Source organism: Diplotaxodon limnothrissa, linkage group LG14 (genome assembly GCF_057381915.1).
Source record: "Diplotaxodon limnothrissa isolate DT_005_m linkage group LG14, D_limnothrissa_male_GT1.1, whole genome shotgun sequence".
Lineage (NCBI taxonomy): Eukaryota > Metazoa > Chordata > Actinopteri > Cichliformes > Cichlidae > Diplotaxodon > Diplotaxodon limnothrissa.
In genome coordinates, this window is record NC_140609.1 from 2,249,329 (window position 1) to 2,310,777 (window position 61,449).

The following is a 61,449-nucleotide window of genomic DNA, read 5'->3' on the forward strand; positions in this document are numbered from 1 at the left end:
AGGAGCTTCTAGCCTATCCTCACCCTAACAGCCTATCGCTGTAGAACACTGCCTAATGCTTCCAGTCATTATCCTCTCAGCCTATGATACTCACCGGCAATGACTGCGATAAGAGGGCAATTTCCTCAAATGTGTCTTTCACACATTAACCCCTCGTCACACAGATGCTGCTCTGACTCCAGCGTGGGCATCAGCTCTCAGCACTTACAAAGAGCTTTTAAACTTCAGCATAGCAAGCATTAGAAATTTCCCCCTCCCCTTCACAAATGTCCGTCTTTGTGTCACTATAGCTGGGTTACAACAGTTCTGTGGTTAAATGTGAAATCACACAGTTTCCAAGTTCCAACAGGCCAAAATGGCAATGGTACGAGGAGCAATTGTCTCCTTGCAATAAGACAGACTGAGATTTTGAGTGCTGGGGTGGTGGATGGGTTTGTACTGCAGCCAAGCCTCAGGTTGCATGCCTCAGACCATCAGTAACAGCTCTAGTCCTTTTGCAGTACATCTCTCCAACACTCTCAGACTGACAATAATCCACAAATTGGACAGAAAACAGTCTTAGAATATATTAAGACTCGAGTGTTTTTATTAGTAGTGGACATGTGTACTTTACAAGTAATCATCTGCCTTTTCCAGAGGCAGACTAATAATGTTCTCACTCCCAAAGCCTAACATTTTACGCTACGTGACAAATCGTAGGTATATTGTGCTTCCGGGCACCCAACACGTCCCTAGATCACGAGATCAGAAAAATGAGGAAACATGAGAACCGTTTGGAATGAATCTACACATGCACGTTCGTTTTACTTAAATCGCTTTGGAAAACAGTATCTAACGTGAAAGTGCTGGTTGAGGTGAGGGTCAGGGCGGGAATACATGGCTGGAACGTGTATTACCGCGGGAGCGTCATTCTGCTGGATTTCATCCATAACCTGGCGCGTAGCATAAGAACGTCACCTTTCACATTCCTCAGGAACACCACGGGACAAATCATCACTATCTTACGCCTCGGGAGTGATAATGTCCCAATCCTATCATCCTTGTAGGGCAGCCTTAAATGGATCTAAGACTCTGTGTCCCCTTAAATGGTTCAGAGGTGATGGTTACAGAAATGTTTTCATAGTGAGCGCCTCAAAAACATACTAAAAGCTTTTATTTTATTAAATAAATTAAATGAATTATTAAATATTGCTATTAAATGCATTACATGTGAGTGGAAAACCAATAAAAATGAACCTGTAATCGCATGTAAAGTGAACAGGGAGAAAATGTAGCTTTATAAATAAGGTTAAAAACAAATGAGAAACTCTTCAATGGTGTGTACCACATCAATATAACACTTCTTTTTCTTTTGATACATTTAATGTGCATCTAAGTCACACTACTGCTACATTTCCGAGGAACACAAAGCATTGCAGTCGTCAAGTATTTGTTGTTGTGGGCTGAGAAATGGTTCAATCCAAAGGAACCATTGGCTGTAGAGCAAGCCATCCAGGAAACAAGAAACTAATGTGATTGGAGGATTTTAACTCATTCTTTGAATAAATGAGAATCGGCTGCCCATCCAGTTCCAGCAAATAATAATATAATGATGTGGCAATAAAAGGGCCCATATTTCCTCCTCCTGTCGTCGCAGACATAAATACGATGAATTTGTGATCTCAATAAAAGGAAACTGATTCTTCTCGTGTAGGCAGCTGTAACATAGACTGAACTACCAAGGCTGAACATATGCAATGCTCAGGCAACACAGGACCTGACCAGTGGCTGAGTAACAATATTCAGTCCAAATATAAAATCATTTTTAACCGAGTTAAAGCTGTTTTGAACAACTTTATGTTAACAGTTCATCAAGTTTAATAAATCAAATCTTTTTTAGTTTTTATTGAAAGCATCTTTCAGCTGATTGTTTTGTTGCTGTGGTCTTCTTTGTTCTTTGCTTTCATGTTAAGTCAACAGCAGACATCACCTTTTCACTCAGAGCCAGCATGCACACAGGTGCCTCATTGATTAGTTGTGATGTTAAAAGTAGAATGGGAGGGAGAGCCTTCAGTTTTCAGGCCCCTCTTCTGTGGAACCAGCTTCCAGTTTGGATTCAGGAGACAGACACTATCTCTACTTTTAAGATTAGGCTTCAAACTTTCCTTTTTGCTAAAGCATATAGTTAGGGCTGGACCAGGTGACCCTGAATCCTCCCTTAGTTATGCTGCAATAGACGTAGGCTGCCGGGGGATTCCCATGATGCATTGAGTTTTTCCTTTCCAGTCACCTTTCTCACTCACTATGTGTTAACAGACCTCTCTGCATTGAATCATATCTGTTATTAACCTCTGTCTCTCTTCCACAGCATGTCTTTATCCTGTCTTCCTTCTCTCACCCCAACCAATCACAGCAGATGGCCCCGCCCCTCCCTGAGCCTGGTTCTGCCGGAGGTTTCTTCCTGTTAAAAGGATGTTTTTCCTTCCCGCTGTCACCAAAGTGCTGCTCATAGGGGGTCATATGATTGTTGGGTTTTTCTCTGTACCTATGAAGCGCCTTCAGGCAACTTTTGTTGTGATTTGGCGCTATATAAATAAAATTGAATTGAATGTTAGACTAATGTGAGGACCTATTTACTTTCCTGCCACTTACCAGATGTACAGTTACTCATGTGTTAAATCTTTAAAATGTTGTTGTGATGTCTAATAGTTTCTGGTAGTAATGAAGCACATCGGTGAATCATGCCACTGCTGCAGGCCATTAAAACATTTTTCCCCATGTCTTGAACCTTCCAATGAATTAATCGCCATAATGGCCCGTGACAGCACCAGCATTTATGTCTAGCATACAGCTCCAGACACAAACTCCTTTTTACATTATGCAAAATGATTGGCAGCAACTTTCCTAAGATCCTTCTGCTGTAAATAAGCAAGCAGCAAGCTGGACGTAATGCATTTGTAGTTTAATTGGCGTTGACACTTTATTGTATTTCCTTCCCACTTTCCTAATTCCCCTGGGAGCTCTGGCCCTGCCTGGTGCCTCATTGGCGAAACTTGAGCCCAATCAAGACGATATACTTTTCCAATAAGAACCTCCTGATTGTGCCATGTCAGAGATTCTGCATCCAAGTCCGCTTTCTGAGTGGGGGAGATGGCTTTAGAAAGTCAAATATGTCGTCCAAACGTGCTCATTAAGTTTGAGGGGGCCACTGCTAATCGTGTATTGGGTTGACGCTGCAGTAACTGATAGCCGGGCTGATGAAAGTCAGAGATGTGGAGAGGTGATTTTACTGCTGCTAAGACGTTTTCTGCTCCTTTCAGATTCTGTTTCTCGTCTTAATGATGGTCCTGAGTGTGGATCTGCAGACGGATAAATTTGTATCTCTGTTCTGCCAATGCTGCAAAAACTGAACAGCTGGTATTATTATACAGTAGCATCAAAGCTTTGACACTTTCAAGAATATTTGGGCTTTTATTTTCTTAACAACAGGAGGTGTAACACATTTCAGTGCTGAATGCACAGTGCCCTCTAACCTGAGAGCATAAATGAATAAAAGTGCTGGTTTGATTTTGGTTATTTTTACATTTATGATGTTCAGGATGTTGCAGCTTTCATCAGAAATATAGACGAGTGTCCAGTGACACATACAGTGCTGTAAAAAGTATTTGCCCCCTTACTACTTATTTTTGTGCATATTTGTCATCAAACAAAGCAAATACAAATTGCAGCTTGCAAGTTGTAGCACAAATTAAGAGCAATGTATAGATGGATCAGCAGACACGGGCTTCACGTGTGGCACTCTCGATGGATTGAGTTGTTAATAAAATTGTGATGATGTGAAACGTTGCACAAATGTACGTCTTTTTTTCATATTGAAGAAAACGTCGGTCAATCTAAGCTGATCCCAGCTGACCTCGTACAAAATACACAAGCAACCAACAGAATCTGATCATTCAGTCATTTATGTTTAATCTGCATTCAACAAAGACATACTGAACAACGTACTGTGAGCTGACAGTGACGCTGTTTTTGGGAGACAATATCTAAAGTTGTCCTCTGTCACATGCAGCAGACAGAGGGAAATCCCTCGAGTCAGCTCTCTGGAAATCATTGGTAAATATTGGGTTTAGATTAGGTGCTGCCCTACATAACATCCGAGGTACAAGACACATGCTGTGAATCCCGTGTGCTCTTCCCTGTGGCGTGTACCAAACAGAAGCTCGCTGGTTCCCGTAGTCCGCATTGTGCTCGGCCAACATACTGAACCGCCCCGGACCCATCCACGGCATCGCATTATTGTTAGAAAGTGCTTGATGCATTGAATAAAGTGCTGCGTGAATGTGGCTTTTAGTAAAACCACTTTGAGTACTTTGAGAGTAAAAAAGCACTGAAGTAAATCCCGATCCATTTACTTTGTGCTTTGTTTCCATCAGACTGCGACTGTGTGTGCACTGCTGCACAACTGCTAAAAGGTATTGATTCAGATAGTGACAATAACCATTCTGTGCAGACACTTTCAAAACTGAGTCGTAAAAAACAAACTGAACGTGTTCAAACATCTATTGCATAATGAGCATCGGACAAACAGCCCGAGCTGGCATGAAGGCAGCACCACCAGAGGAGCATTTTAAGAAGTGTTTGAAAAACATGGAAGGCAAAATCCAGATAATAATGATAAAAGCCTAAAAACCTATCATCAGAAATGTCTCAATATTCTGGAACACAACTCTAAGAGTTCTCAAATCACATTTTGTAAGTTACATTATTCTTCGTGCCCCCATCTGGGTTTGTTTCCTAACAGCCTCAGTCTCTATAAACATGTTCATCAGTATCTCATGAGGCAATACGTTTTTTTACCAAACTAGCAAATACAAAAACTAAGGTGATATTTTTAGTTTCGTTTTCCAAGATCGCAAAATAATTGTTTTATTTTCTATTTTAGTTAATTGAATATTTTTATCCCCACATCAGGTTTTAGTTTGTAGTTTAGTGAACTGTAACTATCAATTATTGTTGATTCATTTGAGGATATCCAAACTTTTACTCACCCTCTACAGCTGTAACTCCTCACAACAACTAGTTGCTGACTCGTTTGCTTTTCTACTTCCTCTCTCAAAAATACTTTTGGGGAAACTGAAGTAAGAACTAAAATACTCCAAGCAGCTGCTGAAGAGTGAGTCAGCTTGGTGATGAATCCCAGGCCCCTGCTCTGCAGTAAAGGATACAGGGCTGGTACGCCAGAGCCTGGGATGTTATGCAACACTAGTGTGCAAACACAGGATTGTAATCACAAACCTAACCTGCTGAACATCCTGTACCTCTCACCACACTGACATAGACCTATCAAACTAGACCTCGATTACACATCTGTGTTTTAGAGCACCGGGAGCAGTTCAGATATCTGCATTTATCCACAGGAAGTGCAAGAATATAAAGAGCGTGGAATGGGAAAAGCTGAGGAACCACATGGGGTGTAACATTTTTGCTTTCCACTCATCTGAACTTTGATTGAACTCCTGTGGAGAAAGTGAGTTATTCCAAACATGCAGAAGCTTTGGTAAATGTCACAACTGTTAGTCTGACAGGAAACAAGTGAGACGGGAGCACAGAGACAGAGAGCTGCTGGGACAATGGCATGATTCAGAGCAGCGAGAGCACAGAGCAGGCCAGACCTGTAAACAAAGAAATAAATCAAATGTGTAATTGTGCTGTGGCAGCCTGGTGATACAGCATGAACAGCTCGAGGTACAAAAGCATCTCTGGTGCTGTCACGCAGAGACAGACGAGCTGGAAACATTCAAGTGTAGTTAAATAGCACCAAACCATGACAGCAGGCTGATCAAGGTGCTTTAATACTGTAAGGTAGCAAGCCAACAATAATACAAAGAAAACAGAGGAAAGCCCAACAATCATGCGTCCCTCTGTGAGCAAGCACTTTGGGGCCAGCGGGAAGATCATGACCCAGCGTTGTGTGTTTGTGGACTTTTTTCATTGTTGTGACCTTGGTGAGTGATTTATGTTTCCTAGTCTCTCTTGGTATCATTTCTTTTCTTTGTGCTTATTTTTTGTTATTATTTACCTCTTGTGTAATTCAGATTCAGTCACCCCAGCCATAAACTGTTCAGACTGCTTCCATCAGGAAGGAGGTTCTGCAGCATCCGGTCCCGTACCAGCAGACTGAGAGACAGCTTCTTCCATCAGGCCATCAGACTGCTGAACACGTCATAGACACCTCAGCTTCACTACTGGAACTTCAACATTATGCACTCCACACTGTATATAAATGCCACTTGTTTTGCACATATTCAACTCTGTATATTTTATATATTTTATTATTATTATTATTATTTTATTTTATTTTTTTACTATTTAATTTGTAAAAATGTGTATACACACACACACACACACACACACGTAGGAAAATATTTAGTATACACATCCAGAAATGCATACACTATTATATATTGTACATATATTTATTAGTTTCAGGTTGGCCATTCTTGTATTTTGCTCGTTTGTGTTGTTGTGTTTGCACATATTCAACTCTGTATATTTTATATATTTTATTATTATTATTATTATTATTATTATTATTTTTTACTATTTAATTTGTAAAAATGTGTATACACACACACACACACACACACACGTAGGAAAATATTTAGTATACACATCCAGAAATGCATACACTATTATATATTGTACATATATTTATTAGTTTCAGGTTGGCCATTCTTGTATTTTGCTCGTTTGTGTTGTTGTGTTTGCACATCTCTGTTGCTTGTGGGGCTCGCACACAAGAATTTCACTCGCATGTGCTGTGCCAGTGTGCCTGCACATGTGATGTGACAATAAAAGTGATTTGATTTGATTTGATTTGATTACCTGTTGCGTTCCCCTCTTGTCCCTCAGACCTTTCTTACTAAGACGGTCCGTTATAGCCTCCATCTCTGTGTCTGTCTTCAGCTTCCCCTTTGTCTCCCCAGCCCATCGTGTCTCTCTCTGTCCCTCTCAGCTCTGTCCTGTCTGTCGTGTGTGTGTATTCTCTTCCAGCGAGTGTTTCCTGTCTTATTTTGATAGTCCTTAGCTGTGTCTCAATTCAGGGGCTGCATCCTTCGGAGGACACGACCAGCATGCGAGGCTGTGAAATTGGACGGTCTAGCTTTCAGATCTGCGTCACCGCTGTCTCGGTGGAGTTTAATAAACTCAGCCGTCTGCTCCTTACTATCTAAAATATAACAGGACCCTGGAGTAAACTCTCGACCGTCTCATACTTCTGTTTAATAAGTTTTCTGTTTGACGTTTATTCAGCTGTGTGAAAACCAAGGAGGAACCCACCCGAGGGATTAATAAAGTTTTATTTAATCTAATAACTTTAATCTCAGCCAAACCGATTTACTCTGGAACAAATAAAACACTGAAAAAAGCCAAACAGTAACATTTTTAAGTTATCTGAGTGGCTTACATATCATGTTTAACCCGAGTAGTGAGAGACCGCGGGGGTCTAAAGACGATGTGCCGGGAGTCCGCTGCTCTCGCCGGCTCTAGTGACCCTCGAGCTCTCGGCTAGCTATCGAGCTGGTGGGTAACAGACGTCTCCGAAAACATCGGAGCACTTTTACAAATATGAGATATCTTGATAAACCGAGCAGATATTTGACGTTTACACAGCTACATTCTCGCCTGAAAATATGTTAAAAGTTTATTTTGTGACCCAGAAAGAATAATAAGAGTAAGTGTCCTGTGTCGGGTGTGTCCTTCGTGTTGGGCCACGAAGGACACACCCGACCCATCCTTCAAATCTGGGGAAATGAAGGAGGCATTTGTCGGCCGCATTTGGAGCAGCCTTTGAATTGGGACAGCCTTCATCACCTGGCCTTGGCCTGCAAATGCGGCCTCCGAACGATGCGGTTCCTGAATTGGGACGCAGCCCTTGTCTCATGTGTTTTGTGTTCAGTTTTCTTCCCGTCTCTTTCTGTCTGTATGTCCCAGCTGTGTCCCCCTGCCGTCTCCACTCTCCCAATCACATGTCTGTGTATTTATAGTGTCCGTTTCCCTTTGTCCATTGCTGGACTGTCCAGTCAGGATGTGCAGGACACAGTCATTTGTCCTTTTCATGTCTGTAATTGCTCTCAGTGAACCTCCGTTTTCGGGAACACCTATAATGTTTCTTGACTGGCAGAAAGGTGTCGAGGCCCTGAGATAGGACCACCAGCTCATGATGCCTCCTCCACTGTAGTGTGCAGTGCTTTCTGTAGTCCGGGGAGTTCAGCACTGATTCTGTGGATCATCCAGGTGTCCGTCTGTAAACTGTCATTTGAAGAACATCATTTTCCTTTATAGATTTCTTGTTCAGCATTTTTCTTTCTGAAAACACATTAATAATACAGGTGTTTGCAAGTTGTGGAGATTTCGGTTCTTTTCCACCTCTTTTGAAATTGTCCACTGCAGATCTGAGCACGATCTGCAGGACACACACTTCTTAGGTGCTGTGCCAGTTGGCATCAGTAGCTTGGCCAGGTGGAAGCTACTCTACGTTCTTCAGTACTTTTTATTAGAATCTTTTTTTCCACATGTTGCTGTAATGTGAAGCATTAAATATGCCACATTTTGAGGTTTATTTTTTATTTTTCACACTTAACAAATGGAGGACAGCCACTGGTAATCCAACTGCTGTGACAAGAGCATGCAGGACTGAATCAAGTACAGATGAATCTATAAAGAGTAAGGTGGGAAAATGAGCTACTGAGCTGTTTTTAGTTTGAGGTTAACACAAAAACACAAAAAATATGTTGCCTTAAAAGGTGTCAGTGATGATAATGGATGAAAGGACTCCAAAGCTGATTAGCTTGTACACACTGGCAGAAACATAAAATAAGATTTTTGTAAATACAGATACCGAGAAACTTTAAATTTGGCGGTGTAATAATTTTAGGTGCTGTCCCTGGATGTTTTTAAAGCATTCACTCGCCCCAGTTTTCATCCCAACACACGCTGTTCTGATTCATCTCTGAGACGTTCTGCGGATGTCTTGATTCGAGCTGCCAATCCTGCCAAAAATTCAGCAGTTATATTTTTAAAAGAGTCCCACACAGCCCAACCCACACACCAAACAACCACCGAGTCTCCAGCACAGCATCGTAGCAGAATTATGGACATGTAGCTCCCTTCGTCTGAGGTTGTTGTGCTGGTTGGCATGACAACGAGGCAGCTGTAAACGCCGTCTCCCTGTCGTTGCCTACAGTAGTTGATCCTATCAGGTCACAGAGCGAGAACATCACTGATGCTTGATGGGCGACAGGAAACTTCAAACACTGTACTTCCACACTGACTAGTCCCTTTTTTCACTGCTTATAGAGTATAAGCAGTGATATCTCATATCGAGGATACACGGAGGGATCAATCAACAGCTGAGCTACGAAACATGAGCCAGTGTATGTAGGCTGTGCACTGAAAGATCAGTGCACTCCTCATCATTACAGTCTACTGTTATCATAGAATACAGGTAAGTGTCTAACTGTGACAGAGTGATGCTGTTGTTGAATGTAGACGGTAAAATCTACACTACCAGTCAAAAGTTTGGACACACCCTCTCATTTAATGGTTTTTCTTTATTTTTACTACAGGCTTTATTTATATGGATACACCGTAATATCATGGGAATGGTTGGGATATTAAAGTCCTGTTTGTGGCACAATAGTATATGTGAGGGGGCAAACTCCTCAAGATGGGTGGTGACCATGGTGGCCATTTAGAAGTCGGCCATCTTGGATACAACTTGTGTTTTTTCAATAGGAAGAGGGCCATGTGACACATCAAACTTATTGGTAATGTCACAAGAACAACAATGGTGTGCTTGGTTTCAACGTAACTTTATTCTTTCATGAGTTATTTACAAGTTTCTGACCACTTATAAAATGTGTTCAATGTGCTGCCCATTGTGTTGGATTGTCAATGCAACCCTCTTCTCCCACTCTTCACATGCTGATAGCAACACCGCAGGAGAAATGCCAGCACAGGCATCCAGTATCCGTAGTTTCAGGTGCTGCACATCTCGTATCTTCACATCATAGACAATTGCCTTCAGATGACCCCAAAGATAAAAGTCTAAAGGGGTCAGATCGGGAGACCTTGGGGCCATTCAACTGGCCCACGACGACCAATCCACTTTCCAGGAAACTGTTCATCTAGGAATGCTCGGACCTGGCACCCATAATGTGGTGGTGCACCATCTTGCTGGAAAAACTCAGGGAACGTGCCAGCTTCAGTGCATAAAGAGGGAAACACATCATCATCTAGCAATTTCAAATATCCAGTGACCTTGAGGTTTCCATTGATGAAGAATGGACCCACTATCATTGTGCCCCATATACCACACCAAACCATCACTTTTGTTGTTCCAACAGTCTTGGAGGGATCCATCCGATGTGGGTTAGTGTCAGACCAATAGCGGTGGTTTTGTTTGTTAACACCATTCACATAAAAGTTTGCCTCATCGCTGAACAAAATCTTCTGCGTGAACTGAGGGTCCTGTTCCAATTTTTGTTTTGCCCATCTGCAAATTCTGTGGCCGATCTGGGTCATCCTCGATAAGATGCTGCAGTAGCTGGAGTTTGTAAGGGTGCCATTTGTGAGTAGCTAATATCCGCCGAAGGGATGTTCGACTAATGCCACTCTCCAGTGACATGCGGCGAGTGCTACGCTGTGGGCTCTTGCTGAATGAAGCTAGGACAGCCACTGATGTTTCTTCATTAGTGACAGTTTTCTTGCGTCCACATTTTGGCAAATCCAACACTGAACCAGTTTCATGAAACTTAGCAAGCAGTTTGCTGACTGTAGCATGGGAGATGGGTGGTCTCGTAGGGGGTCTGCATTGAAATCTGCTGCAATTTTATCTGCGTTCACCAGATATCAACACGATTTCGATCCGCTCCTCACGTGTTAACCTCTTCGACATGTCAATGGCTGTGAACAAAGAGAAACTTGTAAATAACTCACGAAAGAATAAAGTTACGTTGAAACCAAGCACACCATTGTTTTTCTTGTGACATTACCAATAAGTTTGATGTGTCACATGGCCCTCTTCCTATTGAAAAAACAAAAGTTGTATCCAAGATGGCCGACTTCTAAATGGCCACCATGGTCACCGCCCATCTTGAGGAGTTTGCCCCCTCACATATACTAATGTGCCACAAACAGGACTTTAATATCACCAACCATTCCCATTTTATTACGCTGTATCCATAGAAATGGCCCACCCTGTACTTTCTACACTGTAGATAAAAAATGAAGTTGTAGCCGCCTTTGACCCCCGGCCTTCTCTCAATAAGCTTCATGATGCAGTCACCTGAGATGGTTTTCACTTCACAGGTGTGCCTTGTCCGGGCTCATCTTCTTAATGGGGTTGGGACCATCAGTTTTGTTGTGCAGCAGTCAGGTTGGTACACAGCTGACAGCCCTATTTGACATGGCAAGAACCAATCAGCTCAGTAAAGAGAAACCACAGTCCATCATTACTTTAAGAACTGAAGCTCCTCCCATCTGGAATTGAGTGCTTGGTGTCTTATTTAGAGGAGTATGGGGTATTGGGCTTGTTGCTTTGTGCTCTCCAGCTCCAGTACAACCATTGCCAGTGCTTGATGGTAATGCCAGAATAAGACCAACTTACTGTCTGCTACAGCTGACCTTTGCCTACAGTTCTGTTCTGTTTTTATGGACAGAATCTGAAGGGGTGAAAGGTCTGGTTATGTAGTTACAAGATCTTGTTTTTACTTTTTGACAATAAAAGTTTTTTGTTGACTTCACTGAGCAACGACCTCCACCTGACACCACAGCAGTTTCTGGTTGAGAGACGTGGGCCAGAGAAAAACTGGCACCTCGAAGTCCGAGGCCATGGTCCTCAGTTCAAAAAGGGTGAACTGTGGTACCTTAATGGGTTACAGTGGCAGAGGTACCCCTCCTCTCAGCTACAGATCAAAGCTCGCCAAACTTGGACAGCTGGCTGGTCTGAAAGTCTCACTTTCTGCTGCCACATTTGGACGGCAGGGTCAGAATTTGATGTTAACATGAAAGCATGGATACACAGTGCCTTGTATGAATGATTCAGGCAGCTGGTGGTGTAATGGTGTGGGGGATACTCTGACCACGTCCGTCCCTTTATGACCTCAGAGCACCCATCCTCTGAGGATGTTTCCAGCAGGACGATGCATCATGTAACAAAGTTCAAATGACTGCAAACTGTTGTCTTGAACATAATAAGTTCACTGTATGCAAATGGTCTCCATATGGTCATCAAATGTCAAAATCAGGAGATTTACATCATTGATGTACTGATACACAATCTCTGAGCACTGTCTCCTTGAATTAGGGCAGTTCTGTAGGCAACAAAAGGCTCCAACCAAATACGAGTCTCTTACATACAGTACGCAGCACAGAGTACAATTCAACCACTCAAGAAACGTCGTAACTTAATTAAAACAGCCATAAGGTTGCATCCACCTAAAAAAAGTGAACATTCAAACTGTCATTAAGACGGGATTTTATTGCAGAACCAAAAAAAAGTTTGGTTTCATCAGTCTTGTAAGGTAAGCGGTAGTTGGAAACAGTGACAGGACTCTGTTAAAACACCATCTGATCTGTAGCTCTTCTAGAGCTGTCAGTCATGTCACACAGTCTTTGTCCACAATGTCTCACATTTCCACTATTTCACTTCATTCTCAAGCCTGATTTATAATCCTGTGTTGAATCCCTGTACAGCCTACACCAGAGTAGGTGATGCATTTGCGTGTGCCTTTAAAATTTGAATCAATTTAGCCTATGCATGGACGATGAGCGCTTTGAAAACCACAGAATATATAGTATTGTCTCAACTACATGCAATTACAGCCTTTAATTTTACAGAGGCATTATCCTTATAATATCTTTATACGGCACATTACTACTACGCAGACACAGGCTATGATTTTGGCATTGATTTAATGCAATACAATAAAGGAAGCTTAGTGTGTTACCAGCAGTGTTACCTGCTGATCAATAAAGACTAGCTGTATTCTTCCCACAGTTAACAATGAACGATAGCATAGTGATGCTAATTTGTGATACTCTAAATGATTAATTCCACAGAAACTGGAGCTAAATCATTTTTCCAAATCATTTCTGGCCACATCATATGCAATGTAAATATGTAAAAGAGTAAGAACAGAAAACATGTAGCTGACGTACCTGTCAGGTAAACGATGCTGTCTGACATCAGAGCAGCTGTTAGAAGCATGGAAATTTCCTACGGCAGGAAATCACAAATGTTACACTGTTGCCCCACAACCCAAAATCACAGATCACAACACTGAGAACAGGTGACTAACAGAGGCACCATCAGGCCTCGGAGCGCGTAATCACTTATAGCCGTGACAGATGGTAAACGATGGTGAGCTTTCACACCAATCAATGTTCCAGGCTGAAAGAACAAGAAAACACGGAAAGAAAGCCCAATGATCCGACTCGGAGTTTGTAAATTCATACAAACTGTGTAAAGGTGATTTCCATCTTATGTTTAATTAAAATTTACACAGACAAGCTTTGGTTGGATTTGTGGATACGGTCGTTCTAGGTATGAACTCGAGACTTTTAAAATGCCTTTGAGCACCACTCAGCTACCTTCTCTTCGTGTTCCTTCTCTTCGCTTCTCAAACTGATTCCAGACCAAATTCAGACCCATACTCAGAAAACAGGAGGTGTACAAAAAGCATGACTACACTGTACAAATAACACCAGCTGCAGTTTGTTTGATTTATACCCTGATGATCTCGTCACCTTCCAATAAATCAATTGCTGTTTACCTCTGGATGTGTAGTTTCGTGTGACCAAAGGCTGCACATTTGCATCAGACATTACAGTGACATCAGTGTTTGTTAGTGATAACAGCAACTTGCCCAGTGCATTGATCCATAAATGCTACCTGAGTGTACCTCCTGTTTCACTGAGACACAGATAAGCTCAAAGACTTTATTTTAAACTGTCAAAACTGTTTTTCTGTAATAGAACTACGAAGACTGAAACCAAAAAAGTCCAAATGGCATTTTTAACACAGACAGTAACATGAGTATTGGACACATCACCAGTTTTCTAAAGTTGATAATTCTAACCAGATGTTGGTAACAGGACCTTAAGAGCCTTTGTCAGGAATTCAATGGTTATGGTTCTGCATGCGCCTGAACCTCCCTAACAAGATCAATAACAAAACCGGCTACTGATACCAAATACGGTAAGGTGCAGTCACCAGCCAGCTCCATGGATGGCATCAAGTCATTTGCCAGAAGTGAACGAGACATCAAGCCACTGATCCACACCACTAGGATCTACAGCAGGGGTCAGCAACCCTTTTTTTTGTAACGGTATAAACAATGAGAGGTGGTGGATTGGCCAGATGCTGGCCGGTGTGTAAAAATAACTCAGTTGTTTGGTGGTGGTTATGGCGGAGCTTCCACAGATTCAGTAACATTAACAAGTGGTGGAGGCCAGCAGGTGGATGAGGGAGAGGGGAGGCAGGAGGAGAGACCCGAAGCGGCCGCCGGTCCGAGTGTCAGGTGAAGTGCAGATATAAACCAAGTTTAGATGGAGTTTATTTTCGTTGACTTTTTACAGTCAGTTACAGTAACTCGTACTGCGTGCTAGCTAGCATGACAGAGTTTCTATACAGCTGGATGGTGCTATGATGTTACTGATAGTGAACTTTATTTTATTCATAAGGTTAGTTAGTAGAGTTGCCAACCGCTCCTTAAAAAAATGGAATGGTCCCTCATTCAGAGAAAATATTACACGTTTGGTGTTGAGCTGAGAAGAGACGCAGTTTGTCCCGGACTTTAGCTATAATGAAAAAAAGACACAAAGCTGGAGTTATTCTGTCGTTACGCTGCAGCTGCCTCTTCTTCTCTCATTCTCTCCTCCTCCGTCTCCTGTTTCTACTTCAATCATGAAACTGATCAATGATCAGCTGATCGTCTCTCTTGTTTATTTATCGCCCACTTTGTGCCAGAAACAGGAAACCAGCGGATGTCGCGCTAAACAACAGCAGCACTTTTAAGCTTGATCAGCTGTTGTTAGAATTTATTTAATATTAATTTCTAGTATCAGCTGATGTTTGCTGGAGCCACAGCTGTAAAGCTGCTGGTCATGATAAGGTTTGGTTATGTGGTGAGAGGGAAACATGAAGATGAAACCAGGAGATGTCCTTACTGGATCATCAGAGCTGAACAGGTGATGGAGAAACAGGTTTACCTTTTAGGTGACATGAATGAGTTGAAGTTATGAACTGTTTCTGGGAGACAAATAACACCAGGATCCTTTTCTAAGTAGCTGACAGCTGGTAACTGTGCAGGGGCGGGTCTAGCAAAGTGTTGCCAGGGGGCCAGGTAGGGCATTAACAGGGAGAGGGGGGCACAAAGAAATACTTTTCTTTCTTATTCTCATTTAAAATGTCTCACTTTTATTAAATAATTATCTGAACCTTCAATTCAATTCAATTCAATTTTATTTATATAGCGCCAAATCACAACATAAGTCGCCTCAAGGCGCTTCATAGATACAGAGAAAAACCCAACAATCATATGACCCCCTATGAGCAGCACTTTGGCGACAGTGGGAAGGAAAAACTCCCTTTTAACAGGAAGAAACCTCCGGCAGAACCAGGCTCAGGGAGGGGCGGGGCCATCTGCTGTGATTGGTTGGGGAGAGAGAAGGAAGACAGGATAAAAGACATGCTGTGGAAGAGAGACAGAGGTTAATAACAGATATGATTCAATGCAGAGAGGTCTGTTAGCACATAGTGAGTGAGAAAGGTGACTGGAAAGGAAAAACTCAATGCATCATGGGAATCCCCCGGCAGTCTACGTCTATTGCAGCATAACTAAGGTCATCCGTAAACCAAAGTTTTAATCTGATGTAAAATGTATAGAAATCACACATATACCAACAAGACTGTGCATCACTGTCACAACAGCGTTTGTTTTCATTCAAAGGCTTTATGGCTTTAATACCTGGGGGGCCGGTCTCTAGTCAAAATGCCCGGGCTGATTTTTTTGTCCCAGTCCAGCCCTGGGCACGACACGCAGTGACTTAATCTGAGAGGGTGCATTAAAAAATAAATGGCCGCACCAGCGGTGCACATCGCAAATCAGCTCGCACACACACATTAGTTGTGCCGCTTCTTAATGACGGTATCTTAACTAACAACCCCAACTACCAGATTCAACTTGTCATTGGCTAAAAATAACTTAGCCTACTGGTCAGAGGGACGTTGTTAGCTTTCCATATTCCAACACTTCAAAAGCTTCAGGAGCTGTCCGCTCAGCGCAGCATCAGCACCACGGAGATACACGGATACATCCGTAGACTCGAGACACAATGCGTCTTTGGGACTTTCAGGCGTTTGGACCAATGTTTTCTTTTCTGATCAAACCAGAAAGCTTTAATGAGCAGCTGGATTAGTCTCGCATTAACTGGCTGAGTTAATGCCAGTTAATGCAACATCGAAGCAGCTGGACTCCACAGCTGTGCGTGTTCATGGAGCTGCATGTTCACCTGCTGGACATCACTACCTGACAGGTTTAACTGTCTTCAGAACATTGCAGAGGCCTTATTGACAGTATTTGGCTCTACATATCTGTGTGAGCAGATTTTCTCTCACATGAGTCCTCAGGCAGCCTCTGAATGCTGGACACTCTGAGACCTGTGTCTCTGAGTGGGAGACCAGAGATCACATTAACATGTGTCTCTGTATTAACAAACATGCATTTCTTTCAAAATAGCTGATAACTATTCACTGACAGCTGCCAACATCTGCAAACAAATATAATCCTATAAAGTGGTTCTATATAGTGTCTAACTGTTAATATAGAGCGTTATTAAATTTATAGCTAACGCTATCATATGGCACACTGACCTCTGAGGAAATTTTAAATGGCACTCACCGTCAGAAAGGTTGCCGACCCCTGATCTTCAGCAATGACAGGGGCCATAGTACACAACCTGTGCAACACTGTTCACTTCAGGGTTACCAGTTATTTGGATTTTTAAAAGCCAGCTAAGATGCATCGATTTACTCAAACACTTCAGTAACATTTGTGTATTTTATGCTTTGATTCTTGTACAGCTCGACCTTTATTATTGCTGTTTTGTAAAAGCGCATTTTTAAAGTCTTCAACATTTGTCTTGTGTTTTAATCATTTCCTGTAATGCACTTTGTGACCGTCGTCTAAAAAGCACCATAAATCCATTCGTCCAGTGTCCTCACTACACATTTATCAGTCTTTTAAATGTGCTGCATGAATTTATTTGATGTTTGAAAGTTGAATAAGTGCCACTGATTTCTCATCCTTATTCATCGGTAATAGTTTCTTTGCAACAAGCATGAAATATGATATCACTTCCTCTTTTGCACATGTTGTGTGTATTTCCCCAAACTACTAACCAGCATGTGCACGAGTTCCAGAAACGACCGGCTGGATCAACAGTCAACTCTTGTTAGCTGCACTGCGAACTTCAGGGTTGGTCACCGTTTATTCATTTTTTGAGAACAGTTTCCAGAAATGTCTTCAGTGTTTCACTCTCTGCGAAACCATTTTAAAGAAACATCTGCTGGTTATGTGCACGTGCCAGCTTCAGTGTCAGTTTAGAGACGTCACAGCTTCAAATGAAGTTTCTTTTTAAAAAGTTTATTTATTCTCTTTTGTTACAAATGTGTAAAAAACAAAAAACAAAACAAACAACATCTTTCACTCTACAACAATGGGGCCCACAGTCACTTCAGCTTCCCATCGCTCCACTTTAAAAAAAAAAAAAAAAAAAAAGCACATAAACGCAGTCATTTTGCAGTCAGGCGTGAGAAATGAAGCATTGTGCACGTTCCTGCTGACATGCATTACCTGTGGCGTTGTCACTCAGGGCTCGGATCTTTCTCATTCCACAAGTGGACTCACAACAGGTACAGAACTCGTTCTTTCCATCTACAGCCATCCACATACTGTGGGAAGAGTCAGTGTCATGAAAGTCCTCTCGAAAGAATCAATGAATGAAAGATCTTCAAAAACGTTCTCATACCCCTCATAAAATGAGCATGCCTTGTTCTCAATGGTAACTGGGGCAGAAGCTGAGACGGCCTTCAGTAGGCAAGAGATATAAATCTGTTTAAATGAAATTAGGCCTCTTTATTTTAAAGTACACGACAGGGAGCATACATCATCAGCACACACTTACATACCATCCCCTGTAGACCCAAGCTGTGGATCGCGACCTGTAACCGGAGTTTATCAGGCTGAGATCGAGGCATGAACCTGGAAATGGTGTGCTGACCCCCCAGACACCTGTAGGAAAGGCAACACTCACACAGAAGCAGCCACACTCTGTGGGGACATGCTGGTGTGACACTTGAATGACACTCGCACCACACTTAAGGTGGATCAGATTATCAGATCAGGTCAAGCTAAGTGTAGAAAAGAGACATACTGATATAGTGTACTGTATCAAACTGCTGCCCATCCAGAACCTACCCGTCATTTATTAAAGCTTCTCTTCGTCCTGAAGTGAAGTCTGACTTTGTGGTAACGACGCAGCTGTCCACCAGCACCCTGAGGGGGGTTGGAGTTTGTACCAAGACTGCTGCTTCCATGTGAATGACATCTACCAAAGCATATCTGGTGGACGTTCTCTCAAACTTCCAGTCATCTGAAGCAAAATTAGCCATTAAAGGTTTGCAAAGTCACAGTCGTGTTAATATTGCTGGGACCCACCAGTCATAAGTTTCAGAGAAAAATGCTGCTGTGTCTGTGCTCGCCTGGTAGCTTCACTGGACATCCAGGCAGGATGCTCGGGATCGCTGCTCGCACTGTGCTGCCTGAAATGTCAAAGTTAAGAGCAGTTTTTAGCATCACACCAATCATACTTTAAAAGTACACTAATACTTTAAACCTGCACCAGAAGGCTGTTGCTTTGTCATCCATGAATCTGCTGACAAAGTTATAAGTCACCAACAAACAAAAAGCCTACATACCTGGAACGTGACTGTATAAAAGCTACAGGATTTCTTTGATGCGTGGCTAAAGCATGGAAAGGTTCCATAAAAACATGTTCGACTAATTGCTGTAAAACCGACGGGCCACAGCTACACAGTCAGGTTAAAACAGCGTTGGTTTAAAAATTATTAGATCAGGTCAGTGAGCTTAAACATGCTATGTTGGTTAATATATCACCAAGAGCATCAGCCTGGAAAAAGGAGGAAATATGAAGTGCTAAAACTGCAGTACCAAGACTGGCTACTTTAGGTTGAACTCAGTCCCACACTCACACATTAAAATGTCCAGTTTTACAGCTCAAAGTGTGCCTGGGACAAAAGAGTTTCCACCTTAATAACATTTGTTCAGGGTGATTTTATTTTGAAACTAACGCATCCATCTGGATTTTTCTCTTGTTAAAAGATGGGGCATAATTCAAATCCATTTTATTTATATAGTACCAAATCACAACAGTCGCCTCAGGGCGCTTTACACTGTAAATACCCTACAATAATACAGGGAAAACACCAACACTCAGATGGCCCCCTCTAAACAAGCACTTGGTGACAGTGGGGGGGAAAAACTCCCTTTACCCTTTCCTGGTTTCAGGCTGATGGGAGGAAGACGGGACAAGGACTGAAAGAACTAATGACAGGCCTCAACTCTAAAAACTTTATGTGACCACAGAAGACTTAATAAAAAGGCTTCGACTCCAGATTTTACATGGCGATGTGTTAGGACAGAGTTGGAGTCAGTGTTTAATTAAAGGCTGTTTTGTTGCAACACTATTCCTTTAATAAGGACCACCGTAAACTAAAGTGGGTGTTCAGTCTGTTCCGCATTTCTAGTCACCTCTGGTAGTGGCATTCAAGTCTAATGACAGCACTCTGGCTCCTCGTAATGCCGCTTCTGCCAAACACTTTGGGGTTGTAGGCCAGCGCAAAGGCATAAATGAAGGCATTTTCTGTCAACTAATGAAAAAATACAAAGTGTATTAAAAAAATGAATTTCACTTGTGTGAAAAGGTGATGTAACTGAATGAACAGAATAAAAAGGTTCATACCACTAGCTTGCTACCACAGCTGTGCAGCTCAGATTCAAAAACCAGCACATGAGACGAGTCATCAGTGTCAGTGGCTGAACAACCACCGAGGCTGATTTCTTCTGGCTTTATCAGCTTGCCGAGACCCAGCAAGTCCCGACTCACTTCAACAAAGATCTTACTTTCACCACACCTCACAGCAACGCGGTAGGCTGCCACTGGCTGCTTCAGTTCAAACTTGAAAGGTTTGTTCACCCGATCCACTGGATCTTCTGGAAATTTCCAGGAGAGGGGTTCAAGTGCTTGCTGGTTCTGCTTTGACTGGAGCTTTGCAGCTTGCTGAGCAGACTGACTGGAGTGCACTCTGTCAGGTTCTCCTGGAGGATCAGCTTCAGCCACAGCAGGCCTCTGTGCCTTGATCCCCAAGTGTGTTGGCACATTCAGACTGTGGAATCGAGCGTCACTAAGCCTGACCCATGCAAGTACGAAGCTAAATGCAACAAGCTGCCTGGCCCCCATGGTTGCAAACAGACACAGGTCTGTGCAGCCTTCTTAAGGATGAGCACTGAAGCAGGCTGACTCCTCCCTCTCCCTAATCACCTAAATCTCCTTCCACATGTGTGGATCTCACCCTGGAGGAAACCAAAGGAATTATATTTGTCTTATATTTATGTATTATATCCAATAATTAAGTATATTTATTATATTTATGTTTAGATAGATATTATAGATACTTAAAAACATAACAAATATTCTTGTGCAAAGTACTGATTCAACTTTTTTGCCCAAGTAAAAGTGCAAATGTACAGGCTCTGAAATTCACAGTAAGAAGATAAAAAGTAGCTCTTTGAAGAACGTTTGTACCGGCTGATTTTGTGCAAAGCTAACCGAACCTTGTACTATATTAATATAATAAAATCTTATGAGCACATGGGAATGCAAACTTTATTTCAGAGTAAATTCTGGTTTTAATACTAATGAATGTGCTCAGCTTGATCAGTTATAGAGAACATGAGCAGAGCAAAGAGAGATTAAAAAAAAAAAAAACGGCTCTATTTCCTGTTGTAGTGGGCGGCTTTGCATCCACACCTAAACAGGAAGTGGGATTCAGCAGGTGGAGGAACCCTAAAACTGGTTGTAGTTGCTCAGCCCAGTTAAAAGAAGCTTACAATCATTTCTGCTATGAGCTCCAGCAGATGTGCAGGCTGTGACCATCAGACTGTGCTGCTGCTGCTCTGAGGTGCACTGCTCTTTGTGAATTTACAATTCAAGATGTAAGCAGATGTTTTACAGGCTGACTAAACTTATGACAGATGAGCTAGATCGTGTCCACCTGAGGATTTAAGCTCTTCTTTCAGATACCGTTATATTTTTGTACTTTTTAGATTTGGAGTAATCGTGGGCAGGGATGGTTTCCCTGTTGGAGGTTGACAGTTCCAGGCTCCAGTCACTGATGTGTTTGTCTTTCAAGTCACCTTGAACTCTGCATGCTTTAGAAAATAGGTAAGTATTAGTACTGGACTTCTTTTTTATGAAGGTTTGAACTTTGAGAGTTTAAACAAGAGAGAAAAGTGTGAAAATGTTCATGCCTGTTTGAGAAAAGTGTATAAAGTGTGTAGTGACGGGTTTGACAGCCTTAAAACATCTAAAATAATTGTAAAAAATAAAGTTGGCTACTTTGTGGATTTCACCTGTCGTGGGTTATTTTAGGAACTCCCACGATAAGCGAGGGACCGCTGTGGTCGGTCACCTGCAGTTAGCAGGTGTGGGTTGCCTTAATTAGGTGCATCAAGGTATCCTGTTACTCTTGTTGGATGGAGTGGCTGACAAATTTGCTTCGGTGTGTCTAATGAACCTTCTGTAAGCGTCACAGCAGATTCAATTCAATTCAATTCAATTTTATTTATATAGCGCCAAATCACAACAAAAGTCGCCTCAAGGCGCTTCATAGATACAGAGAAAAACCCAACAATCATATGACCCCCTATGAGCAAGCACTTTGGCGACAGTGGGAAGGAAAAACTCCCTTTTAACAGGAAGAAACCTCCGGCAGAACCAGGCTCAGGGAGGGGCGGGGCCATCTGCTGTGATTGGTGGGGTGAGAGAAGGAAGACAGGATAAAGACATGCTGTGGAAGAGAGACAGAGGTTAATAACAGATATGATTCAATGCAGAGAGGTCTGTTAACACATAGTGAGTGAGAAAGGTGACTGGAAAGGAAAAACTCAATGCATCATGGGAATCCCCCGGCAGCCTACGTCTATTGCAGCATGACTAAGGGAGGATTCAGGGTCACCTGGTCCAGCCCTAACTATATGCTTTAGCAAAAAGGAAAGTTTGAAGCCTAATCTTGAAAGTAGAGATAGTGTCTGTCTCCTGAATCCAAACTGGAAGCTGGTTCCACAGAAGAGGGGCCTGAAAACTGAAGGCTCTGCCTCCCATTCTACTTTTAAATACTCTAGGAACAACAAGTAGGCCTGCAGAGCGAGAGCGAAGTGCTCTAATAGGGTGATATGGTACTACAAGGTCATTAAGATAAGATGGGCCTGATTATTTAAGACCTTGTATGTGAGGAGCAGGATTTTGAATTCTGGATTTAACAGGAAGCCAAAACAGGAGAAATCTGCTCTCTCTTTCTAGTCCCTGTCAGGACTCTTGCTGCAGCATTTTGGATCAGCTGAAGGCTTTTCAGTGAGTTTTTAGGACTTCCTGATAATAATGAATTACAGTAGTCCAGCCTGGAAGTAATAAATGCATGAACTAGTTTTTCAGCGTCACTCTGAGACAGGATATTTCTAACTTTAGAGATGTTGCACAAATGGAAGAACGCAGTCTAACATATTTGTTTAATATGTGTGTTGAAGGACATGTCCTGGTCAAAAATGACTCCAAGGTTCCTCACAGCGTTACTGGAGGCCAAGGTAATGCCATCCAGAGTAAGAATCTGCTTAGATACCATAGTTCTAGGCTTTTCAGGGCCGAGTACAATAACCTCAGTTTGATCTGAACTGAATCTAAATGCAGCCTGGTTAAAATGGCAACAGGTCACTGGTGTCCTTTGTGACAGAAGAGTGCCAGATCGACTCAAGGGAAAAATCTACAAAACGGTGGTTGCCCAGTAGCCCTGTATGGCTCTGCATGTTGCCCGCATTGACCACACATGAACTGGCCCTAAACACCATGGAGATGCGCATTCTCGATGGAGCCTGGGAATTACAAGATGGGACTGTGTTATGAACAAAGACATACAGAAGTGACTAGGTGTAGCCCCAATCAAGGAAAAGATGCTTGAGTCCCGCCTGAGGTGGTATGGACACATGATTCAAAGCAATGAGAACTCTGTAGCAAAAACGGCTATGAGGACCAACCCAGAAGGACGCCGGCCTTGAGGCAGACCGAAGAAACAGTGGATGGACAAAATTTAGGAAGACATTAAGACCGTCAACGCATCACCTGAGGACGCCTTGGACAGAACCAAATGGAGAAACCTTTGCCAAAGAGCGGACCCTCCACCAGCGGGAAAAACGCGAGGATGAAGAAGAAGGCCCCTGTTACAGTCCACCACATAACAGCAGGCAGGGCATACATGAAACACCTTAACCAAGTGGCCGACACAGTACACAGGAACATCTGTGCCGAGTATGAGCTGAAAGTCCTGAGGGGAAAATAGGATCTGCCCCCTAGGGTGGTGGAAAATTACTGAGCTGAGATCCTGTGGGACTTCCAGATAGAAGACAGGTAAAGTGGTGATGGCTAACCAACCGGACATAGTAGTGGTGGACAAGCAGAGGACAGACAGCGTAGACGAACCAAGTAATAGCAATATCAGGAAAAAGAGAAACTCGAGGAAAACCAAGGGTTGTGAGTGGAGCTCGAGAAGATGTGGAGGGTGATGGCAACAGTGGCAACAATCAGAGCAGGGCAGTGACTCAAACTGGGCGAGTGGCTCCACCAGATCACAGGAACAGCATCTGAGATCTCTGTCCAGAAGCCCAGGCACAGCAAAGATACTGCGCAGGACCCTCAACATGTGAGACACACCAGTCTGACGGTCCCGGGGTCCAGCACCAGGAACCAGGACCTGGTCCATCCAGGTCTTTAGATGACATGCTCCATCCTGAGCCATAGGCGTCCCCAGCAGAGTCACAATGCATTCACACATTAAATGAGGACGTGCGTCATCAATGTGAGTAACTTATAGGAAAAGAAGGCTGGTGAATGCCCTTTATTTACTTACAACTGCATCACTGAAAGCATTAATAAAATGTTAAATATTTTCTACGTCATTGCAAATTCTCTTGAATTATTGATGGTGGTAAAATCAAAATAAGCACTGGAGCTTTGTTTGTGCATTTGGCAGACGTTTGTGACCAGAGATGCTGCCTGTCTGCAGGGAGTGAATCACCCTGTAATCAAACGCAGTAACCAGCAGCAGCCCGACGTTCGACATATACGTGCTGTAGCACTTCCAACATTGATGAAAGTTGATGCAAACACACACATGAACACATTTCCATTATGAATGTATGCAAATATATGTTCACCTTCGCACTTGCTCTTGAATTGAGGTCAAGATTTCAAAATTAAAAAGGTGTGTTCTTCCTGATCTTCCAAACTATGAGACTGATGCATTATTCATGAACTGTAATGAGGCAGCAGTGTATGAGACATCCCACTGTACCTCACATATCGTGCCCTGAAGCCAAATGCTTGGCAGGGAAAAAAGTATGTTTACATGTGTCTGTTCCAGCGCAGCAGTGTGATGAAGGCGGGAGCTGTGCAGCTCGCTGCCAGCAACATTCAGGCAGACAGCTGCTGGCTCTCTGGCTCAGGGAGTTTTATCCACAGAGGACATGAGGGCAAACCTCAGCAAAAGTTAACTTTACACATCAGCAGCAACTAAAGCTCTTCAGAAGCATCTCCCGCAGTGCATGAGTCATGTACAAAAGGAACAGATCACTACAGGAGGTCAGATAGTGAGTGCTGCAGATAATAAAAGCCATCCAATCAGAACTCAGATTTTAGGCCAAGAATAGAAAAAAAACTTGGAAAAGTGTCTCTTTAAAAATCACTTGAATGTTGCCATAAATCCAGATATTTTTGTTCTGATGACATTTTCTAGCACGCCTTTGTTCTGCGTGTTACAGTCCGCCTCATGTAGCAACATGAGACGTAAGTTGTGTTCGGTCTGCAGGCTCCTGCTCGTCGGAGGCGTGGGAGCGTTGTGGCAATGTCACGCAATTACATCCCCATAACCCCAACTAAACATCACTATAATTAAACAAGGGCTTTATAAATTCTTAAAACAGATTACAATTGTGTCACACACTCGCTGTCATGGTCCTGAGTCATTTTGACCGAGCGTTCTTAGTTTTCTTGTGTTTTTGTATTTTGTTAGTTTGTTGCCATCCTGGCAACAAGCTGTTCCAACTTCTGCAATCTGGTAGAAGGTTCCGCATCTTCCGGGCAAGGACAGAGAGACTCAAGAGGAGCTTCTATCCCCAAGCCATCCGTGCCCTAAACACACACACCCGCCCTCTCACATCATCTATAATTGACTGAGACAGGACTCTCTTCCAGACACTAAACCAAGGCACAATGTACATTTCAATTCCTTTAATTTTAAATATGTTTATATTGTCTATCCTGTAAAATAGTCAGATGTCTATTCATATTAATGTACAGAATTCACCTGCTTGCTGCTACTACTGCACATTCACCCAATGTATATAGTATATATATATATATATATATATATACATATATATATATATATATATATATATATATATATATATATATATATATATATATATATATATAGGTGTACTCTCAGTGGCAAGGGAACAATAAGAGAACAGCACCACCAAGGCTGGAGACGGAGCAATACTGGAAGAGCATATGGGAGAAGGATGCAACCCATAACGGCAATGCTCAGTGGCTAGTGGATCTGAGGGCAGACCACAGCGACCTCCCTGAACAGGGTCCAGTAACCATCACAGTGGCAGATATCCAAGAAAGGGTCTCCAGTATGAAGAGTTGGACAGCACCAGGGCCCGACATGGTTCACGCCTACTGGCTGAAGAAGCTGACTGCACTCCACGAGCGTCTGGCAGCACAAATGAACCAGCTGCTAGTTAACGAGAGACACCCGGAATGGCTAACTGAAGGCCGGACGGTCCTGATCCCCAAGGACCCCAAGAAGGGACCGGTCCCCTCCAACTACCGACCAATAACCTGCCTCAGTACTACATGGAAGCTCCTGTCAGGCATCATATCGGCTAAGATGAACAGGCACATGGGTCAATACATGAGCGGGACACAGAAAGGAATTGGCAAGAATACCAGAGGCGCAAAACACCAGCTACTGGTAGACAGAACAATCAGCCGAGACTGCAAGACCAGACTGACCAACCTGTGCACTGCCTGGATTGATTACAAGAAGGCCTATGACTCAATGCCCCACAGCTGGATACTGGAATGCCTAGAATTGTACAAGATCAATGGGACCCTAAGAGCCTTCATCAGGAACTCAATGGGGATGTGGCGTACAACACTAGAGGCCAACTCCAAGCCCATAGCACAAGTTACCATCAAGTGCGGGATCTACCAAGGAGATGCTCTGTCCCCACTGCTGTTCTGCATAGGCCTGAACCCCCTCAGTGAGATCATTAACAAGACTGGCTACGGATACCGACTACGGAACGGAGCAGTTGTCAGCCACCTCCTGTACATGGATGACATCAAGCTGTATGCCAAGAGTGAACGAGACATCGATTCACTGATCCACACTACCAGGCTATACAGCAATGACATTGGAATGTCGTTCGGACTGGAGAAGTGTAGTCGGATGGTAACAAAGAGAGGGAAGGTAGTCAGAACTGAGGGGATTGAACTACCAGAAGGCAACATTGCAGACATAGAGGACAGTTACAAGTACCTGGGGATCCCGCAGGCAAATGGGAACCATGAAGAGGCCGCTAGAAAGGCTGCAACCACCAAGTACCTGCAGAGGGTCAGGCAAGTCCTGAGGAGTCAGCTGAATGGTAAGAACAAGATCCGGGCCATCAACACATACGCCCTGCCCGTGATCAGGTACCCTGCTGGGGTAATAGGCTGGCCAAAGGAGGAGATAGAAGCCACTGACATAAAGACAAGAAAGCTCCTGACCATGCATGGAGGGTTTCACCCCAAGTCCAGCACCCTGAGGCTGTACGCTAAGCGGAAGGAAGGGGGCCGGGGACTGGTGAGTGTCAGCACCACAGTCCAGGATGAGACAAGGAACATCCAAGAATACATTGGGAAGATGGCCCCAACTGACCGAGTGCTCAGTGAATACCTCAGGCAGCAGAAACCCAAGAAAGAGGAGGGAGACGAGGAACCATCATGGAAGGACAGGCCCCTGCACGGTATGTACCACCGGCAGATAGAGGAGGTGGCTGATATCCAGAAATCCTACCAGTGGCTGGACAAAGCTGGACTGAAAGACAGCACAGAGGCACTAATCATGGCAGCACAAGAACAAGCTCTGAGTACAAGATCCATAGAGGCTGGGGTCTATCACACCAGGCAAGACCCCAGGTGCAGGCTGTGTAAAGATGCCCCAGAGACAATCCAGCACATAACAGCAGGGTGCAAGATGCTAGCAGGCAAGGCATACATGGAACGCCATAACCAAGTGGCCGGCATAGTGTACAGGAACATCTGTGCCGAGTATAACCTAGAAGTCCCGAGGTCAAAATGGGAGATGCCCCCAAGGGTGGTGGAGAATGACCGAGCTAAGATCCTGTGGGACTTCCAGATACAGACGGACAAAATGGTGGTGGCTAACCAACCGGACATAGTGGTGGTAGACAAACAGAAGAAGACGGCCGTAGTGATCGATGTAGCGGTTCCGAATGACAGCAATATCAGGAAGAAGGAACACGAGAAGCTGGAGAAATACCAAGGGCTCAGAGAAGAGCTCGAGAGGATGTGGAGGGTGAAGGTAACGGTGGTCCCCGTGGTAATCGGAGCACTAGGTGCGGTGACTCCCAAGCTAGGCGAGTGGCTCCAGCAGATCCCGGGAATAACATCGGAGATCTCTGTCCAGAAGAGCGCAGTCCTGGGAACAGCTATGATACTGCGCAGGACCCTCAAGCTCCCAGGCCTCTGGTAGAGGACCCGAGCTTGAAGGATAAACCGCCCGCAGGGGCGTGCTGGGTGTTTTTTTTTATAAAATGTTCTTCCTCTACACCCCCCCCAATTTTTGCGCATGTCGAGGAGCGTGTCAGGCTACATTTCACTGTGTGTTATACTTGTATATTGCGTTTGTGTCTCTGCCCCCGTGTCTCTGCCCTCGCGTCTCTGCCCCTGCATCTCTGCCCTCGTGTCTCTGCCCTCGTGTCTCTGCCCTCGTGTCTCTGCCCCCGTGTCTCTGCCCTCGTGTCTCTGCCCTCGCGTCTCTGCCCCCGTGTCTCTGCCCTCGTGTCTCTGCCCCCGTGTCTCTGCCCTCGCGTCTCTGCCCTCGCGTCTCTGCCCTCGTGTCTCTGCGCCGTGTCTCTGCCCTCACGTCTCTGCCCTCGCGTCTCTGACCTCGTGTCTCTGCCCTCGTGTCTCTGCCCTCGTGTCTCTGCGCGGTGTCTCTGCCCTCGCGTCTCTGACCTCGCGTCTCTGCCCTCGCGTCTCTGCCCCCGTGTCTCTGCCCTCACGTCTCTGCCCTCGCGTCTCTGCCCTCGCGTCTCTGCCCTCGCGTCTCTGCCCCCGCGTCTCTGCCCTCGCGTCTCTGCCCCCGTGTCTCTGCCCTCGCGTCTCTGCCCTCGTGTCTCTGCGCCGTGTCTCTGCCCCCGTGTCTCTGCCCTCGCGTCTCTGCCCCCGTGTCTCTGCCCTCGTGTCTCTGCCCTCGTGTCTCTGCGCCGCGTCTCTGCCCCCGTGTCTCTGCCCTCGTGTCTCTGCCCTCGTGTCTCTGCCCTCGTGTCTCTGCGCCGTGTCTCTGCCCCCGTGTCTCTGCCCCCGTGTCTCTGCCCTCGTGTCTCTGCCCCCGCGTCTCTGCCCTCGTGTCTCTGCCCTCGCGTCTCTGCCCCCGTGTCTCTGCCCTCGCGTCTCTGCCCTCGTTTCTCTGCCCTCGTGTCTCTGCGCCGTGTCTCTGCCCCCGTGTCTCTGCCCCCGTGTCTCTGCCCTCGCGTCTCTGCCCTCGTGTCTCTGCGCCGTGTCTCTGCCCCCGTGTCTCTGCCCTCGCGTCTCTGCCCCCGTGTCTCTGCCCTCGTGTCTCTGCCCCCGCGTCTCTGCCCTCGTGTCTCTGCCCTCGTGTCTCTGCCCCCGCGTCTCTGCCCTCGCGTCTCTGCCCTCGTGTCTCTGCCCTCGTGTCTCTGCCCCCGCGTCTCTGCCCCCGTGTCTCTGCCCCCGTGTCTCTGCCCTCGTGTCTCTGCCCCCGCGTCTCTGCCCTCGTGTCTCTGCCCTCGTGTCTCTGCGCCGTGTCTCTGCCCCCGTGTCTCTGCCCCCGTGTCTCTGCCCTCGCGTCTCTGCCCCCGCGTCTCTGCCCTCGTGTCTCTGCCCCCGCGTCTCTGCCCTCGTGTCTCTGCCCCCGTGTCTCTGCCCCCGTGTCTCTGCCCTCGCGTCTCTGCCCCCGTGTCTCTGCCCTCGTGTCTCTGCCCCCGCGTCTCTGCCCTCGTGTCTCTGCCCTCGTGTCTCTGCCCCCGCGTCTCTGCCCTCGCGTCTCTGCCCTCGTGTCTCTGCCCTCGTGTCTCTGCCCCCGCGTCTCTGCCCCCGTGTCTCTGCCCCCGTGTCTCTGCCCTCGTGTCTCTGCCCCCGCGTCTCTGCCCTCGTGTCTCTGCCCTCGTGTCTCTGCGCCGTGTCTCTGCCCCCGTGTCTCTGCCCCCGCGTCTCTGCCCTCGTGTCTCTGCCCCCGCGTCTCTGCCCTCGTGTCTCTGCCCCCGTGTCTCTGCCCTCGTGTCTCTGCCCCCGCGTCTCTGCCCTCGCGTCTCTGCCCTCGTGTCTCTGCCCTCGTGTCTCTGCCCCCGCGTCTCTGCCCTCGTGTCTCTGCCCTCGTGTCTCTGCCCCCGTGTCTCTGCCCTCGCGTCTCTGCCCTCGCGTCTCTGCCCTCGTGTCTCTGCGCCGTGTCTCTGCCCTCGCGTCTCTGCCCTCGCGTCTCTGACCTCGTGTCTCTGCCCTCGTGTCTCTGCGCCGTGTCTCTGCCCTCGCGTCTCTGACCTCGCGTCTCTGCCCTCGCGTCTCTGCCCCCGTGTCTCTGCCCTCGTGTCTCTGCCCCCGCGTCTCTGCCCTCGTGTCTCTGCCCTCGTGTCTCTGCCCCGTGTCTCTGCCCTCGTGTCTCTGCCCCCGCGTCTCTGCCCTCGTGTCTCTGCCCTCGTGTCTCTGCCCCCGTGTCTCTGCCCTCGTGTCTCTGCCCCGTGTCTCTGCCCTCGCGTCTCTGCCCTCGTGTCTCTGCCCCCGCGTCTCTGCCCTCGTGTCTCTGCCCCCGTGTCTCTGCCCCCGCGTCTCTGCCCTCGCGTCTCTGCCCTCGCGTCTCTGCCCTCGTGTCTCTGCGCCGTGTCTCTGCCCTCGCGTCTCTGACCTCGTGTCTCTGCCCTCGTGTCTCTGCGCCGTGTCTCTGCCCTCGCGTCTCTGACCTCGCGTCTCTGCCCTCGTGTCTCTGCCCCCGTGTCTCTGCCCTCGTGTCTCTGCCCCCGTGTCTCTGCCCTCGCGTCTCTGCCCCCGTGTCTCTGCCCTCGTGTCTCTGCCCTCGTGTCTCTGCGCCGTGTCTCTGCCCCCGTGTCTCTGCCCCCGCGTCTCTGCCCTCGTGTCTCTGCCCTCGTGTCTCTGCCCTCGTGTCTCTGCCCCCGTGTCTCTGCCCTCGTGTCTCTGCCCCCGCGTCTCTGCCCTCGTGTCTCTGCCCCCGTGTCTCTGCCCCCGTGTCTCTGCCCTCGCGTCTCTGCCCTCGCGTCTCTGCCCTCGTGTCTCTGCGCCGTGTCTCTGCCCTCGCGTCTCTGCCCTCGCGTCTCTGACCTCGTGTCTCTGCCCTCGTGTCTCTGCGCCGTGTCTCTGCCCTCGCGTCTCTGACCTCGCGTCTCTGCCCTCGCGTCTCTGCCCCCGTGTCTCTGCCCTCGTGTCTCTGCCCTCGTGTCTCTGCGCCGTGTCTCTGCCCCCGTGTCTCTGCCCTCGCGTCTCTGCCCCCGTGTCTCTGCCCTCGTGTCTCTGCCCCCGTGTCTCTGCCCTCGTGTCTCTGCCCCCGTGTCTCTGCCCCCGTGTCTCTGCCCTCGCGTCTCTGCCCCCGTGTCTCTGCCCTCGTGTCTCTGCCCTCGTGTCTCTGCCCCCGCGTCTCTGCCCTCGTGTCTCTGCCCCCGTGTCTCTGCCCCCGTGTCTCTGCCCTCGCGTCTCTGCCCTCGCGTCTCTGCCCTCGTGTCTCTGCGCCGTGTCTCTGCCCTCGCGTCTCTGCCCTCGCGTCTCTGACCTCGTGTCTCTGCCCTCGTGTCTCTGCGCCGTGTCTCTGCCCTCGCGTCTCTGACCTCGCGTCTCTGCCCTCGCGTCTCTGCCCCCGTGTCTCTGCCCTCGTGTCTCTGCCCTCGTGTCTCTGCGCCGTGTCTCTGCCCCCGTGTCTCTGCCCTCGCGTCTCTGCCCCCGTGTCTCTGCCCTCGTGTCTCTGCCCCCGTGTCTCTGCCCTCGTGTCTCTGCCCCCGTGTCTCTGCCCCCGTGTCTCTGCCCTCGCGTCTCTGCCCCCGTGTCTCTGCCCTCGTGTCTCTGCCCTCGTGTCTCTGCCCCCGTGTCTCTGCCCTCGTGTCTCTGCCCTCGTGTCTCCCTATGTGTCTGCGTTTTTATGGTGATGTGAGTTCTCGTGCCATCTTGTTTTCTCCAGCCTGTCATGTCCGCCTCTCTCCCTCGTGCTCCTCATGCTCTCTCTCTCCTTCTCCAGTCTACTTCTCCGTGTACTTCCTGTTTTACTTTGAAGGTCCGTGTCCTGTGTTGGTGTGTTCAGTCTTGTGTTCTCCCTGTCTCGTTTGTGTAATCAGCGTCCGCCGTGTGTCCCAGCCGTTTCCTGTCAATCCTGATCTCCTCTTGTATGTAGTGTCTGTGTCTTCCGCTGCTCGTCGTCGCATCGTACTATCAAACATCGCTGTTTGTTCCGTTAACCTGTTTGCCCGCCCGTTAGTTTGTTTTCTCCTGTTCAATCTGCGACTGGCAGTAAAGCTGTTTATTCTGAGTTCACCCTTGCCTCCGTGAGTCCTGCATTTTGGGTCCTTTTCCCTGCCTGCCTGCACACAGCCATGACACTTGCCTCTTGACATTTGACCTCTTAACCTTTAAAACGCATTATCCTGCTTATTCAAACAACTCAGATCACAGTGCCCCATTTCTTGCCTATTCACATGTATAGACTGAGCAGTTATAATATGGAGGCAAGGTGCCTGGCTGAGATGATTTAATGTGTTATGGCACTGTTGGAAAGTAAGGTAACAAAGGATATAATGACATGTTGTAGAACGCTGTGTTTGGTGATGTACCCAGAGAGAGGGCTGGCCAAGTGTGTCATATGTGAAACAGGCAGGCTCTAGACCTTCCTAGTACTGAGTACTCAGTAGGCGGGCTCAGGCAGTCCAACCTGTCCTTGGTTGACTGTGAAAGGCCCTTCAGTGACTCCTGTTCCTCCTCCTCAATGTCATTGTTCAGTTCATTGTTTTGGTGTGGACCGTCTTGTTCCATCCCTGCTTCCCTCGCTTCTTTTGTTGTAGTTTGTTCCTCAAATGGCGTTGCTTCATTTCCCTGAGCTCACCCACGTGTCTGGTCGCAGGTACGTAAAGATTCCTCTTTGTTTCCACTCCTCAAATCATTCCTAACTCGTAATAAGTGGAGCTCACGTTCTCATCCTAGCTTGTGTCACAGTTGGATTGAGACTCAGTCGCTCTTTGAATTCAATTCAGTTTTATTTACACAGCGCCAAATCACAACAACAGTCGCCTCAAGGTGCTTTATATTGTAAGGTAGATCCTACAATATTACATACAGAGAAAAACCCAACAATCATATGACCCCCTATGAGCAGCACTTTGACGACAGTGGGAAGGAAAAACTCCCTTTTACCAGGAAGAAACCTCCGGCAGAACCAGGCTCAGGGAGGGGCGGGGCCATCTGCAGCAGGGGTGAGGTAACGGAGGTTAATAGTAACTAACGATTAAATGCAGAGTGGTGTACGTGTCTGTGTGAAACAAGGTGAGAAAAGGAGAAACAGTGCATCGTGGGAAGCCCTAGGCATACGTACGTGTACTGTAGATGTAAGCATGCATAATGTAAATAGAACTAGCCTAGCACAGAACCATATTAGCATTAGTGTGTGAGGAAGACTCCGTATTTATGTGAAGAAATCAGAGCAGTGCAGTACTTTTACTAGAGCGTGCTCTAATCTGTGTAATAACATATTGTGGTGAACAGTAATGAACGCTGCACTGAGGTCTAGCAGGACAAGCACAGAGATGAACCCTGACAATTATACCTGTGCTGGCGGCAGTGAAGTGGATCTGTAGAATCACAGTAATTAGGATCTCTTTGCCAGCACGTCGTTATTGAGCTAAGATTTAAAAAGCTCTCTGACGCCTCTGGAAAATAATGAGACAATAATAATGACACGACAATGATTCTAATGCTCAAGAAAAGTCTAAAATATAGGATCTGGCAGGATCCCCGTAGAAAGGAAGACAAAAACGACTAAAATCCAGTGGATGGTCGCTGACAGAGCCAATCTGATTCAAGTCACAAAGGCCACTAATGAGCTCAGATAAAGTGATGAGCAGTTAATGAGGCAAAGTGGAACTGAAAATACAAGTTGCTGACAGCTACACACACACAAATAAAGTGACGAGTAGTTAATGAAGGAAAACAAAACTACAAACGCACATGACAGCTTCGCTTGTCTCGTCTTTAAAAGTCCAGAATGAAGCTTTTAAAGATCTGAAATATGGTAAAACTGTAGGAAGTAAATAGTGCTTTCCTCTGAGTGACTCTACACCACTATATAAATGACTGTACACTATACGATGCTTACGCAACGTTATTGAGGCCTCCAGGAAAAAGTGAAGGCTGCCTGTGTGAGTGAGGCAGGCTGCTGAGAGGGCGACTGTTTCTTTTTGCTGGCTCACGAGCTAAAGGGCTCAGTATCCACAGACCTATTAGGTGATAAAGCTGTCAGTTAAGAGCTTAGCAGAGCATAGCAGAGGGAGCAGGGGGATCCAAATGCTAATGGGGTGCTAGCTTAAATGACTTAAACAAGCTGTGCTACAACTCTTGTTGTACTTTTACGTATAACTAGACATTCACTGCAAGTTTTCCATGGATGCAGTGAAATATCATGCAACATGATATTAACAGAGAGCCTGTCAAGCCTGAGAGGCAAAACCATCTTCATCTTCTTTCAGCTTTTCAGTCTACTCTCACTGCTTACATGAAGACTCATCAGACGAGTGTGACGATGTGAAGGACAGTTCAAACATCATGTCCAAGTCACTTTTCTTCTCTTTTCAGGATTACAGAGACATTTTAACAAGAACATTTTGTGGAATTACTTTTATGTGGAGCTTTAAAACTCCAAATAAAAGCCTATAAATGTGAACACATGGAACACTTATTCACCATTCTCAGTTCTGGCTCTCTACCATCTCAAAGATCTCTGCTGCCATCTGGTATAGAAACATCGTATGATTTCAGTAAACTACAACCTCTGCGCTCATATGTTGTTAACAGTCCGTGTCATGTAGGTTAAAGCTATGAAGTTGTACCTGTGGGTGGCTGTAGTTCAGGAGGTTGAGCAGGTCAGCTACTAATCAGAATCAGCTTTAGTTAGGCTACTCCAGTCTGCTTAGGTAAGATACTAACCCCAAGTTGATCTCCAGTGCTTCCATCAGAGTATGGATGTGTGTGAATGTTAGACAGAAAGCACTTAAGCCCAGAAAAAAGTGCTTGTGTGATGTTGTATTAAGTGCTTTGTATAGTAGAAAAGTGCTGTAGAGGAATCAGTCTGTTCACTGTTTAAATGAACTAATCATATTCAGCATTTGTATTTTGTTTGGCAGGGATGCTACAAAAACATACATATATAGAAAATAATGAAGCACTGGAGGCAGGAAGTTAGCAAAGACAACACGCAACAGAATCACTTCATAGCAAGTCTGTGAAATTAGCTTTTAGAAGTGATTTAAATCAGGTCACTGATCGTGTGAGCCTGAATTCCTCAGACAGGCCGTTCCAAGAAGAAGGAAAGAACCCATATTAGCACTGTCAGTAAAAGATACTGATTTTTGTCTTAGTATGGAAACTTGGAGCCAGGATATGTCCTTCAATGCACATGTTAAACAAATGTGTAGGAATGCTTTCTTCCATTTGTGCAACATCTCTAAAGTTAGAAATATCCTGTCTCTATTACTTCCAGGCTGGACGACTGTAATTCATTAATATCAGGAAGTCCTAAAAACTCCCTGAAAAGCCTTCAGTTAATCCAAAATGACCTTGTAGTACCATATCACCATATTAGAGCACTTCACTCTCGCACTGCAGGCTTATTATTGTAGGGTCTACCTTACAATATAAAGCGCCTTGAGACTGTTGTTGTGATTTGGTATCAGCGAGACTGCATGCTACATTGACCTGCTGCACCATCTTGTGGTCCAAATTAATATTACAAGAACGTATGACCCTGCCCTACTGTAACTTCTGTCTTCAACGCAGTATGTTGACTTAAAGTCATAGAGGTTGTCTCTCTGCATTCTGTTGATTACAGTCGTTCTAGAAGAGTTTAAACTCAGTTTAAATTTAAAAGCCAGATGGGTTTTTGTGACTGCTCTTGAGCAACTGTTCTCATTGAATCATATCTGGTAGTCATGTCTTAAGAAACAGGAAAGAAATCCAGCAAGGACATGACATGATCCCTAAGAGATTCACCTAAGCTCTTCAGAAATGGTCTCGGCGATGGGCGAGTTGGCTCTGGTGAGGTGAAAGGTAGGAACAACAGATGGGTTTAGAGTGGAGGCAGGAATACATCGGGGATTGGGTCTGAGCCGCTTCTTCTTTGCAGTGGTGGTGGAAGGGCTGAGAGATAGGATCATGTTTGCAGATGACATTGTGATCAGGCAGGTAAAAAAGAGCCTGAAGAGGTGCAAAGTAGAAGAGCAAAGTAACAAAATGCATGAGAGTGAATGAGAAGGAGGCAGGCAGAAAGGTGAACATCCAGGCACTAGAGATACTGAAGGTAGATGAGTTTAAATACCTGAGGTTAACTATCCTGGTGAAGAAGCGAGTGCTGGCAGGGTGGAGTGGGTGGAGACGAGTGTCAGGGCTGATTTGTGACAGGACAGCATCAAGAGTGAAAAGTTAGGTTTACAAGATGCAGTTCCATGTATGTTTGCACGTGTTTAAATCACACCTATTTTCCTAGAAAATGTAAACGAGGGGTAGAGCAACACTTTTGCACAGTAGCTTTAATGATGTATGGTTTGGAGACAGAATCACTCAGAAAAAGACTGGAAGGAAAGAGTGAAAGTTGCTCTCCAGAGTCAACATCTGGGTTGTCTTTGGGAGTCCTGAATGGACAAGATGAGAAATGAGTAGATCACAGGGACAGCTCAGGTTGAGTGGTTTGGACACAAAGTTAGAGAGACGAGGCTAAGATGTGCAGAGGGATCGTGAATACACTGAACCAAGGATGCATGAAGAGAGAAGGAACACCAAAGAAAAGGTTCATGTAAGAAGTCATGCAGAGAGCTGGGGTTACAGAAGAGGATGCTAAAGATGAGACAATACAGAGGCAGATGGGGCACTGCAGTGACCCTTAAAGGGAAGAGCCAAAACAAAAAGAAGATATTAAATTAATTTGTCTCAATAGTGCCCTCTTGTGGTCACAATAGTAACAGAGTGTAAAAGGATGGAGACTTGCTCAGTTTTGTGCCAAAATAAAATGAAGGTTTAAGAAAAAAAATGGAATATTACATTTTAAGAACACATCTTTTAATTTTAAACAACAAATTACATCAATATTTCCTCACAAAGTGAATGTTAACCGACTGTAAAAATAGAATCCAATTCACACACTGCTCATAAAAGAGATAATAGATCAAGCCAAAGGTTACTGTTTTATTCATCTTTATGAAACAATAAAACAAGATTCATCTGATCATGAACATCTGTGAAAAGCACTTTTGTTTCTTTGGAAGGATCTTCCATAGCGAGGTCACAGTGTGTCTAGTTATAGAAGCCTCTCCAGTACCAGCAGGTGCAGTTGAGGCCCGCTGCAATGAGCAGGATGACCAGCAGGGCGATGAGGAGACCGAGGCCGATGATGGTGGCAAGAATGGCCCACACCAGGGTCCTCTTGGACATGTCAATCAGCGGCGACGTGAGGGCCATCCGAGCCCTGCGTGCCCGCTGGCGGTTCTGAGGAGGGTACCTGGCCAAGTTAACGCTCTCCATGCCCAGTGACCGGACCATGCATGCCCTGTGGTGGCTCAGCTGCTCAAAGGTGTGTTTGCCATGGTAGCGTCCCATACCACTCTGACCTGGAGGGGTGACACACAAGTCAGTCGTGTCTTCTAAAAGGAGCGCTTCATTTGTGATTTGTGCTGTCAGTATGTGCTCACACATGGACTGTAACAGGGTGAGAGTGACTTTTTCTTGCATCAGTGATCACAGTGCAAATGTGCTCCTGATGTAAAGATCCCCAATATTGTGTATGTGTCCCCATACATCACTGAAGGTTTAAAAGGTGAACTGGCTGATGTTAGTAGTGTGAATGATGTAACACTTAGCTTGAATAGTTTTATTGCTCGCCCACAGATTTGCACAGTGGGTCAGTTTGTGATTGTAGGGTCATTTTTTAACTCAAATGAGGGAGACTACAACACAGCCCGGAGACAGACAGACAGACAGTCCTCTCTACATGTCCAGCCAGCTTGCAAGCACAGCCGTCTCCTCCAGCCAGAGATGCTGAATAATAACACATTTAATGTTGGAGGGCAAGCTTACACATGGGAAGTCCAGGTTTCAGTAAGATACATGAAGATAGATGCTATTACCGAAATAGGCAGTGTTCTCCAGAACTCAAATTTGATCTCAATCTTGTCCAGTATAATTTGCTTCATATAACACTTTTAACTGTTTGTAATCTCAGCTCCTGAATGTATTCTTATTCAGGCTTCATGAAGAAAGTCTTGCTCACTAAGCACAACAGGCATCAGCTCAGAATCAGCTGTAGTTCCAATAAATGTGTGGAACAGTTTTCTCAAATCTGCAGGAGCTGTCGATGAATGTTTGCTCACTGCTCCACAGCACACACAGAAAAACGCCAAACGGAGCAAGTTTTATTAAAAAGGACTCGACTCAAAGAAAAACACCCACAAATATCCCGAGAAAGGAGACGGAGATGGGTTAAAGTTAAAGGTTCACTTCTGCTGCCAGCAGATAACAGCTACTCACTAGTAGCTTAAAGGTAACACAAATGTGACTTGACACAGTAAAAGTTCACGACTCAGTGCTGGCCCGCTCACTGACTGAGCAGCTCTTCACAAGCTTGACTCACTGCTGAATGAATGGGTGGCAGCTGAGCTCCTGGAGGCGACAGGACACACACACACACACACACACACACACACACACACACACACACACACACACACACACACACACACACACACACACACACACAGCGCAAAGAATAGGAGGGCTGTCCGTGGCATGTCCAGTAACCAACAAGTTAGCCAATGAGCAAGCGGTATCACACTCGGACCCGCTTCTCTGCCTCCCTTTCTTTTTAAAAACAATGTTTAGCTGCATCCATCTTTGATTGTTTGTAGTTTTGTCTGTCATCTGACATCATGGTTTAGCTGACACTGTTTCATCTGATGTTGTGTTTTTTTGTCTAAAGTTGTCACATTTTGTGAAGCTTTCCCACTTCAAAGCCACACTTTGAAGTCTTCCTACCTACGCCACCGAACGGGAGGGAGTTGAGCGTATAGTGCATCATGACGTCGTTGACCGTCACGCCACCGCTCGTCGTCTCCGCAATCATTTTTTTTATTGCCTGTGAGAAACGTGAGAAGAAATCGTTGTAAGACGAGCACGAGGGACGCTGCTAACGTTAAAAGCTACTTAAAGATGGTTCCTTCTCACCTTCTTGTCAGAGCAGAAGATGTACAGAGCCAGGGGCTTCTCTCTCTCGTTGATGAAGGTGATGGCATTGTCCATGTCACTCACTGTAACTATGGGCAGCACGGGGCCGAAGATCTCCTCCTGCATCAGCCTGGAGTGGGGCGGCACGTCCTTCAGCACCGTTGGGGCTTTCAGTGCAACATCAACATTTATCAAACAGAGCACAGATGGATCTGCATCGCATGATTCAATCTGCATTTTCATTACCAATGTAGCGCTGTGAGGAATCACTCTGTCCACCCACCACAGGAGTGTAGCCCTCCATCAGCCCCATGATTCTGTTGAAGTGACGCTGGTTGACAATTCGCCCGTAGTCAGGTGAGCATTTTGGATCGGCACCATAAAACTCCTGGAATGGAGCAGAGAGGTAGTCTCAGTAAGGTTTCACACCGTGCAGCTCCACCTGTATGAGCGATGTCGCAGTGATTCTCTTTGGTTATTGGGTGCTTTACCAGAAGCGTTTGTCGGATGCACTCCACCACTCGGCCCTGGATGCACGGCTCACACAGAATGTAGTCTGGAGCGATGCATGTCTGCCCACAGTTGATGAACTTCCCCCACGTGATACGACTGCAAACAAACCAGGTGGAGAACAACTTTACAATATTCGTGTTTTGGTTCATTCTTAGAGGACCTTTATTCATTTTATTGAGAGTGTAGCTATCCCCCCCAAAATAAAAAAACAAGGAAAAAAACACCTTTTTCTTGCTTTGACATTTACTTCCTTTTAACTGAGAAAAGATTTGTTGCGGCCCCAGCAGGGCCTCCTCCTGAAGTTACCTGTGTGGGCGGGTCCTACCGTCTCTCCTGCCTTAGGTGCCGCCTTTTTCTTTTGTACAGCTGACTCACATCAGCAATTAAAGGTATTTAAATGGTGATAGCGGCTTGTAGTGATGGCCAAATGAAGCTTTCTGAAGCTTGTATTGAAAAACGGTTCATTACTCGAAGCTTTTCAACACAGTCCTCTCTGGTGACATCTGGTGGCCAAAAATACAAAGAGCAGCTTGAATCCACAAAATAAAACCAACTGCTTCATTATGACTGCTCACTCTACAGAGTGGAGTTCTGTCTGATATTGGGCCGCCGTCGTGTTGCTTTGAATGCGTATTGTTTGGTGGTTAAAAAATGTGTTTTATTTGTTTAATAAATAGTTTTGACCAGTAAACTCTTCTTGTTTAAATATGCACCATGGTGTGGTCTTTCTTTGCTTGTGACTTCTTGATGTTGGTAAATACAATAATTGAAAAATACCACGTTACATATAATATACATATAATAATGTACAACACATTATGGAGTATGCTTCTGCTCTGAGGTCCTGCCTCCATGCAGGTATGCAATTAATCGCTAGACGGGTGTATTTATAAATAATATTATATTAGGGAAATTTCCCAGACATATTTTTGACCTGGGGGTATTTGATTGTGAAATGGAAAAGGAAAATGCTTATGAACTTGCAAATTAAAAACATGATGCATTTAAGGTAACCCTTTCTCATTTTTATTTAAGAAGAGAATTTGTTCTAGTGTGCGATGGCCGAACCTGTTCCTTTTTGTGGAGATAATTTCTCCTGCCTTAAGGAAAATCCCTTCACATGGCACAGAGGAGGCTGGAGTGCAGAGAAACTGGTAGAGATGCAGTTATACAGTCTACCTGGGCCCCACAAACGATCAGATAAAGAGAATAAAGAAATTCAATTGCTGCACATTTGGCAGACTAACATTTTCAGATTAATTAAACAATAAAATATATATTTTTACAACATTACATGTAAAGAGTCAAGTGGAAGTTTTTCTAAAGTTATTTAATGATATTTATATTATGGAAGCAGATTTTTGACATTTTACCTTTTTCCCGTTTTCAGATATAATAAACACGCACAAAACAAAAAGCAAACGGCCAGAACACAAAGCTGGAAAACCCACCCGATCGACAAAAATCAACTCAAAATTCTCCCACACAACAGAACCTCCTTTATTCCTCGCTGGCTCCAAATCTCTCAGTGGAATGATCAGTGGTTCGCTGTCACCATCAAAACACTCCACAAATCCCACGAATGATTCACTTCCTTTTAAACCATTGAATCAGACACCGAAGCAGTTAGGCTCTAACTGAAGCTTCGGACGTCACCGATCACGTGACTCTGGCCAAACGAATCAAGCTTCAACGCAGAGCTTCTGAAGCAGTGTGTTGATTTTTTTGACGCACGCACCGGAGCGTCAGCTTCAAGCGGACCATCACTAGCGGCTTGTCCGTCTCTGTTAGTTGAGTTATTAGTAGAAACTTTAATAAAACTCTCGAATTTAACCCCTTTTGCCGCCCTGTCTCCTTTTTCTGACCCGCACACTTTTGTTACTTTTCCTGGACCCTTTTAGGGGAATGTAACAGATTCTGGTAACATCGAATGGTTCATGACATTTCTGTGAGTTTGATCTTTTCTATTTCGGTCCTTACAATAAAGAGTTTGTTGTTTTTTGTACAGTAGGCTTGACATATTTAACTAAATGACAGAGTTGGAGTTTAATTCAGTCCCAGGAGTTCCAGAAGAGTGGGTCAAAGTGTGCTGCGTTTAAGGACCTGTATTTTCCAGCTTTTTGAGTCCTTGTAATTGAAGCACAGGAAAAGGACTCAAACTAAGCTCTGTTTAACTGCAACCAAACCAAATGTATGTTTAAGTTCATTTACTCAATAAAACATCAAGGCCTAACATTTATGAACTGAAACCAAACAATGTTTGTCACGTTAGTCAAAATGTCCATGTGAATTTTTATACTCAGGAATTTCTTAACCAACATTTTAATATACAGTGGGGCAAAAAAGTATTTAGTCAGCCACCGATTGTGCAAGTTCCCCCACTTAAAATGATGACAGAGGTCAGTAATTTGCACCAGAGGTACACTTCAACTGTGAGAGACAGAATGTGAAAAAATAAATCCATGAATCCACATGGTAGGATTTGTAAAGAATTTATTCGTAAATCAGGGTGGAAAATAAGTATTTGGTCAATAACAAAAATACAACTCTGTTAGAGTAAATAGTTAAACATTTGTCATTTTTATATTTACCATTTGTCTATTGTTTTTAACTCTGTGAAAGGAATTCTTTCTTTCCTCCCATCCCCAGATTCTCGAGGTTCTGGGTGCAAGGTTGAAGTGTTTTATCACAGGAACATCCTTTTGAAGGTCTGTTTGATGTTTGGTAGAACTTTCCACCCTTTGTATGGTTTGACTGTGTTATCTATGGTAAACCATACATTGGGTGTGGGGGAGACTACCCTCTTTATGACCAAGGATGTTGTTCCTGCTTTTAGGTTTTATGACCCTTTGATCAGCAGGAACAAACAAACAAACACACACACACACACACACACACACACACACATTTACATACAGTCCTTGTCTATGTAACCAAAGGGGGTTGCAAGGGGAGGTGTTTTGTAAACTATTGTTTGAAGTTTGTCAATAAAAAGGCGGCGAGAGGAGGCCACCAGTGTGGTCATTTCGACGTGCTGGTCACAGATGAGAGGCCTCCCTTGCGCAAGAAATCGATCGAACACTGTTGCCTTGTTTTTCTTTCATGGGAATAAGTCCTGGATACAGCGGGGTCTGAGTTTAGACCCAACAAACTCAATACTTTGTAACATAACCTTTGTTGGCAATAACAGAGGTCAAACGTTTACTATAGGTCTTTACCAGGTTTGCACACACAGTAGCTGGTATTTTGGCCCATTCCTCCATGCAGATCTTCTCGAGAGCAGTGATGTTTTGGGGCTGTCGCCGAGCAACACGGACTTTCAACTCCCGCCACAGATTTTCTATGGGGTTGAGGTCTGGAGACTGGCTAGGCCACTCCAGGACTTTCAAATGCTTCTTACGGAGCCACTCCTTTGTTGCCCGGGCGGTGTGTTTTGGATCATTGTCATGTTGGAAGACCCAGCCTCGTTTCATCTTCAAAGTTCTCACTGATGGAAGGAGGTTTTGGCTCAAAATCTCACGATACATGGCCCCATTCATTCTGTCCTTAACACGGATCAGTCGTCCTGTCCCCTTGGCAGAAAAACAGCCCCATAGCATGATGTTTCCACCCCCATGCTTCACAGTAGGTATGGTGTTCTTGGGATGCAACTCAGTATTCTTCTTCCTCCAAACACGACGAGTTGAGTTTATACCAAAAAGTTCTACTTTGGTTTCATCTGACCACATGACATTCTCCCAATCCTCTGCTGTATCATCCATGTGCTCTCTGGCAAACTTCAGACGGGCCTGGACATGCACTGGCTTCAGCAGCGGAACACGTCTGGCACTGCGGGATTTGATTCCCTGCCGTTGTAGTGTGTTACTGATGGTGACCTTTGTTACTTTGGTCCCAGCTCTCTGCAGGTCATTCACCAGGTCCCCCCGTGTGGTTCTGGGATCTTTGCTCACCGTTCTCATGATCATTTTGACCCCACGGGATGAGATCTTGCGTGGAGCCCCAGATCGAGGGAGATTATCAGTGGTCTTGTATGTCTTCCATTTTCTGATGATTGCTCCCACAGTTGATTTTTTCACACCAAGCTGCTTGCCTATTGTAGATTCACTCTTCCCAGTCTGGTGCAGGTCTACAATACTTTTCCTGGTGTCCTTCGAAAGCTCTTTGGTCTTGGCCATGGCGGAGTTTGGAGTCTGACTGTTTGAGGCTGTGGACAGGTGTCTTTTATACAGATGATGAGCTCACACAGGTGCCATTCATACAGGTAACGAGTGGGGGACAGAAAAGCTTCTTACAGAAGACGTTACAGGTCTGTGAGAGCCAGAGATTTTCCTTGTTTGAGGTGACCAAATACTTATTTTCCACCCTGATTTACGAATAAATTCTTTACAAATCCTACCATGTGAATTCATGGATTTTTTTTTTCACATTCTGTCTCTCACAGTTGAAGTGTACCTCTGGTGCAAATTACTGACCTCTGTCATCATTTTAAGTGGGGGAACTTGCACAATCGGTGGCTGACTAAATACTTTTTTGCCCCACTGTATTCAGCTTTCAAGAGTTTTCATGTTTCTTGTTGTATCCAGGTCACAGTGGCTGTTTCAGTGATAGTTACTGAGTTGTGATTTAAAAAGTGCATGTGCTATACCAGCATCCACTGAAACATACAGAAGTATTAATGTACGTTGTTGGGGCTTGGAGAAGGTTGTAAGTTCTGCTATTATTGCGCTGAGCTTCAGTCACCCTGATATGTACCTGCAGACACAGTCAGCGCCTCTGTGCCCGCTTTGATTATCAGACTTTTAAATTCCCGTGTCAGCAGCTGTAATTCACTTCGTTTGGCTAAATGTGGATTACCGGCAGGCGACCCTGATGTTGCAGTTCTTGTCGATGTAGCAGGGGCTCTTCCCTCCCAGCTCCAGGGTCACCGGGGTGAGGTGACGAGCTGCAGCTTCCATCACCAGTTTGGCCACTGTGCTGCTGCCCGTGAACACGATGTGGTCAAACCTGAGCCTCAGCAGTTCCTGGGTCTCTGACACACTACCTGTCACCACTGGGTACAGATCCTGCAAAACAAACACATTTACTGATATATAAGTTATTTACATTAAGCACAGAGTAACTGACTGTAATATAGGTCATGTTTCCAAACATATAGTGATGGGAAAATCTCTACTGGGGAGGGGGGGTCACACTTACATGTTTCAGATTAAACAAATTCTAATATTAGAGAGTGATAAACCAAATAAATGCAGTTTTAAATTATATATTAAGTGGAAAAGGCTCGCACACTCATGTCTGATTATCAGACCTGAAGAATCAATAAATCACTTAAACAGAACTCGAGTCACAAAGTAAAGTAGGCTAAAAGCAACACATCACACCATGATCTGAAGAAACAGATTAGAAACAAAATCACTGACATCTGTGCGTCTGCATCAGCAACTCATCCAGGAGGACACCCACGAACCCACAACAGCATCTACAGAACGACTACTTTCCTCAGCTAAGGTCAGAGTTCACGATTCAACAGGATGACTGTTTGTGCTCAAAAACCCTCCAGCGTGGCTGACATGAAACAGTAGAACCTCACAAACGCTTGACTGGAATTAGGTTTATTAGGTTTAGGACGAAGTTACCCTTTCCCACAGGGCAGGGCAGGTTTGCAGAGCTTTTTTCCTTAATAAATGAAATCATCATTTAAAAACTGCATTTTGTAATTGCTTTGGTTATTTTTGTCTATTGAACTTTGTTTTTTGATCATCTGAAACATTTAATGTGCAAAAATTCCTGTTTTGTAGCAGCATATTCAGCGAAATGGCAACAAACGTTGAATCCTGTGTGTCATTGGGGTCTAAATGTCTGAAGCACTGTAGTATGATGGCTCAAGGCTTTAATGCATGAACAATAGACCTGGTGTTCAGACCTTGTCCAGATAGCGAGGCAGCAAAGCCCGGAGCAGCAGCGACGAGCACTCGCTGAGCTCCGATGGCTTCACCACAGCTGCGTTCCCTGCAAAGAGAGAACAGTTTTCCATGAACGGGATGAGATCACCGTGTGACGCAAAGCCGGCGTGTAGGAGGCTGAGAATGCAGAGAGAGAGGCAGTCAGATGCACTCTGTTTCCATTAGTATTTTATTTTTTGAATCGGTTTTGCAAAAGTTGAACGACAGGGAGCAAAGACTGCGTTTCTGAGCCGTCAGCTGACATGTCTGGTACCGAGACAAGCTGATCAGCTGGGACTCTGACTAGGACCAGTTTATCAGTTACATCGATTGTTTCTGTATTTCATGGAGCTCAGCTGACTTTTTTACCTACATTTAAAAGAAGAGGATGTTATGTAGAGTAAAACATTCCCACTGTGGGTGATTGCCTTGTTAGATCTGTTAGAAATACAAAATACATTTTGGGTTTGATAAAGTCTAACATGACAGAATCCAGCTGCACACAACTGAAAACAGCACAGTGACTGTGACACCGGGTTGCGGCCGTGCCTTCTCAAAGCCATCTCAGACTGCTGTTATCAGGGGTACGTGACTGTCGCAGGTGTGGAGAGAGTGTCTCCCTACCTGCAGCAATGGCGCCAACAAGTGGCATGAGAGTAAGGCCCCAGGGGTAGTTCCAGGCCCCGATGATGAGTACGACTCCCAGCGGCTCTGGCTGGATATAAACCTCATCTGATATCGTGAGGAGGTTCTTTTCTGCCGGTCGCGGAGCAGCCCACTCTCCAAGCTTCTCAATAGCCAGCTTAATCTCGTTCTCGATTCCAATCAGCTCCAGGAGTGGTGTGTCATACTGACTCTGCAGGAAACCCAACACAGTTAAGCAAGCAAACGAGCCCCGATATACACATTGTATTTCACATCTTATTCTTAGTCTCTCGTGTCTGCTAACTCTGTTGATGTCCTGTTTGAGAGCAGTGGCTATCTCCGTCTCTTTCTCAGCGATCATCCTCTGCAGGGCGTGGAGCTGCTGCAGTCTGAACTCTAGAGGTCGAGTCCTGCCGCTCAGGAAGGCCTCCCTGGCCCGCTGCACTGCCTGCCTCTCCATACACACACCTGCATGAGAACAGAAAAGCGTTTGTCCACAGGACTCTCAAATGTTCACAGATAAGCTGTCGTTCTAGCAGAGGTGTTGCAAACATTTCTGCTGTCACCAGGAAAGCCTGTCTGCCCTCCTAGCTTACCTTAGAGTGAGCATGTGCGCTCTGCCGAACTAATGTTTTACTCTCAGCAATTTGAAGAGCAAAACAGACGACTGTAGGTTACAGAGTTTAATCTTATCAAAGGCTTTACAGACAGACAGCAAAGTAATAAAAAGCAGCCTCGAGGCGCACAAGCAAGAGACACCACACACACACACACACACACACACACACACACACACGCACACACACACACACACACACACACACACACACACACACACAACAAATGATTTGATAAACAACTGACACGTCTGAGAAAATGAACTGAAGTTTATCCACGTAAAACAGGCAAGATTTTCAGCCCCACGTGTTACTACTGTGGACACTTTGCAGTCTGTTAGTGTGTCCGGCATCGAAACGCAGTGAACACTTCATGCCTTACAGTCATAACTGACATAATGTCAGTGACAAAGTGGAATAAGAAACGTAAAATATACTTTAGTTCCCTAAAATAAAGAACTTTAGAAGAAATAGACACACTAAATTTAAAAATACACGTACGTGACAAAACGAAGTCAAATAGAACATGTATCCTGTATGATGGATGTGTTTTATTGAGACTGTCACATGTTTGCATAGCTGATAATAACTGTGCTGTGATAAAGTCTTAATTGTTGCACGCTGAGAAAAATACCTGGCTGTATGTTGCTTGCTGACTGACGCAAACTCCCTGAAAGATGAGTAAATAAAAATGAAGCGCTCCGCTGGTGTTCGCGGACCGGACGAACAGCTCACATCACTACAGAAAACTGATTCTGTCCGCTAAATGCCGCACAGCTCGTCATTTTACAATTAATCAATCGCGTTATTGATCACCGATAATTCACCATGGCGCCCACTGTCAAAGTCTGAAACTTACCGAAGCTCAGGTGCAATTGTTCCTCGGATATAAGCTGCAGTCCGTCACTCGTGTGATCTCACGGACGCGCTGCGGGATCCCTCCCTCACCCAGCGCCCTCACCCAGCATTGTCCTGTGTTCATCGGTCACGCTGCTCTGGGATCAGTTTACCGGGGTAGATTGGTTACCGTGTCCGAGTTCACTGAGACCGATAGCGTCGTGCGCATGTGCACACCCCACTTCAGCTTGGCTCATCTTAATAGCGGTCATTCAGTCAGGCATTCTATTACAGCCTTGAGGTGATGTTAATGATATACCACAGACAAGTGGTGTGCAAAGAAACAGAAAGAGCAATTTCAGCAAATCTCTGACTATGAACTTTTTATTGATGTTCAACAGCAGGCAGAACAGACATTAACACGGAGAGCTGGCATCTTGCTGGCTTACCTCTAAAGCAGGAGTTAACAGTGATTTTGTTTTTATTCTTAAAAGAATCACAGCATCACAGACAGGTTTGTATTTTCAGTATCTACCAGAGTGAATACTGAAGAATTAAACTCAAAGTGTAGCTAAACGTGTAACAGAAAGGAGATGCAACAATAACAGAAGAAAAACAAATATCAGTGAAATATCATGGAGCGTGAAACATCTGCATTGCTGTGATTAGTCCGTGTGGCTGTCCCGGGATCGCCTCAGCGCCGGCACAGCGCCGTCTACCTGCTGAGCTTCATCGCAGGAACCTCTGCAAACAACAGATGACAAAGCTGTCAGCAGTGGGACAGTTTTAACTGTTCACATGAGCATGTGTGGATGTCCACAAAGGCAGTGGGGTGGACTAAAACAAAGGAGGCTATTTAGCCATGGGGAGTGAAGCATGCTGGGTAATTAAAGGGAGGGTAGACGAGCAGGCATTACCGGTATGTGGTTAGATCTCCTGCACAACACCACACATTGTGTCCAAGAGACAAAGCTATTGTTGTGTCCAGTGTACAAGCCTGTGGACGGTGGGTGTATGGGGGGCACGAGTACCGAGATTCATTCGGGAAAACGCAATTATTTACAAAGTTGTAACCACACAAATAATGCCCTAGAAGGGGATGACATATGTCTGCAGTGCTGTGCAAAATATTACTGTGCAAAAGTAGAAGAACATGTGACACTGGCGCGCAGACGACCTGATTTTCAGTCCTGCTCTTGTGTAATTTGCATCACCTCAGCCTTTTCTCCTCATTTACCTTAAGAATGACTTTACAACCTCCGTCCACTGGAACCACTGGATTTATTCCAATTTATTAAGATCATGACTTTCAGACACACTTTATCTTTTCTTTTTTTGTTTACAGGACACGTTACTCACCAAGCTGAAATACACCAGTTGTTTTTTGGCTGGAAGCCCTTCTGGGGATTACCTTCCTGGTGCAAAAATACTATTTTATGCCTTTAAAACTGCGTTATCTTTGTAGACTCAACTAAAGTAACAGGAACAAATGTGGTCCTAAAGATATCATGTAATATTGGTTCTTTGATAAGCCATCAGTTATATGTAGACAATACTGTTTGATTCCTTGACTTCGGTGCCTTTTATACACTTGAATGATTCATAGGTCGCTGGTACGTGGCTTAAAACTATCAGGTACAAGGACTGGAACAAAAATGAGTGAAAAATGCTGAGAGACCTTCAGAAAGCCTGAATTTCTGCTCAAGACCACTTTAAAAATACTTTAGAGTACTTTAATCTATGGAAAAACAGAGTGAGTTAAATATTACCACTGAATTTATCACTTTGTGAATAACAGCAATCTAATTTTGAGAGAAATCTTTCAGGATGTCTAAAAGATGATGACAACATGTGGACATGAGAGCAGCATCACAGCAGAGACATCCAGATACTCTTCTAATACAAGATTGTTTGGTCACTTGGTTACATGTGCACAGTTTGCAATGACAGTAGATGACACTTGATCTCCCTACATCACTCATGATTAAATATAACACTAAATAACAAAATGTTCCTGGTCTAGGCTTATATATGGGGACACACACTTCACTTCCACAAGCATCACATTTCTGTAGGGTGGCTGTAGCACAGGTGGTAGAGCAGGTCATCTACTGATCGGAAGGTTGGTGGTTTGAGTCCTGGCTTCCCCGAGTCTGCATGCCAAATATCCTTGGGCAAGATATTAACCCCAAATTGCTCTCCGATGCATCCATTGGAGTATGGATGTGTGTGAATGCTACTTAGAAAGCACTTAGAACAATGTGCTTGTGTGAATGGGTGAATGCAAAAGTTGTGTAAAGCGCTTTGAGTGCTCAGAAGAGTAGAAAAGCTCTATATAAGAACCAGTCCATGTCTTCTTTCGTTTGTTTTCAATTCAGTGGAATTCAGTTTTACTTATACAGGACCAAATCACAACAACAGTCACCTCAAGACGCTTTATGTTGTAATGTAGACCCTACAATATTACAGAGAAACCCAACAAGACCAGGTTTCCTCCAGAAGGTTTGTCAATTACCTGTGAAGCCCACAAGAACTTTGCCTACTCGTGTCTTGCTTTGCTGTGTAATTAAATTGTCCTTAACGTTCCAGCGAATAGGTTTATGCTACAAACCTATCACCTGTGCGTCCAAACTGTAAATGAATCACGCATGAGCGAAGCCGCTGCTCCCGCACTGACTGTAACGCAGTCAGTTCTGCTTTTACTCTTATGTTGTTTTGCGGGTCACAAGGTTTAAAACTACTTATAAACACACACACACACACACACACACACACACACACACACAGTAACTCCACCAGAGTGCCTATTGCCGGTCCACTTTTGCCGGTCCAAGCCCGGGTAAAGGAGCAGGGTTGGGATTGTGACATTAAAAAAAAACCAAAAAAAACCAACAACAATAATTGCTAAAAGAAATTTAATTTGTAGTTCTAAATAAATTCTAAATGCATTTAGGATGTTTTTAGCTCACTTTATGTCTCTTCCACGATGTTATTTTTCTCTCCAACAACGTAGGTTACAATTACATTAGACGTCATTTAGCGACTTCTAGCGACTTTTAAGACGGCCAATAGCGACTTTCCTTACTGAGGAGTTGGCAACACTGTGTGGCACATTAGTATATGTGAGGGGGCAAACTCCTCAAGATGGGCGGTGACCATGGTGGCCATTTAGAAGTCGGCCATCTTGGATACAACTTTTGTTTTTTCAATAGGAAGAGGGTCATGTGACACATCAAACTTATTGGTAATGTCACAAGAACAAGGACTTCTTTAAGTTACTTGAAGACGTTTCACCTCTCATCCGAGAAGCTTCTTCAGTTCTAAGGTCAAATGGTGGAGAGTCCCAGATATAAACCTAGTGGGAGTTTCCCCCCACAGAGGGACAAAAGGACCCCCTGATGATCCTCTAATCGCCTGAGCCAAGGTGTGAAACTGGGTGTGGGTCCCAATCAGCCAGAGTTTCGGGTGTGTTCATTGTGAAACCTGGCCCCACCTTATCATGCGAATTCCTGAGGTCAGATGGCCCAGGATGTGAGTGGGCGTTAAGGCGTCTGGAAAGGGATCTCAAAACTGGATTATAGATGGCAGAGAGTTGGTGTAAAAGTCAGCAAAGAGGCACAGAAAAGAAGACCAGACACCAGCGAGGGAGGATAAGAAGGACAGACGCAACAACATTGTCATCCCCTATGTAGCCGGTGTATCAGAGAAACTCAGGAGAGTTTTCTCCAAGCATGACATCCCGGTGCATTTCAGACCCAGCAACACGCTCAGACACAAACTGGTTCACCCGAAAGACAAAACGCCAAAACACAGACTTAACAATGTGGTGTATGCTGTACAGTGCAGCGAGGAATGCCCAGACCTCTACATTGGAGAGACCAAACAGCCACTTCACAAGCGCATGGCACAACACAGAAGAGCCACCTCCACAGGACAAGACTCAGCAGTCCATCTGCATCTTAAGGATAAAGGACACTCTTTCGAGGATGCCAATGTTCACATTTTGGACAGAGAGGACAGATGGTTTGAAAGAGGAGTGAAAGAAGCATCTATGTCCACTGTGAGCGACCATCTTTGAACAGAGGCGGGGGTTTACGACACCAACTCTCTGCCATCTATAATCCAGTTTTGAGATCCCTTCCCAGACGCCTTAACGCCCACTCACATCCTGGGCCATCTGACCTCAGGAATTCGCATGATAAGGTGGGGCCAGGTTTCACAATGAACACACCCGAAACTCTGGCTGATTGGGACCCACACCCAGTTTCACACCTTGGCTCAGGCGATTAGAGGATCATCAGGGGGTCCTTTTGTCCCTCTGTGGGGGGTCACTCCCACTAGGTTTATATCTGGGACTCTCCACCATTTGACCTTAGAACTGAAGAAGCTTCTCTGATGAGAGGTGAAACATCTTCAAGCAACTTAAAGAAGTCCAGACGCTTTTCTTTGCAAGCTCCTTTGACTACGATGACCTGGATGACTGAGAACCTTCACAGACATACTGTTAAAAGGGAGTTTTTCCTTCCCATTGTCGTCAAAGTGCTGCTCATAGGGGGTCATATGATTGTTGGGTTTTTCTCTGTATGCATTATTGTAGGGTCTACCTCACAATATAAAGCACCTTGAGGCGACTGTTGTTGTGATTTGGAGCTGTATAAATAAAACTGATTGAACTGAATTGAATGTGCATCATGCACATAAGGATGAACTACTGGAACCAAGTCTTCCCATCTTCCCATCCCTAATCAACACATTTGTTTTTTTAATTGTTGTTGTTGCCGTTGGACCATTTAAATGTAACATTACCAGCGTATTTATAACGTGGTTAGAGGGGCCCCATCTAAGACATTTGGTTTGGCACAAACCGGTTGTGACAACACCTTGGCAAAACTCCAGCTAAACAGAACTCTGGCCAATACTAAACACTGTTTAAAGATATTAAAAATTAAATATGACACTTTAATTTTAAACTACTGATTTTAGCCATCACGTAACAAGCAAAGCAAGGATCTATGAATAGCCATCACAGGGACAGTTAGACAGCTAGCTGTAGCTTAGCTATGCAGCTTGTATCGGTTGCTTCACGTCAAATTTAACTTTACTGATACTCATGTTATTCTGCCATGTTAAAATATTCCCTGAAAAACCCGCCATTTGAATGGGAGTATTTGTTGCTTTAAATACCTGATATATTGTAAATTCCTGGTGGTGCAAAGGCACTGAATCACTTTAACCTGCATATGTGGCTGGAACGATAAACAGTGTTCACTGGCAATGATTAGAAACTGATCCTTAGCCATGAAGTAAGTACCACGATAGAATGATGCCTGATTTTAATGCAGAGGCCCTGAAGGTTGTTGACGTGTCACCCTGATTTTGAGCATTGTCCCGTGTGCACAGAGATTTCTTGAGAATGTTTTGATATTATTATGACGGAGATCAAAAGTGAAAGTTGCCTCACTAATATGCTTTTTTTCAATGAACCTATTAGTTGCAAAATGTTTCTCTAGATGTTTTTTGCATCACTTTTACTTCTAGTTTTGAAACAAAATTTGATGCTGCGATCAAACTCAAAATGACCCTTTTTGCTACACTTTCTCGATTTAAACACTGGATGTGTTTTTTGTCCTATTGTAAATAAAATGTGGGTTCATGACATTTGCTAATCATTGCATTTGCTTTCTTACGCATGTAGATGGACATTTACAGCTTTTTGGAATTAGGCTTGTACATATTGTTGTAGAAGACGTGACATAGTAGTCCGAGAGACCTTTGAGTAGGTCTCATCGTTGTTTTGGTTGATGCTAGCTCACATAACATATAATACTAAACCATAAGGGTTGTTGCCATTGTACATTGCACTTTTTTTGATGATAATTTGGGCTGTTTTCTCTGGGCTTTGTGTGTGTGTTGTTTGTTTTTGTCTCTCTGTATGGACAGACTGCAAATCAGTTTCCCAATGGAGACAATAAAGTTACCATTGACCACACAGCGTGCAAGATAGCTAACAGCACACAAACATTAACATTGGAATACTGGCTAATAGGAGCAGTTTTATGAGGTTAGGCAGAGCTTCTTTACCTGCACCACAAACGATGCCACGCCCACAAACATAGCCAGCAGCATCATGCGACGCAGCCTGCCCAAATTGATCTGCTTGAGCAGAAAGAACCGAGCCCAGCCCAGTTTCTTGGCAGTGTGTGGGGGGTAACGCATGCTGTTGACTCCTTCCATCTTCAGCTGTTTGATTAGGCAGCTGCGCATGTGGCTCAGCTGGTCAAAGCCGTAGCGACCGTGGTAGCATCCCATACCACTGTGACCTTAGAACGGAAAAAGAACAAGTCAGCATCAAGATGAAAAACCAGTAAGTCTGATGGAGGGTTTGACAGGCATCCACTCACCAACTCCTCCAAAGGGCAGCGAGCTGACAGTGAAGTGAACCAGACAGTCATTAGCCAGCAGAGCTCCACTGGATGTCTCAGCTATTACTCTTTTGATCAGCTGTGGATCACACAGGAGGAGTGAAGGGAGGAGATTTAAAGAGATCTAAATAACAGGAAATGACGTCTGCAGGTGATGCGCTGTACCTTGTTCTCATTGGAGAAGACATAGATGACCAGCGGCTTCTCTCTCTCGTTAATAAACTGGATGGCCTCATCCACACCACTCACTGTGATGATGGGCAGCAGTGGCCCGAAGATCTCCTCCTTCATCACTTTGGATTCGCCTGTAACGTTCTTCAGCACAGTGGGAGCTGCACACAGACGACAGGGTCAGAGGGCAATGACCAATACACCGCACATACAGAGCTTTGGAACAGAGGCTTTAACCATCATGTGCATGACATTAGAGAAACACAAAATACAAAGATGGTTCCACTTTACAACCAGTTGGCTTAAAACAACATTTTGAGGGATACCAGCTGGCTCCATCATACCACTTACATACATACCTATATAGCACTGGGATTCATCAGAGTCTCCACCAACAACAACTGTGCTGCCCTCCATGAGAGCCATGATTCTCTTAAAATGCCGCTTGTTGATGATTCGTCCGTAGTCCTCAAAAGTCTTTGGATCATCTGTGTAAAACTCCTGCATTGTGTCAAAGGAAGATCATTTAAGAATAAAAGAAGCATTAAAGTGCAAAAGTCTTCAGCCACCACTCATTTCTTTATATAGTGCAAACCAACCTTGATGCAGTTCTTGATCTCCTCCTGTACTCTGCTCTGGATGGAGGGTTCACACAGGACGTAGTCCGGAGCGATACACGTCTGTCCACAGTTGACAAACTTTCCCCACGTGATGCGACTGTGGGAAAAAGAAAACACTTGATGTTTGGAAACTCAGCTGTGTTTTTTAAAGTTTCTCCTTTGTTCTACAGAGATGACCGACCGGCACGCAACAGTGATGTCACAGTTCTTGTCGATGTAGCAGGGGCTCTTCCCTCCCAGCTCCAGGGTGACTGGGGTGAGGTTGCGAGCCGCAGCTTCCATCACCAGTTTGCCTACTGTGCTGCTGCCCGTGTAGAAAATGTGGTCAAATCTCTGCCTGAGCAGCTCCTGGGTTTCTGGCACTCCACCGGTCACTACCGGGTACAGGTCCTGTGGAAAGGGCGTCAAGTCACTGGAACTCCTAGCATGCTTACACTACATGTACGAGAAAGGTAATCCAACAGCGAAGGAGCCTCACCTTGTCCAGATACCGAGGGAGGAGCTCCTCCATGACCTTAGCAGAGTGACAGCAGACCTCAGATGGTTTTATTACAGCTGCATTACCTGAGAGACCGAACAGACACAGTGGCATGGATGACGGCACGCTTTAAGAACCGACTGAGCAGAAGATGCAGTATTCATTCGCAGGACAACTGGTTTTATTTCTCACACTTTACTGGTTAAAGTTGGACAGTGAATCATTGATTCCAGTCTACAACAGCAGCAGAGTCCTTCCCCCATTTCTTTTTAATTAAGGCTTAGCATGAAGGTATTTAAATCTATTCTAAAAATGCTGAACTATCCCTTAAAAGGGGATCCATCATACTCATTTCTAGCTCATCTTCTAAAACAGGTTAAGCTCCTTTTCACCTTCTTTTAAGCCGAGGTGGATCGAGCTTCTGCGCTCCAAGCCAAGGCTTTGTGTCTGACAGGAGCACATAGGGCTACTGTACAGAGCCTGGAGTGGAAAAACAGAAACCGAGTGTGTGGAGACTGAGCATGTGGTTCACAAGGATTACCTGTGCACGAACTGATCTTGGGCCATGATTACTAGTAGTATACAACACTGTAACAGTATAAGTAAGAAAAGGACAATAGGTTCACTTTAAACAGTCCTTCCTTTGTGATTAATATCTCTAAGGCTGATTTGCCTACCCTGCTCTCTGTGATAATGTGCAAAGTGTCAGTGCACTAGAATTTGTGCAAAAGGAGGTTTTGATATGCCAACAAAGGTTGCACATGTGCTATAGACTATGCACCTAAAAGAATACTGGTAAATAAATACACATGGGTATATATGGTACCGGCAGCAATAGCTCCGACCAGCGGCTGCAGGGTGACAGCCCAGGGATAGTTCCAAGCACCAATGATGAGGACCACTCCAAGGGGCTCGGGATGCACGAAGACCTCATCCGATACAGTGAGGAGGCTCTTCTCCACTGGCCGAGGAGCTGCCCACTCGGCTAGCTTCTCGATAGCGAGCTTGATCTCACCCTCCACTCCCAGTGTCTCAAATAGCTCCGTCCCATGTTCACTCTGAAAGCAGGGGCAAAATCCAGTGTTGGACAGTTTGCAAACCAAACTGCTTCCTGGATGATCTGCAGCTGGTCTCCACAATATTCAATATGACACCAACACAAATAGTGACATCATTTCCATAGAAAGTAGAGCTTCAGGCACACAAAGTAAGAAATAGCAGTCAGATTATTGCCGTGAAGAAAATGAGAGCATGTCCCTTTGATTTCTTTTAATATGACACTTGCTTGAGAACTTATCTGGTGTCTAAACTGCTGTGAACATACAGACGTATACTAAGTATACAAGAACGGGTCCTGCCAGAACATTTGTTTTAGTATTAACACTTTCCAGCCACATGTTTCATTTTCTCCACAGGGAACTTACATGTCACACTGTCACAGCCACCCCTCTCTCTCTCTTCTTGTAAATATTTTATACTTTTTACTTCTATAATGTTTCTGTAACACAAATTAATGTGTCATGATCGTGGCCCTACTAAGGTTAGGTTACTTATTGTTGTTTCATGTTAATTTTTGTGTCATAATCAGAACCATGAGTAAGAAAGGTGCTCTCAACATGCTCCACAGCACTCCTAGTGGGCTACTAAAGTGGGCCTAGTTAATCAGCCAGCTGGCGTATCCTCGGCTCACCATTAGCCCCTGATTACTCTGAGCATCTGCCAGTCTGCTCAGGTCAGGTGCAAGGGTCTATGTGGATGTCCATGTGTCATTCTTTAAACTGCATGGACTCATCCTCAGAGACTTTATATTACAATGTAGCAACTGCGCCCCAGGCAACAGACTTGAAGCTAACGTCAAAGACGTCAGGACTGAATCTCTAGCTGTCCATGTACGCAGCAGTATCAATGATTTAGACCCACACATCTGGTAAAGGGCTGATTACTATAGGGGTGCTGCCCTCCTCCACATTGGACTCTTCTCCACACACTTCGTGGACTAAATAACACTCCCTTCCAGTACTTGCACTATTCTGTATTGCACTGTTTGACTCCGTCTGTGTATTGTCTTTATTTATTCTCATGCTTTTCTATTCCTATTCTATTTCTATTCAAGTACAATATTGCTGTACTTATTCTTAGTTTATCTTGTTTCTGTATAGTTGGATTTTTATCATTTTTATCTCTACAGTTTGCACCTTTGATCCAGGAGGACAATATTTCGTCCCACTGTACACTGGACTGTATATTGTTGGGTTCACTTGTCTGTACAAGCATCTGAGAGAGAAAGGGTGGGAGAGCAGGTGAGAGCTGTACCTGAGGTGTTTGGTGTTGTCCAAGACTGTGCTCACATGCTTTAAATATTTATAAGCCGTTAATAATAAGAATAACTGATGGTGTTCATTCACAGGTTTACAGACGACGCTAATGTACCATGTGCTGTTAACAGTGATACTGTCACCTTGCTGAGGTCCTTCTTGACAGCCTCTGCTATGTCCTTCCGTCTCTCTGTAACGAAGCGGAGCAGGTTCCTCAGCTGGTGGATCCTGCTTTCCAGAGGTTTGGTTTTTCCCGTCTGGAAGGACTTCCTGGCCCGCTGCACGGCCAGTTGTTGTCGGGACATCCTTCACAGAAAGCTACAGCACGTCAGTATTATACTCGACTCTCTCTGTCTGCTAACGAAAGGCTACGTTTTCCCCGAAGATAAGCACTGAAGATAACCTTATAGAGACCGTAGCCTAAACGCCCACGTTTCTGACATTTGTCACATGTGAAACGTCAACAACACCCTAAAGCAGGGGTGCTCAATACGTCGATCGCGATCGACCAGTCGATCGCAAAGGTAGTATTGGTAGATCGCATGGCATTAAAAAAATAGATGCCAGCCTATCATCCATCCCGTCACTTGATTGATACAGGGAAGCCAGTCAGATGACATCAGATTTTTTTCTGACGCTTAGGTCGCTGCGCATGCGCAAACAGCGGCGCGAAGTGTAGTAAAACTGACAAGCTAGTCAGCGAGTTAACTCCAATTTTTAGCTCTCGGTTTTTTCTCTTAAACCTGGCCGTCAGCAGCTACTGTCCGGACTATGCATCCCTGGCTGATTCAATTCAGTGCAAGTCATCAGAGTAAACTCAGGTAATGACAAAAAATTTACATAGTTAATTGTGTTGTGAAATATTGGATATTGCGGTTATGCATGTATATACATTGTAGATATAAAGAATCCTCAATATATTTATAAATAAGTATATGTTTTGGATTTTTGTAGTGGGTAGATCATTTTGACTTGGTCATTTTATAAGTAGCTCACATGCAGAAAAAGTGTGAGCACCCCTGCCCTAAAGCAAAGCGTGAAGTGTACGGTACTGGGAATGAACATGATGCTATCATTACTGCTAATAACGATGAAAGGTTATATAACCTTGTTCGCTATGAGCAGCTTTCCCTGAGCGTTAGCTGTATAATCAGTGTTTGAGAGCCATTGTGATCCAAGAATGTATTCAGTACTGCATAAAACTCCACGGTGCACAAATTGTTGGTGGAGCTCCAGCTCGGATTAGCCTGGCTGCTAAAACAGTGTTTATGTGTAGCTAACATGTTAGCGGCTAAGCAGCGTTAATAACTTGTGAACATCTGAAGACCGGCTAAAGCAAGTAAGTTTTACCTTAAAAAGTCCCTATTCCACTCCAGCTGGTTCCAGTATTAACCTCCAACTGGACACAATCTGTTAAAACAAGCCCAGGAATGACGACGGCAGCAAATGGACGGTATGCATGACAATCAAGGAAAACACCAATCAGCACAAGAGACGTCTAACTAAGCACCGCCTACCACCACAACAACAGGCTGCTTTTAAAGGTAAGAAGATTCAAGATAAGATAAGATAAGATACCTTTATTAGTCCCACAAGGGGAAATTTCATGTTAAGGCTGCGGACCTGTTGCACGCAATGGCGGCGCTATCTTACCCGGGACATTTCACAGTAGTGATGGTAAAATCGATTCTTTTTACTGAATCGAGTTTTAATGAGTCACTCACCAAGATGAATCGAATTTTGTGAGTCATTTGAGTCACTGAGTCAGTTGACCAGAGAGTGCAAAAAAATGTACATTTTCACTCAAACTTAATTTGTGTCTCTTTTCATGTAAATCCTACTCCTAAGATGATTGAAAAAGAAAAACAACTATTTTTATAGAGCAAAAAAGAGCAAAAGAAATTACGATTTCTAAAGGGAACGTTTATTTTATTTTTATTTTATTTTATTTTATTAGTATTTTCCTCAGATGTGTCAAATATATATTTTCTCATTTGACTGTCCACTGAGCTGTGAGCCAGGGGGCGGTAATGCGCCTTAACATTGGTTGCCAACCAAGAAGAAGAAGAAGAAGCTGTGATCCAGGAGGGAGGGGGTGAGTGAGTCCTGAGTGATTCGTTCATGCTATGATTCAGCTCAGGAAAGGAAGGGGTGAGTAACTCAAATGTGTTGTTAGCATGTTAGCAGAGCGATGCTACTGTGAGCTGAGAAACTATTGTCTTGATGTGAGCTTCTACTCGGGGGTTTTTCTTCCAGTTCAGAGCAGAAACGTTTCTGTTAAGAAACTGGCTGTTTTCCCCCACAATTTTAATTATAAGCTAGATATATTTCTATTAATGAAATTAGTTTGCTAACAGCAAAAGGGACGAGTCAGTGAATGAGTCAGTTGGACTTGTGAATCATGATTCACAAGTCAGTAAAGTGGTTCTCGAGTACTGAACGGTTCGTTCATGATTCGCACATCACTATTTCACAGGCTTGTCGGTCAGATTTGGAAAGGTTGATCTACAGGTATTGAATTTCTTATCAGAAAGACTGGCAGACCCTGTCGACAGGGAGACATAAATAAAGTAGAAAGTGTAGAAAACACGGTGTTCTATGAAAAGCGCCTATGACAAAATAGTGAAATTTGTTTTGTAATGTTTTATTTTATTTTTCAAAGAACAAAACAACTAATTAAACCATTTAAGTGAAAGTTTTGCTTAAAAAATAGAACACAAAAGATCTTGAATAAGTAGATGGCAGTAGTGCGGAAAGAAACGAGAACATAAGGAGCACCAGCTGCTCCTGAAACATGTCTGAGGTCTACTTTGGAGGATCCCACACTTCTCATTCCTGTCATTTGACGCCACTGTAGCAGCACAATCTTCCAGTTTAATGAGACTGAGGTCCTAAATGCAGCCTTACAATGAACATTGCCTAACAACTATTCAGAGAACTGCTCGTGGATGTCACTGCCACAGAAGGACTGGGCCTTCTGAGGCCTTCCTGTCCCACTCCACAGAGAAGGGATTGTCTTAATATTTTCACAACTTGTTCATAAATATTAACTCTTTACACCAAAGCATATTCTGTCCATGTGTTCATTTGCTATTGTGAAGGTTACATTGTTTCACTTTTCCAAGTTTTTTTGCGCCTTTTGTCACACTTACCATTGTTTCTTTGTTCTAAGCCTCTATGGAAGTCAGGTGATTGGGAAGGGGGCCGCCCAGCTTTTCCTGACCTTTATGGTTGGTATGGTCATTTCATATCTAACCTGATCAGGTTAAACCAAGAGGCAGGGTGTTTTTTCCATAGGAATGTTTTATTCTGTTTGTTTTTCGGGTTGTGGAAAAATTTCACAGGAGTATTTGTCCCAGAGGGCGACATTTAGCTGTGCAAATGAGTGAGTCGTGGGATTAGTGAGTTTTTATAGGATTTTCAGGTACTCATGTGGATTTCTAAATTTGCTGGCTTAAACTATCGTTACTGCCTAGACCACATGTGTCGAACTCCAGGCCTCGGGGGCCGGTGTCCTGCAGGTTTTAGATGTGTCCTTAATCCAACACAGCTGATTTAAATGGCTAAACGACCTCCTCAGCATGTTCTGAAGTTCTCCAGAGGCCTGGTAATGAACTAATCATTTGATTCAGGTGTGTTGACCCAGGGTGAGATCTAAAGCCTGCAGGACACCGGCCCTCGAGGCCTGGAGTTCGACACCCCCGGCCTA

The 61,449-nt window shown here is 44.8% G+C and overlaps 3 protein-coding genes across 3 annotated transcripts; all 3 read right to left on the minus strand.

Annotated features, from left to right (window-relative positions):
- Positions 1–17,747: 17,747 nt before the first annotated feature.
- On the minus strand, positions 17,748–20,583 carry LOC146618214 (zona pellucida sperm-binding protein 3-like). Its single transcript, XM_085371362.1, has 8 exons — positions 20,086–20,583; positions 19,875–19,993; positions 18,762–18,865; positions 18,522–18,696; positions 18,233–18,335; positions 18,073–18,155; positions 17,898–17,995; positions 17,748–17,797 (listed from the first exon to the last, which is right to left on the minus strand). Exons 1-8 carry the CDS (start codon positions 20,581–20,583, stop codon positions 17,748–17,750), a joined length of 1,230 nt encoding a protein of 409 aa, XP_085227488.1.
- A 16,620-nt stretch (positions 20,584–37,203) lies between these two features.
- On the minus strand, positions 37,204–47,803 carry LOC146618215 (aldehyde dehydrogenase, dimeric NADP-preferring-like). Its single transcript, XM_085370330.1, has 10 exons — positions 47,757–47,803; positions 46,585–46,748; positions 46,260–46,491; positions 45,617–45,702; positions 44,548–44,756; positions 39,672–39,789; positions 39,427–39,568; positions 39,181–39,347; positions 38,992–39,091; positions 37,204–37,571 (listed from the first exon to the last, which is right to left on the minus strand). The coding sequence occupies exons 2-10, from the start codon at positions 46,738–46,740 to the stop codon at positions 37,258–37,260; spliced, it is 1,524 nt and encodes a 507-aa protein (XP_085226456.1). The 5' UTR covers positions 46,741–46,748; positions 47,757–47,803; the 3' UTR covers positions 37,204–37,257.
- A 313-nt stretch (positions 47,804–48,116) lies between these two features.
- On the minus strand, positions 48,117–59,187 carry LOC146618216 (aldehyde dehydrogenase family 3 member A2-like). The gene is made up of 11 exons (XM_085370056.1): positions 59,091–59,187; positions 57,884–58,046; positions 56,252–56,483; positions 55,426–55,511; positions 55,129–55,337; positions 54,927–55,044; positions 54,687–54,828; positions 54,322–54,488; positions 54,136–54,235; positions 53,816–54,054; positions 48,117–48,478 (listed from the first exon to the last, which is right to left on the minus strand). Exons 2-11 carry the CDS (start codon positions 58,043–58,045, stop codon positions 48,464–48,466), a joined length of 1,470 nt encoding a protein of 489 aa, XP_085226182.1. The 5' UTR covers position 58,046; positions 59,091–59,187; the 3' UTR covers positions 48,117–48,463.
- Positions 59,188–61,449: the final 2,262 nt, after the last annotated feature.

Coding starts and splice junctions, on each gene's coding strand:
- LOC146618214 (XM_085371362.1), bottom strand. CDS start 20,583: ATGGGGGCCAGGCAGCTTGTTGCATTTAGCTTCGTACTTGCATGGGTC. Junction 19,994..20,085: donor GCTGTGGTAGCAAGCTAGTG/GTATGAACCTTT, acceptor TTTTTTCATTAG/TTGACAGAAAATGCCTTCAT. Junction 18,336..18,521: donor GAAGCTTTAATAAATGACGG/GTAGGTTCTGGA, acceptor CCTTTCCTACAG/GTGTCTGGGGGGTCAGCACA.
- LOC146618215 (XM_085370330.1), bottom strand. CDS start 46,740: ATGGAGAGGCAGGCAGTGCAGCGGGCCAGGGAGGCCTTCCTGAGCGGC. Junction 39,569..39,671: donor GCATCCGACAAACGCTTCTG/GTAAAGCACCCA, acceptor GCTCCATTCCAG/GAGTTTTATGGTGCCGATCC. Junction 37,572..38,991: donor CCTCCCGTTCGGTGGCGTAG/GTAGGAAGACTT, acceptor TCACCCCTCCAG/GTCAGAGTGGTATGGGACGC.
- LOC146618216 (XM_085370056.1), bottom strand. CDS start 58,045: ATGTCCCGACAACAACTGGCCGTGCAGCGGGCCAGGAAGTCCTTCCAG. Junction 55,512..56,251: donor GGTCGGAGCTATTGCTGCCG/GTACCATATATA, acceptor TCGGTCTCTCAG/GTAATGCAGCTGTAATAAAA. Junction 55,045..55,128: donor GACATCACTGTTGCGTGCCG/GTCGGTCATCTC, acceptor TTTTTCCCACAG/TCGCATCACGTGGGGAAAGT.